This window comes from Tamandua tetradactyla, chromosome 25 (assembly GCF_023851605.1).
Source record: "Tamandua tetradactyla isolate mTamTet1 chromosome 25, mTamTet1.pri, whole genome shotgun sequence".
Taxonomy (NCBI): Eukaryota; Metazoa; Chordata; class Mammalia; order Pilosa; family Myrmecophagidae; genus Tamandua; species Tamandua tetradactyla.
The window spans coordinates 35,195,752-35,263,530 of NC_135351.1; the positions used below are offsets into that span (position 1 = coordinate 35,195,752).

Consider the following 67,779-nt stretch of genomic DNA (forward strand, 5'->3'; position numbering starts at 1 on the left):
AAAGGAGGAACATGTGAGAGAGAGAAGGGATTTGATGGGGGTCGGCTTGCCAGGGCTATAATTTTAAACAGAACACAAATGCCAAGACATTTTTCATCTCTAACTAACTTAGAAAAGTCGTAGAGATTCAGAGGAGAACAGTGCAAATGTACCCTTGAGTCATCTTTGAATCATCTTTGAGGGGTGAAAAGAAATGCAGATGTACCCTTCTTGTGACACGGAAAAGCAGCGTCATTCCAGCACTGTCACAGAGCCTGACAAAGGGACAAAGGAGCTGGGTCACTTTGCTTGAGGGCACTGGGACGCCTGCAATTGCCCTGCACTCCCCAAACTTACAGACGAGGCTCCCCAGCTGCTACTCCCCTCCTAGAGAGCTGGAAATAAAATGCATTTTAGAAGCATGAAGGGTCTGATAATGGCCTAGGCCTAATATAGCCTTAACTGATAAGACCAAACTGTCCCAAGAACACTTACAAAATAAGCAGCACTTCTCAGGCTGTCAATTACACGTATTTCTTTTCTCATGTGGTACCCAAGCCATCACCTTCTCCAAAGGGACATTTTCCTCTCGTCTTCCCTTCCATCACCCACTCACAACGTATAGTGCCTCGGTGCCTTTCTCTCAGCCCATGCTTTCTACTTTCAAATATTATGGCCAAATTAGCAAGCAAATTGCAAACAATTTGATTCTTATAACTGGTGGGTGCATTAATAGTCACTATCATGAATGAAGATACAGTTTCCCAGGTAACAAACAGCTTTTTGGGATTGATGCTGTGATCCAAAGAAAGGAGTATAATGGCGAGAATTCCAGGCACCTTTAAAGTGGGAAAGAGGAATGCCTGAGGGCAGGTGGGGATCTGCACTTGGCTTCAAATAGAGGAGATGCATGCACTTGCCCAACAGAGGGGGGCCAGGGGGCCTGAGTCCTCGTGCCAAGACAGACACCCCCTCTTCAGCCCCCTGGATTCCTGCTCAAGCCTCCTAATATGTCTCTCTGTTTTCATTCGTGGCCCCTGTTATGGCTTGAATTGTGTCCCTGCAAAAGATATGTGGAAGTTCTGACCTTGAGGACCTCAGAATGTGATCTTAAGTGAAAATAGGTCATTTCAGATGGAACTCAAGTTAAAATAAATGAAATAGGAAGGACCCTAAATCAAATATGACTGGTGTCCTTATCAGAAGATGACATTTGGACACAGACAGACAGGAGGCAGAATGCCCTAAGATGGCCAGGGCAGAAAACACCATGGATTGCCAGCAACCAGGAGCCAGGAGAGGCATGGGGCACTGCGAATTGAATTATGTCCCCAGAAAGGTGTTGTTCTAGTTTGCTAGCTGCTGGAACGCAATATACCAGAAATGGAATGGCTTTTAAAAGGGGAATTTAATGAGTTGCTAGTTTACAGTTCTAAGGCCGAGAAAACGTCCCAATTAAAACAAGTCTATAGAAATGTCCAATCAAAGGCATCCATGGAAAGATACCTTGGTTCAAGAAGGCTGATGAAGTTCAGGGTCTCTCTCTCAAGTGAGATGGCACATGGCAAACACAGTCAGGGCTTCTCTCTTGGCTGGAAGGGTACATGGTGAATACAGTGTCATCTGCTAGCTTTCTCTCCTGGCTTCCTATTTCATGAAGCTCCCCAGGAGGCATTTTCCTTCTTCATCTCCAAAAGTCGCTGGCTGGTGGACTCTCTGCTTCGTGGTGCTGCAGCATTCTCTGCTCTCTCTGAATCTCTGAATCTCCAAAATGTTTCCTCTTTCACAGGACTCCAATAAACCAACCAAGACCCACTCAAATGGGTGGAGACATGTCATCCCCTAATCCAGTTAAACAACCATTCTTGACTAAATCACATCAACCAGGGAGATGATCTCATTACAGTTTCAAATATACAGCATTGAATAGGGATTATTCTACCTTTAAGAAATGGGATTTATATCAAAACATGGCTTTTCTTAGGGGGCATACTTCCTTTCAAACCAGCACAGGTGTGCTCAAGGCCTCGCCCTGGTCCTGTGGGCATGAGCCCATTTATAAGTAGGACCTATGGAGATGTTGCTATTAAGTGAAGGGTGTGGACTCATGTGAATAGATCTTCGAAGATTTAGATAAGGACAAATTGAATCAGGGCAGGCCTTAATCCATGTGGTGGGGTCTTTATAAACAATTGGATGCAAAAGAAGCCAGAAGCCAGCAGAAAGTCAGAGGAACAGACGCAAAGAGAGAGGACCTTCGTGTGACGGAAGATAGCCAGAATACCATGGGCTTTGGGAGAAGCCACCCCTGCCAATACCTTCAGGCTGGGCTTAGAGTCTCCAAAAGCAGGAGTTTCAGGCTGGGCTTGGAGTCTCCAAAAGCATGAGCCAAGAAACTCCTGTTGTCTAAGCCAACGCATTGGGTGGTATTTGTCCTAGCAGCCCGGCAAGCTAAGACAGACAGCTTTTTCCCTACAGAGAGCAAATGGAGCTTGGCCTAGCTGGCATCCTGATTTTGGACATCTGGTCTCTAGAACTGTGACGGAATAGATTTCTGTTGCCTTATGCCACCACAAGGTGGTATTTTGTTTTGACAGCCCTAGGAAATGGAGACAGCACCTTCCCTTCACTCTTCACAGTCCCCAGTGTGATTGGATCGAACACACACATGCACACCCCACCCAACTTAAAACTCATCATCACATTTCCTATCGCTCTTAGGAAAAAGCTTCATTTTAATCTCAGTCTCAGAGTAGGGATGGGCAGGCTGCAGGCCATGAGCCAAATCAGGCCCACCACCCATTGCTGCCCATGAGCTAAAAATAGATTGTGCATTCTAACTTAAAAGTCTGTAAGTTTGGCATTATAATTTTTAAATGGTTGAAAAAAAATACAAAGAAAAACAATGCTTCTGGGCATGTGAAAAATTACATGAAATTCAAATTACAGTGTTGAGAAATAAAACATACTGGAACAGAGCCATACTCATTTATTAACATATTGTCATTGGCTGCTTCTTGTTAAAGGGCAAAGTTGAATAGTTACCCAGAGATCATGTGGCCCTCCAGGCCTAAACTATTTACTCTCCAACCCTTCACAGAAAGAGTGTGCCCACCCCTAACTTCCAGAGGGTCTAAGTCAATGGGCACATCTTGGATGTTCCCCACCAGGAGGCAAGCTGAGAGCCTTTCAACCCCAGGACCTTTGAACATGCTGCTTTTTCTATCTAGAATGCTCTGGCTCAACTCCTTCCTAGCTGGCTTCTTCCTCTTCACCACACAGCCTAAAACAATGCCATTCCTTCCAAGAAGCCTTCCCTGAGCATGCTCTTCAAAAAATCTCCCAGTCTGTCTGCCATAACCCATTTGAAATTAAATAATTTACCTTCATTTATAGCAAGATGTTTAAGTTTTCACTTTTAAGTGGTTGAAATAATAAAATAATGTGCTGTCCCTAATTTTTAAGCAAAATTAGAGCCATATTTTAGGAATTTGTTGTTTTCCAGGAAAAAAAATAAAGATATGCCTCTATTGAGGTGATTGTGGAAAATATTGAAAACCATAAAGGAAGAAATAAAAAATCACCACCATGATGCCATCACCTGCAAATCATTACCTCTAATATTGGATGTATATCCATCTTTGATTTTCCTTTATAGCTTTATTATTTAATTTAACAATTTAACTAGTATGCAGTTACGTTCGTCTAACTCTAAAGTGTGCGTGTTTGGTGCTATAATATATATGAGAGGAGAGCAATTTACTGATTCACGTTTGAAGATACTGTTTATATTTCTATCATAAGTAGTTTAAGGATCTTTTTCTTTTTGTAAGGATCTTGAATAGACACAGGCATAGTACCTAAATTTGATTCTTTGCTATGAAATGTAAATATTAATGTTCCTACTAGATGCTTAGGGATCCGGAAATAAAGGAAGGAGGAGGAGAGGGAGAGAGGGAGGGAGGAAGATAAAAATGGAAGGAAGAAAAGGAAGAAGGGAGGGAGGAGAAAAGTTGGTTTTTATAAGTTTAGGTGCACCTTTATAGAGAAATGCATATTCACCTCATGCTCTGTGTATTCTCTCTAAAGTTTCATGCTAATTAGCCTTTGAGCAAACATTTTAAAAACAACTGCACCCAACATGCAAGGTGCCCTTCATGACCCCACCTTCTCTTAGCCCTCATTGCTTAGTGTGACCATTGTAAAGCACACCCTCAAACCCTTTCAGATAGCCTTTCTGCTCTAGGAGAGGTCCCATTCCCTCCCCCATGCATCTGGGCAGACCTGGGCCTCCTTCATCCAATAAGCACAGTGAAAGTGAGGCCACGTGATTTCAGAGGCACGGTCAGAGAAGGCCACGAAGCTTTTGCCTGGCTTTCAGGAGGTTCACTCTGGGGGAAGCCAAATACCATGGAAAAGGTTTGCCTGTCCTGAGACCACCATGCCAGGGACTCTGGGCAGTAGCCCCTGCGAGCTCCTGGCCAACAGCCAGCCACAACCACCAGTGGTGGGGGTGCCATCTTGGTTGCCCAGCCCAGCCCAGCCTTCAGACAACTGCCATGACCCAATTGCAAACCGGGGAGAGATCCAGGTGAGAACTGCCCAACTCAGCCCCTCCTTGTTCCACCAAATCGAGAGCAAAATAAAATGGTGCTTTAAGCCTGTAAGCTTTGAGATAATTTTTACATAGACAACCCCAGAAACACCTGGATAATTTCCTTTTATGCTCCAGGTCTCCAATTAGCCATTACTTTTTCTAGGAATCTAGGAAGCTTTCTCTGACATCTTTAATTCCACAGCACCCTGGGCTTATCCCTCTGTACACACTGCAGTGTGACTGTCCCAAATGTGGGATCCATATGTCACCTGCCCCTAAGACCAACTTTTACTTTGGCCATACCCCAGCAATTATTAACATTCACCCCAAAGCATTAACTCAACCTGTTCAGCTCCAAGCCTTAAAGTTGATTGTTGATTTGACTAAAGATTGATAGGGGACATAGAAGGGAAAGTTATAATGCACTCAGGGTAGATAAATGCTCACCACTGGGCATCATTTGTCTAGCATGAAGCCCTCCAGAGATTCTTTACTGCAGAAGTTCAGCTTTTTTATCACCACTAATGCAGCCCAGCAAGAGTTGTGACTTTCTTTTTTTTTTATAGCAAAAAACACCAAACAAATGCAAAATTCTTAACTCTTGATCATTCCGTTCTACATATATAATCAGCAATTCACAGTATCATCACATAGCTGCATATTCATCATCATGATCATTTCTTGGAACATTTGCATCTATTCAGAAAAAGAAATAAAAAGAAAACTGAAAAAAATGCACACATACCATACCCATTACCCCTCCCTTTCATTGATCACTAGCATTTCAAACTAAATTTTTTTTAACATTTGTTTTCCCTATTATTTATTTTTATTCCATATGTTCTACTCATCTGTTGACATGGTAGATAACAGGAGCATCAGACACAAGGTTTTCACAATCCCACAATCACACTGTGAAAGCTATGTCATTAGTTTTTATCTTCAAGAAACATGGCTACCGGAACAGCTCTACATTTTCAGGCAGTTCCCTCCAGCCTCTCCATTACACCTTGACTAACAAGGTGAAATCTATTTAATGAACAAGAATAACCTCCAGGATAACCTCTCGACTCTCTTTGGAATCTCTCAGCCATTGATACTTTATTTTGTCTCATTTCACTCTTCCCCCTTTTGGACAAAAGTTTTTCTCAATCCCTTGATGCTGAGTTCCAACTCATTCTAGGATTTCTGTTCCACGTTGCCAAGAAGGTCCACATCCCTGGGACTCATGTCCCATGTAGACGGGGGAGGGTGGTGAGTTTGCTTGTTGTGTTGGCTGGAGAGAGAGGCCACATGGGAGCAACAAAAGAGGTTCTCTTGGGGGTGACTCTTAGGCCTAATTTTAAGTAGGCTTGATCTATTCTTTGTGGTGTTAAGTTTCATATGAACAAACCCCAGACTGAAGGCTCAGCCTATAGCTTTGGTTGTCCACACTGCTTGTGAGAATATCAAGAATTCAAATTTTCCCCTGTTCTCACCATTCCCTGAAGGGGACTTTGCAAATACTTTTTTATTCACTGTTCAAATCACTCCAGGATTTATTGGGGCATCACTCTGGACAAACCAACAAAATCTCATGTCCTACTCAAGATTCCATGTACTTATGGTGTTCAGTTAAGCTATCTACACAAGTTATATCAGGAAATGCACGAGTTGTGACTTTCCAGAGAGATCCTTGAAAGGTCTTACCACTCCGACTCTTGCTTAATGAGGATCACAGAACCACTAAAAAAAAATGTCCCTCTTCTCCATTTCCCAAAGCAAAACACACAGCCATTGGGGTACACTGAGAATTCAATTTCCTTCCTGGCTAATTTTATTTTAAATTGAGACATAATAACAGTAGTGGGTTATTCCAACATTTATGGCCCATGATTACATAGCCTAGAGAAGGCTGAGTTAAGCCAGAAGGAAGGGTCCAGGCATCTCCAGAGACATCTTGACTCTCAGTTCCAGGTCCTTCTTTCTCCCTTCCACTAGCAGCTCCTAAGAAATATCTGGTCAGGAGCGCCTTGTGGTCTATACTAAAAAGTGTCATTGCTGAGTGACAAGGTCAGAGTGGCGGCATGTCATTTTCTAGCCCCTAGTGTGTGTGAGCCGTGGACCAGCGACAGGGACAGTGGGGGAGAAAGGCTCCCACGGACTCTTCTCTTTCCTGTGCTCCGGGTTTGGGAGCTGTGTGAGGAAGGCCTGTGTGGCCTCTGCACAGTTTTCCTTCATCGCAAGGTCATGGAATGAAAGAATCGTGTGGGCTAGAGGGAGCCAGGCATGACATCTTAATAATCGCAATGTTGTGGCTGCGAGAGAGACAGTGATGGGTTTTATTCCCGGTTGGCACCAGTGAGCTCTCCGGAGCCTTGCTTTCTGTAGGTTCCAAGTCATTAGTCCTCGCAACTGAAAAGACACCAGCCCCTCGCGCTCATCCAACACACATTCTCACACACTTTCGTGTAACTAAGGCTCCCCTCCGGCCGGCGTCCCTGGTAATCAAGCTGGTCCCATGTCTGCTAGCCATTTAGGTAAGGATAGAGTACTTTTAATTTAAATGACTTTTTGCATCATCTTGCTTAGTGGACCAGATTGGACCGTATCAACATTGATTTACTCCACTTTTTATGCCTTCCATTGTGATGACATCAAACCCAGTGAAAGCCTTCAGTCATGCTATGGGGTTTAACTGTGTATCCTCAATACTGTGTCATTTATGGGGTACACCCCTTTCCCCCTTTTTAAGTTAAATACAGCTCATTCTTACTGTGGCTTGTAGCATTCCTCCTCTCCAGCCTTCTGGACTCCTTCCTTTCATCTCTCTTCCCCTTTGCCCCCTCCACCCAATCTTGACAAAGGTATATTTAAAAAAAGAAAGAAAAAAAAGCACAATTAATAGTCAGTTTGGGGTCAATGGTAAAGGGGGTCTACGCTGTGAACAAACATTTTTAATAACAGTTGGCTGTAATCACTCCTTGCTATGTCTGGCACTGAAAATAAGGGAAAAGAAAAGTACTGAATAAAACCTAACTGGTCACCCTTCCTCCTTCCGCCCCTCACCACCCACACTGGGCCAGCTCTCATTAGCTGGATGCTTCCTCCTTAGCTACCCTGACTCCATCCCCTTCTCTCCATGGCCACTGCCTCCCTGTCCTGCAACAGCACCCCTCCGCCTGATCAAGACCCTTTTTGTCTCTTCCGTAAAGACTCGGACCTGTTCTCACAAGGTCCTCGTGCCCCAGCCCTAACCCCCAGCGCTGGCCCCTAGAAGGCTCTCAGTGTCCGCTAATTGCGTGGTTCCTTCAGATGACCCCTTCACGCACTTCCAAGGACAGGGGAGTTGGGGCTGGCGGGCGGCCTACGGAAGAAGGGAAACCACACTTCCCACACACCGTGCTATGATGCCAGAAATCTCCAATGGGACAGACTTAGCTCCTGAGCCAAAGCGTTAGGCTTCCAGGAGGTCAGTGTCAAACACGGTCACCTGAGGTGAGTGGAAGATCAGATCGGCTTATGGCTAACGAGCAACGGCCTGAGGAAAGGGGACACAGCTCAGGCCAGTGTCAGTGGGCGGCCGGGTCGAGGGGAATCCAAAGCATGGACATTCCCCACGGAAGGACTGGCACTCCACAGAATAAAGCGCAGGGCCTCTGGGCTTAGATTCATAGTAAGAAAGGTGCAGCGGCAATCTGTGTTGGGTCAAAAATCGGAGAGGCTGTACTTCCTTTCTGGGGCCACAGGCTTCTAGGCTGTGCTGCCACTTACAGTGGAAATTCTCATTTTACACGTGGATCTAATGAAACTGTGCGTTTGGATTTCCTAGAAGTTTTTGGATTCTGAATACGGACTTGTTCCCCAAAACGTCCACATCACGAATGGGCAGGTGTCCATGCTGCCAGCTCGGAGCTGAGGGGTAGGCGAAGGTTCACCCGCCCTGAGATGCACCAGCCGCTAAATTCACTTTTTAATCAATTGCCTGAGTCAAAATAGGAGGAAATAAGAGCGCAAAAAGAAGGTTAGCTGGGAAGTGCTCTCTCTACATCTCATTTCTCACACCCAAGTGGAATCATCTCAGGCTCTGCCAGATGCCACTGATTATGACAGCTTCCTAGGGGTCCCTGGACTTCCTCCTCTCTTTTTCCCTCCTTCCTACTCTCCAGCACCCTCTTTCTTCTTCCCCTCCCTTACTTTCCTTTCTTCCTTCATCCTATCTTTCCTTTCCATCCACCACCATTCGATGAATATTTATCCAAGGCTTTTAATATTGAGGGTCAGACAATAAAAGAAGAATGAGACAAAGATAATTCTACAAAATACCTGCCACACACACACACACACACACACACACACACACACACACACACACACACCACACACACGCAACCACACCAGGTCTCTTGGGGTGCTCTCTGGGCTGCTCCGGTGGAGGCCAGTGCTGCCCCGGTGGAGGCCAGTGCTGCCCCGGTGGAGGCCAGTGCTGCCCCTTGAGCCGACATTTGGGGCGGCGGCCGAGGTGGGACAGCACGGTGGGTGGAGAGAAGCTGCCCCGGGACTGGCACGTCTGGGTCTCCCCCCACCCCCACCCCCACCCGCTCTGCCTTCCATTTCCCCAATGACCTTGACCTGGGCTGGGGGACCCTCCCCCGGGACAGGAGGGTGGAGCCCGAGTCCTCTGGGCCCCTGCGATGGTGAATCTGAAAGGTCCTCTCCGGCGGGAAGGTCTCCCGGTCAGGAGGCAGGAGCTAGTTCTGCCAAGGTCACAGAAGTTGAAAGCAGAAGAAGAAGAGGGAGAAAAGACCTCAGAACGGGCCCTTTGAAACGCCTGTCTATCAAGGAAAATATAATAAATGTAAGCAATTCCCATTTCCACTAATGTAAAAGACTCAGAGTGCTTTTCTGGGTCAGGCCTTGGCAGGAGCGAGAGGAGGGGGCGCGGGTGGCTGCGGGGCGAGGCCGGACCGAGATTCTGCAGAGACGCAGCGCCCCCTGCTGGGAGGTGCGGGCGCGGCAGGTACCGGCCGGGGACGCCAAGGCACACGAGCTTTTTGTCTAGTGAGCGGCTGTGCATTAGAACTTGGACGAGACCACCAGACTGCACAGACTGCTCCCCAGGTCAATGGTAGCCATGGTTTAGACTTACTTTTGCATCAAACTGTTATCCGTGCTTTGCATCATTCTTTTTATAAATCATTCTCGATGATACGTACTAATAAAAACCACTTAATTAACACCTGTTATTTAGAGTGCATAGCCAGGCTCAAAGGTTTACGGTGCCTTTTAGTTCACACTCCGTTACTCGATCAACACACCCTGTCATTCTACAAGACCTCCAAGTCTCCATCCAGCTCTAGGACTCAGCCACAGGGGGAGAATCAGGTACTTCCAGAGCTCTGTTTAACACAGGGCATGTTATGTACTGAAGGATACAGGAAGAAGTGCAAGACAAGTTCCAGATCCTTCATTGTGAGACTGAGCTACTACAATGTGCAAAGATAAATAACAATTCTTTAAAAGATAAGTGGCAATTATGGAAAGCAAGAAGTCATGCATATTAACAAATAAAATGTGTCCTAATAGGGTATAGACCGCAGCTTCTTTGAGGAAAGAGCTTCAGCTGGGAGGCTGAGAGGGCTTTAGGGAGGAAGGGTTCTTTGAGCTGGGTCTTAGAATATGACTAGGATGTTGAAGCACGCAGGGATGATGGAAAAAATTAGAGCAAGGCAAAAGAAAAAAAAAGGAGGCAGAAAACATGTTGAAGATTTCTGGTGAAGAAAAATGAGATAAAAATGTGCTTAAGAAACACCAGGAAGACCCGTTTAATCTGAGTGGGACTTTTCAAGAGAATGGAGTGAGATAAGGCAGGAAAGGGAAGTCAAGACATGATTAGGTGGTTCCATAATTGCAAGGATAAGGAATTTGAACTTATTCCTGTAAGAAATAGGAAAACATTGAGGACTTCTGGGAAAGGGAATAAAATGATTAGAACTGTGTTTTAAGAAGACTCCCCAGCAGTCACTTACAGGATGAAATGATTCTAAGATATGAACGGATGCCCTCAAAGTGTAAAAGGTTAAAAATGAGGGTCGTTCAAGGTCACAAATGTGTGCATAAGAGTAGAAAAGGGATCTGGCTCTTTGATATGTTTCAGTATCAAATAACATATCACAAATCAAAGTTGTTCTGAATTCTAAACCAAGGAAATGCCAATGAAACAAGCCCAAAAGGAACTACAATAGAGGAAAGAGAAGATTCCTGACCCAAGTCTTTAGGAAGCAGTGACAATGTTAAAGTCTCCAGAGATGTTAAGAAAAATAAGGATAGGGGAAGAATTGGTTAGACATTGTTACGCATTGCAGAGAATGCATAATAATGAATTAATGAAATAATTAAATGATTAATAATCATATGAAATGAATAAAATGATTCATTAATTAGTTGGTATTGTTCTAGAGGTTTCAGCAGGGAGGAAACTTATAAAGCATCTCCATCTCAGGCATTACCCTTTGTGCAACTGCCCTTAAAATAGCCCCCTAGGTGCAGTGGTGGGTCCAGTGGCCTGTGGGCAAATACTCAGAGGCAGGAATCAGATATTATCCCCACCACTTCCCAACACCTGTTCTTTTCCCCAAGACTGTACCCAATTGTCTAGTGTGTCGATGTCTTTCTAAAAAATAGGGAGTATTTGCTCTAGAAATGCCCTAGAAATCAGAGCTTTGTCACAGGACTGTGATATCTCCATGCTTCAGGCTACAGAGCAGGGTGTGCGCTTATGCTTGGGTCTGTGCTGGACTTGTGGCTGGGATTCTTTTGATCAGAAACTCAAGCAAGCCAGACTATTTCAGGGCACCTAATTGTGCTGAACCAAAATGTGGGATATTTTTTATGCAACTCCCTAGAGCATTTTATCCTTGTGACTGTTATTCTCATGTGTCAGCCTGGCTGGGCTATACGACCCAGTTATTTAATCAACTACTAGTCTAGTTGTAGCTGTAAAGTTGTTTCATGGATGTGGTTAACATCTACAGTCAACTGGCTTTAAGTAAAGACTACCCTTGAAAATGTGGGTGGGCCTCATCCAATCAGCCACAGGCTTTAACAGCAAAAAGTGATTTCCCAGAGAAGAAGACATTTGCTTCAAGACAGCTTCTGTCTGAGTTTCCAGCTTCCCAGCTTGCCCTATGAATTGTAGACTCAAGACTCAACTCTTGTCTGAGTTTCCAGCCTGCTCTATAGATTTTACATTCACCAAGCCCCTCAATCACAACTCATTATATATCATCTACTGGTTTTCTTTCTCTGAAGAACCCTGATCAGTACGATATTTTTCACATTTCAGCCCAGACCTAAGCACTGACTCTGGTGTCTAGTAAGTATTTAATAAATACTTGGTGGGTGAATAAATAAAGGAATGCACTTTTAAATTTTAGTTTCCATCAGCAAATATATTTGCCCCATCTCCAACTTTCGAACATCCAAGAATGTGACAAGCGTGCTCTATCAGTTAGGGATGTTTTTGGCAACAAGTAACAGAAAAATCCATGTAAAAAGACTTAAACAAATAGGTTTTCCTTTTCTTGCACAACTAGGAATGAGCAGCTTGGAGCTCATGAAACTGTTCAGAGATACCATGGAGGACCAACTTTCTTTTAATTTTTCAGACCTATCACCCTTACCATGCTTGGCCTCATCCTCGTGCTTTTTGGCTCCTGGTCTCCAGATGCCTATTGTACCCACAGATGCCACATCCACACTCTAAGCAATAGCAAGGAGAAAGGGAGAAGCAACAAATTCTATGAAGCTAGACCTGTCCCCTTGTATATCGGGAAAGCAAGAACTTTCCCAGATGTGTCACCCAGTAGACTCCCTTTTGCATCATCCTTTTGTCTAAAACGGGGTCACACAATCACTCCTAGACCAATTACAGGTCCAGAAGGACCACCGGTTGAGAACAATCACAGTTCATTCCCTGGAGTTAAGATTGGGCCCTAATCCCTGAAATCAAAGGGCTTCTTGCTGCTCCCCAAACAAACCAGGGTTCTGTTAGCAAGGAAAGAAGAATATGGATACTGGGTTAGCAAAGGAAAGCACCTACCCTGCCTGCTTCCATCACATGCACTTGGGTAAGCAAGTGGTTGTATAGACTCTTTCAAAGTCATCAAGGTCATGCTACGAGGATAAAATGTAATAGTAGACTCTTAAAATGAACTGTTTTCCTGTCCAGAGGAGTCATTTTCTATCCACCAGGAACATAGAATAGGTATTAAAAGAAGTCTAAAATTAACAGTATGTTTTAGAAGCCAGAAAAAAAAAAAAAGAAAATTTTTAAAAATAAAGAAGAAGCCTCACATATTCACAAGTGTTCCAATTTAGAATATTAGATCAGGCTGTTTTCATAGATCAACACTCAGCATTTTTTCCTTTCTTTCCTTTACATTCTATGTTTATGGGCAACAGTCGTGTCTTACTCATGTCCATAACCTCAGAACCAAGCACCGTGTTTGGCCGGAGGTGCTAGTTCAATGAATATTCATTTTTAAAATGAAAGTGCAAGTTATTGATGAATTAGACAGGGTATGACAAAATGGGCATTCTCCTTCCATTAGAAAGATCACCTTGGAAATGCATTTTTATGGGGCTATTAAAATTTCAGCAGGTAGGGTTTCTTCCTGTGTATCTCCTTTATTAAAACTATATAAGTAGTGGCACTTAAAAGTCAATAAAAATTTTAAAGAAACAAACTACATGCAGACGTGTATGAACCCCCAAAACATGCTTAAAGAAGCCAAACACAAGAGAATATACATCGCATGAAATAGCCAGAAAAGGCAAAGCTATAAAGACAGAAGGTAGATTAATCGCTGCCAGGGATGGGGGCAATGTAGATTAGCAGGAAATGTACGTAGGGGAATCACACGGGGAGGATGGAAATGTTCTAACACAGATTAGTGGTTGGTTGCATAACTTGACAAATTCACTAAATAATTGCTGAATGATATGCAAAGTATGTCTCAGTAAGGTTATTTTTTTTAAAGTCAGTTTAAGTCCCTGGAAGTTTTTCAGCCTTCTTAAGGAGTGGCACTTGTCTGCACGATAGACCAAGCAGACGTGAGGATCTGTCATGGGCAGGACAGATTTTGAATGCAGAGCACCGGAGCATGCAAGGAGCACATTGCTCCCCAGATGAACCTTTCATGGACCCTCCATTATACCTAGATTGGAAATTCCAGCTTCGGCCACACCAGGCATCGGCATGACCATGAAGACAAGGACACTGCCTCTACCAGACCCACATGAAACGCTCTCTAGGTTGTGCCTCCATCCACCACAGACCTTCCTGTGGGCACATCAGCTGGGTCAGTGTGTCACGTGTGCTAGTGAATGCAGGGGGGCACCAGGGGATGACAGGCACCTGGGTCTGAGTAATTCTGATTAAAGGTAAGTACAACATCTACAGAAACAAAACTAAAGCAAACAGACCTTTTATTCTGTCAAACATGACAACCATTTAGCCTGACTCTTAATTGTTAGTATTTTAAAGCCATTCTCTCTCTCTCTCTGTCACGCCTCTCCCCCAACTTCCCTTGCATTTTGAGTTCCATTAGAAAGTTTCCCTTGGCTATGCTATATATATATATACATATATATATATGCCCTTCCTTATAAGGGAGGTAGAGAACACTTCGGGAAGAAAAAATGGCAGGAAAAACTAAAACGATCATGCCACCAAAAAGTAGATGTATACTGTTTTGTGACTGTCAGCGCTCAACAGAAACAGAACCAACAGGATATAGAAATATGTGTTTTCAATATTGATGTAAGGAATTGTCTCACAAGAGTGTGGGGGTTGGAAATTCCAAAATCCTAGGCCAGGTAGCAGGCTGGAAACCCTGTTAAGAGTTGATACTACTGTCTTGAGTCTGAAGTCTCTAGTGGAGACCAGCAGGCTAGAAACTCAGAGAGGAGCAGAGGGTGTCATACTGAGGAAGAATTTCTTCTTCTTCTGCAAACCTCATGTTCTTTACTCTTAAGATCTTCACTGATTGGATGATGCTCACCCGGGTTATCAAGGGAAATTTCCTTTACTTCAAGTCAACTGATTGTAGATGTCAATCCCATCTACAAAACATCTCTACAAAAATATCTGGGCCAGTGCTTGACCAAACAACTGGATATCAGAGCCCAGCCAAGTAGATGAAGAAAATTAGCCATCACAGTTTTCTTCTTTTTTCATTTTATACCATGAGCATCTTTCCCTGTATTAAAAGTTGTGCTTTGTTTTAGCAAATATCCATATCATTCTGCTGTTCTCACTGAAGAGGGGCTTAAGAACTTGGGCTCCTGCACACTCAGTTTCAACCGTCATCATTGCATGGCACCACAAGTGTCTCTGGGATCTGGGGGGGAAGGCAATGATCTATAGCATCTGTTTTAGTGGCTGCATAGCATTCCACTGATAGATGAACCATAATTTTTCAAATGCATGCCCTTTGTTGGACACATATATAGTATATGTCCAGGTTTTCTTTGTTTTAAATATGACTGAAATAAGCAGTGTGTGGCTAAATCATTGTGCATATTTAGGATATTTCCTGAAATAAACTCCTAAATACAGTATTGCTGGTTCAAATTTATACACATATTATGCAATTTAACAAATCACACACTTGTTCAGATTAATTCCCCTAGTGGCAGCATAGGAGAGTGTTTGATTCCTTAGTAATTGGGTATTGCTTTTTTTTTTCCAGTCCCTATCAGTCAGAGAGGTGGATAATTGTATTCATTGCTTAAATTTGCATTTCTTTGAATATTCATGAGGTTGAATAACTGCAATATGTTTATTAGCCATTTACGTTACTGTGCTATTCTCTCATTAGCTCATGGCTTTTGCATTAGGCTGATGGGAGAATGTACCACAAGCATGAGGCTTAAAACAAAAGAAATTTACTGTCTCCCAAATCCGGAGGCCACAGGTCCAAAATCAAGCTATTGGCATGGCCATGCTCCCTTTGAAGGTGCAAAGGATGAATCCTTCCTTGCTTCTTGAAGATTCTGGTGGCCCCAGGCATTTCTTGGTTTGTGGCATCATAACTCCATTCTCTGTCCTCACTCACATAGCCATTTTCCCTCTGTATCTGCATCTCCATCTCTTTGTCTCTGCTGCTCTTCTTATAAGGGCACTGGCCATATTGGAATAAGGACCACCCTTGTTCACTAAGACCTTGTCTTAACTAGCTCCTTCTGCAATGACCCTATTTCCAAATAAGTTCACATTCTGAGGCCAGGAATGTTAGAACTTGAATATATCTTTTGGGGAGACACAATACAACACACACAGGTTTTTGTTTTACAGTTCAGTAAAATTCTTTGAAAAGAAAGCATTAGCTTACCTTCAGCTTTCCTGGCCTCAGATTCAAAGCAAAGTTTGGAATCTAGGCGGTAGCTAGCAAAAAAAGACTCCAAAGTAGCCTTTCAGGATCCTTGGAGTTCTGGATCTGACAATGATGTGCCATCTGAGTCCCTCCTGATCAGGAAAATCCAAACGTAGATTCAAAAACAGTGCTATTTGACAGGCTGGCAAAAATTTAAGAGACTGATAACAGCTTTTACTGATGCGAGTGGGTTGAAGAGGGCACTATCATACATGATATGTGGAACTACAAATTTAAATACTTGATTTGGAGGTATTTAATATCTATCAAAATTTTAAAGGCATGCCCTTTCACCCAATAATTCCACTTGCAACACTCAATTATGCAAAACTCATGCAGAGGATGCACTGCCCAATTGAGAAAGGCTGAGCAAAACTGATGAGAGGCTTTGAACAATCCAGATAAGGACTTGAACTAAGACAATGGCTGTGAAAATGAAGAAGAATGGAATTTAGAGACAGTGAGCAGGTAGAACTCACAGAACCTGGAGGATACTGCCCCTGGTGGGAGAGGTCGGAAGATACCAGGGATCAAAGACCAGGATGTAGCTGGTGTGGGCCGTGGGGTAGACACTGGTGCCATTAACCAGGAGAGAACATAGAAGGAGGTGTGGGTGGGTGGGGTGGGCCACAGGTCATGAGGCCAGCATCCAGCATGGGCAGCAGCAGCCCCACAGTCTACCCGTCCGGACACGTCCACCAGACGTTTAGAAGGATAAGTTGAGGAAGGAGGTCAAAGTAGCCAGGAGGTCATAGGGGAGTGAGCCAGGGATATAGCAAGTTCAGTATAGAAAATGTTGATACCCAGTTTGGAAAACTTTCACCTCCATTCTTTCTGAGATGGGAGCAATCCTGCTGTCTCCAGAAATAAGCCCAGAATGATCATGGAGGATTCAGGAGGCTAGGTCACGTCCCCCTGAACCAGGCTCTCCACCTGAGCTGACTATCTGGAGAGCTATGGGTCAGCTCTGGCCTTCTGGGCCAGCCACGTGAGCCAGACAGCACTGCCCCACAGAGAAGGGGGAAGCACCGTCGGCAGGGTTGGGAGTTCTGTCCCCACCGTCATGTGCAACAAGTGAGGTGTGAGAACTGAAATCACCTCACAGTCAGTTCAAGAATTTTCTCTTACAGAGGAAGAAAAGCAGACACAGAGAAGTTAAGTGGTTTATCTACGGTCATGAACAAATGGGTTTCAGAGCTGGGAATGGAAGTAATCTTTTCAAAGTGGTGTTTCTAAGGTCTCTTTCAGTCTTTAAATTCTATTATAAAAGCAATCTATAAATAGAATGGGCTGCTAGAAGCTTCTAAATGACACCATACACCAAAAAAAAAAAAAATTCTGTTTAAAGAGAGAACTAATTGGAATTCATCCATCTAACAATTCAGAGGCCCCGCATTAATTTTGTGTGCTGGAGCAAATCTTCTATGACACATCACTTGGATGCAGGAGGACAGCCAGATAGATTGCTTCTTCAGATCTTCAAGAACATTCAAGAACACTGTCAAAATCCTTTAATTATGAATGCTTGCCTGTTGGATTTTCACTAATGTTTCTTGCTGCAAAAACTGGGCAGGTTGAAAACTTTCCGACTCTCCAACATAACTCCCCAGCACAGACACACACAATCACACACGCACACACACACACACCTCAAAAACAGAAAGCAAACCTGGTGGTAACAACATTACCCAAAGTCAATAATGGAGAATTGTGGAAAAAGGGTCTCCCAGGTGATGTGCTTACTGAAGGGAGGCTCCCTCAGGACTAACCAAGGTGGGATCCAGGGTCTGAGCTGGGTACTTAGTGCAGCTGAAAAAGGAAGGGAGAGCCTTCCAGAGGGCTTCCCTGAGGTTGCTTTCACCTTCCAGCTGCCTGCCTGGCAGACCAGGCTTGGTCAGCCTGGAACCCAACAGCCACAGAGCAGGAAGCTCATACCTCACAGGGAATCGGACAGAATGCAGTCTTCTCCCTTCCCCTCACCGTCTTTCCTCTTTTACTCTTTTCTCTCTGTCTTGACCATCCGGTTTTCCCCTGAGCCTCTGTCTTGGTTTTGTAGGGCTGCCATAACAAAGTACAACCAATTGGGGGGGGGGGGGGTGGAGGAGGTGGGGCTTAAAACAGCAGAAGTGTCTTCTCTGACAGTTCTGGAGGCTGGAAGTCTGAAATCAAGGTGGCAGCTGGGCCATGCTCCATCTAAAGCCTGTAAGAGAAGATCCTTCCTTGCCCTTTCCTAGCTTCTGGTGGATTTCTGGCCATCCTCTGGTTTGCAGCTGCACTACTTCAATCTCTGCCTCTGTCATCACATGCCATGGCCATCTTCTCTCTAAGTCTCTTCTCCCTATCCTATAAGGACCCCAGTCACATTGGTTTAAGACCACCCTACTCCAGTAGGACCTCATCTTAACTAGTTCCATCTGCAACGATCCCGTTTCCAAATAAGGTCACATTGGTAGGTATTATGGGTTAGGACTTCAGCATGTCTGTTTTAGGGAAACACTTTAACCCTTAACAGCCTCCTTTCCTTTTTCTTTGTCTTCATTCTTATTTGTCTCTCTCTGCTCTTCTTTCTCTTTCATATTTTCCTCTTTCTCTTTTACCATGTCTCTTTCCCCTGTTCCTCAACCCCAATCCTGGTCTGCCTCTTATGGATACATGGAATAAAGTCACTTTAAGTCAATATAATAAATAATGTCAATGCCTTTAAAAGGTCAGGCCTAGGATAATGAGCAGGGCCTGTCCTCTCCTTCAGCAATGAGCCCCAAGGCCATGGCTGGACACTATGGAACCAGAAATTACCAACCCATGGTGGACACACCAAGCTCCATGAAGGCAGCACCATTCTTGGATCCCTTATTCTCTGGATGCCTAAGCATGGAATCATCAAAATTTAATAATACAAATTCTTTGGTCCACTCCCAACTGAGTGGTAAATTGAACATGTGTAGAAAGTACTGCTCTACCACAAGCATATAGAATGGGTTGAAATGCTGGATAAAATACATATTTCTTTAAAAGTTATGTAACAGCCAAATTCAAAAGAAAGAAATAGAATCTTGATATAGGTCCTTCAAAAACACAACTGTAGGAAAGTATGGAGGCTGGGGTAACCCTCAGATGTGTTTGTGAGACCTGTGCCTGGGAACTGAAGGTCTAGAGATGAGACCTCAAGCCCCTCCTCAACAGGGAGCTGGAACTGGGCTCTCTGCACAGAGCCAAGAGTGAAATAGCCAAGACATCCCAGAAGATGGCCAGAAAACTCTACCCGGATGTTGTAAAGCCATCCTCATTTCTTCCTGTGCCCTTACAGACTGATCAAACCATTATTCTCACAGTGGACCCTCCTTGAAAGTTTTAATCCAAGCAACGGCAAAACTAGAGGAATCCTGCAATAGAACCTGCTTTTATCCTGTATTTTGCATCTTACGCTCACAAACAAGCAGTCAGCAAAGAAATGAGCCCTTGGTTTCTAAAGCTGAATCTTTCAAATTTCATCTGCAATCAATCATATTTTATTTGCTCAAATCCTCCACCAGTCATAGGCCATATATATCTAACAGGCATCCTTCATTAGTTTTATGGGAGCAGATTAACTGCTCCATTGTTGGCAGGCCATTTAGAGACACCCAGCTATGAATACCTGCTTCACTGGATATGTCTGAGCTGTTCCCCAAGGGTTGTAAAGCCTTAATGAGGTGGCAGCATAATAGGGCGAATCAGGCCCATTAGATATTGTGGCATGTACATGAATATTTCTTCTCCTGCTCTAATGCTTATTCTAATCCTTCCTCTACTGCCTGGGCTAGATACCTCCAGAACTCTCACCTGAGAAGGTGGCAGTCTCTACTTATCATCCAGACCACTAAAATATGGACTCAGAAGGGACTTTTGTGCTCCCACAGATAATAATGCCTTCCATTTGTGTGAACTTAAAAAGTTTACAAAATGCTTTCACAGTATTAACTCAATTCCTATGAGGTAGATAAATAGAGCCTGGATTCCTGTCCTCACATCAGAAAAATGAAGCTTGGGAAGGTTTGGTGACTTGTTCAAAGTTACTCAGAAGAGCCAGGGCTTGACTCCAAGATCCCAGTCCACTGCACCACGTGACTGGATGGCTTTCCTTGCAAGGGCCATGGCCTCTCATTATCTCTGTAGCGACCTCAGTGGACTTTGGCAGCCCCTACACTCCTCCTCCTTCTTAGGACAATAGCACTTAAATTTTCTTTTGAGAAATTCTTGTTCTTTATTCAATAAAGTCTAATGGAAGTATTTATTAAAGTGCTCTGAGCTGGAAGCAACCCAAGCAGCTTCTCTCTCTAGAATTTAAACCTGAAAAGCACGATAAATAGAATAAAGATGGAATGGGCTCAAAGAAACTCAGGTAAACTGAGGCAAGACTGAGTAGCAGTTTTGGTTATATTGAGCTATTCCAGTTCTTGCTCATTCCAAGACTGAGCTTCCCAGTCATCCTTTTGATCATGTGACTTTCACCCCAGCCAAGACTGGATTATTTTGCTGGAAACACCAAAGGACGCTAACATTCATCAATACCACGTGAGTGGCTTCCCACTTCCACAGCTTCCATTCTAGCTATGGGCATGACCTAATTTCCCCTTAAAGAACATGTTAAACATTTATTTTTATGTGATTTAGCAACATAGATTTATGGGGACAGGATGCAAGATATGAGAAATATCTGTTCCTGCCTGTTGTCCCTACAGTACAGCTTGAATTTTCTTTGAAAAAAAAACAGAAAAACCCACTTCATTTTTGCTTGTTTTTATGTGAAATCTGGACCTAATATATCAGGACTTCAATGTCAGTATCTGGAGACTTTGAATCTACAACTGCCTCTAATAGGGTCCCTTTGAATAGTGCTTCCTTGGGGGGTCTTTAAAATGTGCTTATAAAATGATCTATGTCCCTAATCGTTCTGCAATGCCAAAGACTAACAATCATGCCCCTGTTTTCTCTTACAAAAAAATGTCCTTTATCTCTCAAAATATTTATTTGTTCAACAAACAATTATTGAACACCTGAAATATGCCAGGCACTGGACTAGGCTCTATGGGACCAGCAGGGAACAGGGCTGACACACCATCTGTCTGCAGGAGGCTTACCTGCCCGTGGGAGAGGCCACAATGAGAAAGGAATCTGACAGCATAAGCAAAACACTAGATGAGCTAAGCTGCCAATGGCACCTGGTCTGGGAAAACAGAAAAGGCTTCGCTGGGAAAGGACTGTTGAAGTAAATCTAAAAGGGATGTTGAATAAATGGGAGCTATCTACATGGAACATTGGGGCAGGCTGGGGGGTACAGAAGAATAGACAGTACAAGCAACCCCCCTGGGGCTGAAAAGGGCCTGACGCCTCCATCTTATGAAATTTCAGTACCTCCAATCTCATTTGACTCAATATTTTTCCCACAGATTTTATTTTTAAAGTGCTTTAATATACCATATCTAGTGTGTGCCTTACCACGGCCCTATAGATGAAAAATTCTCAGCCTTTGACTAGGTTCCAGCTACTGTGGCCCATTTCTTTCCCTCAGATCCCGCCCCCCCCACCTCCCCCAAAGCCCACCTGACCTTCACGTACAGGTTTGGCTCAGCAGAGCTTCCCCAAGTCCGAGGCAGAGAAAGGAGGGACAAAAGGAGGGTCAGCTCAAGTGGACACGGTCATGTTTCAACCCTGACCTAATGCCTCAGTTCCCCTGATAAGGTCGCCCACTTGCTCTTAAAATAAACACTAAATTCTCCCGCAGGCCTGGGGACACATCTGGCTCAGGGTACCTCTCCTGGGTCTATGTAACCATCAGCTAGAGTTGCCTGGGTCTATGTAACCATCAGCATGAGTAATTGTAATGGTTACTTTAGCTTTACCTTTACATAAGACCATAGTTGCTTATCCTTATTATTATACTAGCTTTTTTAGCTTAGCTACTTGTCAGTGTAATGGTAACAACCCCCCTCCCTTTGTGTGAATCCATAAAAAGCATAAACTCTTTAGACTCCAGGAGGTAGAGGTGAGATTTTTCAGATTTCTCTCTCCTTTCTTGGTGACCATAAGAGACAGCCCTTTCTCTTTCTGAAGAACCTGTGCTTTTCAGCAGACTCCCATTGCTGTCTAGCACCAGGCCTGGCCTTGCTTTTCTCTGTCTCCCTGCTGGGAACCCGAGTCTCACCCTTAAATTCCAGCAGAATGCTGCTGTCTACACAATACGTCCTGAAGCCACTGGCTGCTTGCCAGCTTTGGAATCTCTGCTGCTCTGTATTCTTGATGTAGTGCTTGCCCTCAGTGGGACAGGAGGGTCTCTGCTGCTAGCAGCTGCATGCAGAGGCTGCCACCTGGTGGTCACTGCCACGGACATTGTGTTCCGAATTTATCCCAGCTCTGGGGGATGCCTGGCTCGTCAGCACCTGCCCCCTTTCTTTGGGAACATCCAGGACAAGGTCCTGCCTCTTTCTAGGCTTCCATCTCCTTCTGCATTCAACCAAGCCCTACCCCAGTCCCAGCAGCCCCTGGTCTGGACTGTAACAGACACCCCTCTCCTGAAGCCTGGGTCTGGGAAGAGGTATGATGACTGTGAGCTGTGAGCTCAGGTTCAGATGTGAAAGAAGGCTGACAATTAGAAACAGTTTTATTTTCATCACCCAAGGAACACTGTCAACCTCAGTATGAGATTTCTTTGGATGGTCAAAAAGCACTCCGTAATGAAGCCATCTTTGGCCCAGTAGAGCTCACACTGTCTACAGAATTGACAAGTACCATGAACAATTCGTGGACCTTGTGGCCGGGATCCACAAGGATGAGAGCCAGGTGTACAAATAGATCTGCCGATATCTCATCCCTTCCCCTCCTGGATTTCTACCCAGGGGCTATAGACCCTGCAGAGATCCTCTACCAAGCCCTGTTCTGCCACTCAGAGGCTCCAGGAAGCAGGGAAGTGAGAAGCATCCATTTGTCCTCCAGTATGGAGCAGCCCAGGGCAGGGAACCACCAGGTTGAAAGGTAGCCCATATTCCCCCAGCCACTTAGCAATCATAGCACCAAGGAGAACATTTTGGGTTCATTAGCTTGTGTGCCAGATCAATGCACAGCAAGACCACCTGGGCTGGGCTGTTCTTTTTCTCTCTTCCTGCTCTTTAGCCCCATTTGAATTGAAGATAAGATGGGTGTCACCTAACATGTCCCCATTCCCTGCCACCCAAGCAGAACCAGACGGCTCAGCCATTTCCTTGAAAAGCACAAGGTTGCAGAAAGGCAAATCTAGGAAATGTGCCAGGGGACACTTGTTGCCATGCCAGCTCACATGATGGCTCCGACTCAGTAACTTAGTACAAACCCTATAATCTTAACACTTCATCTTATTTAGCAATACTGACCCACACAAATGTGATCCTAGAATCTCAGCTCTAGGTACAGGCTGTTCTGACAGTATCTAAGAAATACCTAAGGGTGGAGAGCTGCAAGGAGGTGGAGAATGTTTGATGAGGCAGATATTTTAAAAAAAAAAAAAAGTTGAACTCTGCACACTAATAAAATTAGTATGTAAAGCACACTAAATATCATATTGATGTAGAGTAGAAAAAGAGGTGGAGAGACAGGAGTGCAAAAGGGAGAAAGCAAGGAGGCTTCTCCCATCTCCAAGCCCAGATTAGGTGTGCAGGAAAGCAGGCTGCCCACCAGGGCAGGCAGTTATGGCCTCCCACCCCATCCCACCTCCTCATCTTGGGCAAAGAGACCTCACCAAGCTGGGAGCACAATGAACATTGGAATGCAAACACTGGAATGCGAGCGCTGTGGACCCAGTGTCACCCCATGGCCGCAGGCAGTTCATTCCTCTCATTCACTCCCACCAGCCAAGATTAGGTGCTGTGGATAACTGGTTCAACTCATACTTCTATTTTCCTATTAGCCCATGCCCTCAGTCCTCCACATGGCTCCCCATGAGAAGGTCAAGGACACAACCAGGCAGCCTCATAGTAGTAGCGTTTCTATCCATGGAAAAAGCAGAGCACTCAGTGCTATGCAGGCCTGCATTGACCAAATAAAATCAAAGAGGATTTAGCCCCTCAGTCTAGCCAGTTCAGACCTGTACACTGTTTCCTAGCTGAAAAATGTACAGAAGTTGTGACTCTATTTGCATTTTGAAATGCCTTGCTGGCATTTTTAAGTAGACACTACTATAGAAATTTAACAATTTGCCAACATAGGCTTTAAAGGACTGGAGAAGAAATTAGAAGACAAGAGGTTATTCTTACAAAATATAGGCTTTCAGAGATGTGATTCTTCAGTCCAGAAAAGCTATGTTCAGTTAACTAAATATCCAGAGATGGAAACTCCAAGCTATAAAATAAATACCTAATATACCTAGCAAAGGTTCGGGGAGATCAGAATTTTCTGGTGGGAAGGAAATGAGGCTGTTAAATTTACTATTAGCAAAACAGTTCCACAGAAGACAAAAATTATCCCCAAATTAAACAGACTCACTGGGCCAGAATGCATTGCTTCAGCAATCCTACCTCAGAGGACCTGGTATCTTTAAGAAAACAACTCTACACAAGTAATTCAGTCATAGATACTGCGAACTGGACAGAGCAACCAAAGGTTCGTTTGAAGCAATCTTCTCTCAAAAGGGCCAGTAAATCCCACAATTCCTGGAGAATTGGATTCCAGGGTAATCATCTCCCAGAACAGGGTAAAATAATCACAATAAAGTTTCTTTAAAATAGTCTCTATACTCATGAATGCATTCCCTTCTCTAGAACTCCAGTCTGCCCCTTTTCTACCAGTCAACTAAATCCTGCACTTTTTCAGAACTTCTTGACATTTTCCCATCATTCACCATAAGATACCTTACCGTAATGATACCTGTTCATGCTAATTCCTTCCTGGCTTTAGATTCTATTTATTTATATGAGTTTGTATTATTTAATTTTAATCTCACTTCTATTGTTGAGCCATTTTTTCTCCATTCTCCCTCACTTTGTTAAAAGTTCCTTCAAACAAGGGACTTAGAATCCACCTTCCTTCTGTGCCCTCTTGTACCATCCTGCAAATGCAACAGGCCCTCGAAATATTCCCACTGAATAAATAGCTATAATACATGAAAAACAAAACCTTCGATGAAGTCTCTCTTCTAAGCTACTATTGAGAAGATTCCATTCAGAATGCAAACTATTGAAAAAACTACGAAAATGCCCCCTTCCATTCCACACGCATAGCCTGGATTTGTTTTCCCCTTTCTCACAAAAGATGAATGAGTTAGGTTGGCAAAGTGATTGTGGGACAGTGAGTTCAACTCCTTTTTCACAGACCTTCTTCAAACAGATGACTCTGCCCTGTGGAAATCACCCGCATCCTTTAAGTTCTAGTGTAAGCCTGGAATCCAGAGGGGCAGAATTTGCACTCGAGCATGCATCTTATCCGAGGATAGACACCAACTGCTCTCTGGTTATTTAAGGGCCCTCTGGGGATTAGAAACCCCACTTAGTGAAAGTATCCATACCACCTGCCTCCAACTGGGCATGTGCTTCTCCCAGAATGCACCCAGCCAAGCATAACACTCCAAATAAGTCTTCACCTCAACAAACTCCACTGTAGGTTTTAGTTTTTCTTTAGGAGGTAAAAGATATATGAAATAAGATGAGATACATGCTCATTTAACTTGTGTTTCTCAGACATAGGTAGAATTAAAAACTTTTGCTATGATATGCTATGATTTCAGAACTAACATATGAATAAAGAAAGAGAGGAAAAAGAATGACTTCAGGGTTTTAGGAACTGAGAGCAGACAGACATTGCACATGCATGCTCAGGCACTGGACCCAGGGACATTTCTGGCCTATGATGTCACCAAGTTCAATGGCCAGGCCACCCCACTAGAAGGTTTCATTGGGTAAGACGTAAATCCATGGCTTTTGTGAGTTTTTTTGGCAAAATAACCTGAAACTCAAGTCAAATAATTCCTAATTTAAAATTTCTCCAAAAATGTCCAAACCTATTTCTTCCTAATAGATTGATTTATTGGTCCCTACTTCTCTTCTAAGCTTTCATTGATGGTATTTCTTTTTTCCTTAAAGGCCAGGCACACAGTCTGGGGGCTGTTCCAGAAAAACTATGAGGCCTTCTAGGAGTGCTGTGATGGCAGTGACTCAATAGCTGCCCTGGGAAGTGGGGCTCAAGGACCATTTGAACTACCACTGTAAATGCAACACACCTTCTGTGGGACTGGGCCAGGCCACGTTGTCCGTGGCTGGTCTGAGCCCTGGCCCCAGTCACCACCAGTGGTCCCCCACTTTCAGCCAAGCACCAGTGCCATCACCACATTCTGCTTGTCAGATTGGCCAGGACAAGCTGCTCTGCACTATCGATTGTAGGGTGAATAGGACTCTCTTAGAAATCAGCAAAGTGCAACAAACAACCATTATAACTAGGAATTGGCCTCACCATGGACAAGTGTTTTATTTCTCCAGGACACAAGACAGTTATATAGTCATTTAGTGATTTTTGGTATGTATTAAGTTCAGTAAAGTAAATTTTTATTTCATCTCTATTCTATCCAAGGCACTGATCCAGGATCTGTAGGGACAAAGAAATCCTGACTTGCATCTCAAATGAAAAGCAATCCCTGCCTTCCAGGGGCTTGTTCTTTAGGGAGACTGAGATGGAGCCCCAAGGAAGAGCATTTTAATTCATGTTCAGAGAACTGCAAGTGAAGTATTGAAATGACGCTGATAAATGTTTTAAAATACATGTCATAAAATAAACAGGAGTGGGGCACCTTAAGATCCGTTGGCACTTTGAAATTAAATGCTATTTTCTCTACAGCTGACTTGGAAGCAATCCAAATAGGATATAAGAAGCCATCTATTGTGGCCAAGATGGAAAATATTTTTCTAAAATGGGCTTGCCAGGACAAACAGAGGTGTTTTCTGCAGCAAAGGTGAGCAAACGAGAGCAGGTATACAGTGAACTGTCCAGCTAGTCACTTCTGCACCCTCGGGCCCTTTGCTTATGATAGCAATTTATAAACAGCGACAAGGCAAAAATAGCAGCATTTGCCTTATCATGCCATGGGAATGTTATATTCTTTCTATAAACAATTCAGTGCAAAGTTCACAGAGCGCAAGGAGAGTCTGATCTGAAGCAATTTTTCCACTACTCATCATTTTCAACAGTTACAAGAAATCAGGAGAAGAGATTCTCTCATCTAATTGTTTCTAACCTTAAAGTTGGAGGGAGTTGGTCTTCCCAAGATTAGGATGCACTCCATACATCCTGAGGAAGGGGTGCAGTATGTTATCTGCGAACGCTGTCCCAGAGATGTGAACTCTCTCCTTTAGTTAGGATAACAGCGGAAGGGGGAGGAGAGGAGAGGTCAGCTCCATCACCCCAGCTGGGTTTCAGCACTTGGGTAAATGCTTCCGCAGGAATGGAGCTGTGTGTACACCCCACTAGATGGAACTCAGCCTGAATGCACACCACTAACTCAGCCCCCAGCTGCGGGGTTCCAGAGAGTTATAAATACCCCTTCCAAACTGCTCTCTGCTGATTTACTAAGTGGGAGGGTGCATTCCCCCAGAGAGATCTAAAACGAATGAAACAAGCACATCGAAAGTCTATATTTTGCTGAACTTGAAACATCAGAGAAAGAGTTGAAAAATCCCCCTGAACAGATAAATATGCTCATGTTACAAGTTTTTACCTATCTTGATGAATGTCCTAAGCTTTGATTTCTCAAGGATGTTGCACAAAAATCAGCTTTCTCCTCTTTAGAAATTTGTGAGTTCTTGCTGTTGATTTCCCCGTGGCCGTCCTTTGATGGCATTGTGGGACGCTGTAAAGGAACCCTGCAGACAGCATTTTCTGCCCCACGCAGGAATCTGCTCTCATCCAGGCAACTGTGCACCTGCAGCAGAGTTTTGCAGCTCAGCCACCGCAGAAATTACCCACGGGAGAGACTGCTCCCCCAGGGGCAGTCCAGGCTCCCCCAACAGGTGCCCCACCCTGCCTTAGAGTCCCTAGGGAAGGGGTTTCCACCCTCTTCATTGACTGTTGCTGAGCTTGAAGCATTAAAATAAAGTACTTCCAGTTTTACACAGAAACTCAACTCCAACATCTGTAATTAAAACCTGCCCCACCCCCATATCTGGTCCTCAGTGGAGAGAGAGGCCAGCTGCCCACTGTCCATGGGAAGGAATGCCAAAGGACTTCTCAGCATTGACAGTTATTTGTCACTGCCCCCAGTACACCCCTACCCCGCTGACGCTCAGATATTCCTGTACTTCCAGTTCCCCCTGCTGGGACTGTTTGCTGTTGGGTCTTTGGCAAGTCACTGGGGGTGGGACAGGAGGTACGCAGCGTGAGCTCACAACTCGGCCTGGTTCTGATTCAGTGGCTCTGCCAATTCTAAATATTCCAGGGAGCGTTTTTCACAACTTCGTCAGAAATCATTGCGTCACACTGGAATTGCATTCGAGAGGCGACTGGAGTGTAAGGACGTTTCCGAGGGTGAGACTGGACAGAGGAATGTGGGTGATGAAGGCGCTGAGGCGTGGGCCTGGAAAGCACAGCCAGGTGCGTGGGGCTGCCAGACCCTTAGGCCAGCAGGCCGGACGAGGCGAATTCCCAATGCCTGATGAGAGGCCAGCTGTAATCAGAAATGTGCCTCTTCCCAGAACGGCTGCCTGTCATTGATTCGGAAGGTTTACACAGACTCCCGGTGAGTCAGCACTGGCCGGGCAGTGACGAGCTTGGCAGCAGGGGCTGGCGAGGTGAATTTGCGGACTCTTGGGCAGATAATACTGGGATGCATCCCGGAGGCTCTTTCCAGATACACAGGAACAAAATGTCCCCTGAAAACTACACCCCTGAAACCCTAGAACATCTCAAGACCTGAGCCACCACCCATCATTAATAGGGACATAGTCAGCTGCAGGTTCCCTCCTCCAGCAAAGGACACCCCAAATTCCCAGAAGACAAGCAGATCCAAAACAAAGAAAGACCAAGGGCTTTGGAGTTTTGAAAGTGTGGGCTCAGACTTAGGGCTGTGTCCAGTATGAATGGCCTAAGGGCTGGTGGGTCTTCCCAGAACAGCCTCTCCTTCCTGTCTGAAGGAATGGGCACAGAGGGAGATCCTCATAAGACCTGTTTCTAAGGTCCTCCGCTGAGCTGAGTGGTTTCCTTGGGGCGCTAGACTCATCTTTCTGCTTTAACCCCATCTAAAGCAGGCATCCCAGGTCAGCTCTGGCAGAAGACACGCTCCCTGGGTTCCCCAGATACAAGGCGTTTTAGTTTGTAAGCTCCCAGAAGGCAATATGCAAGAAACATAATGGTTTTTTTAAAAAGGAATTTATTAAGTTGCAGGTTTACATTTCCAAGGCCATGAAAATGTTCAAATTAAGTTAAGGCTATAAAAATATCCAAACTAAGGCATCCAGGTAAAGATAACTTGGCTCATGAAGGCCGATGATGTTTGGGGTTTGTCTCTCAGCTAGAAAGGCACATGGTGACATATACTAGCTTTTTCTCCAGGTTTCTTCAAGGGCTTCCCAGGGGCATTTTCTTTATGCATCTCAAAAGGTCTCAGGCTGTGTGGGCTCTGTCAGCACTGAAACGGTTCCCAAAATGATTCCCTCTTAAAAGGTTCCAGTAATTTACCCCACCTTGAATGGGTGGAGACACATCTACATGGAAACCATCTAATCAAAGATTGCCATTCCCAATTGGGTGGGTCACATCTCCATGGAAACAATAAAAAAGATGCCATGAAGCAATATTGAAAGAGAATTAAAAGACATGAGTTTTCTGGGGTACATAATAGCTTCAAACTGGCACACCGGGTGACTCAGATCTTTGAAAGCAACCACAGGTCAGAGGCCTAGAGGTCGAGAATGCCCTTGGAAAATATGGAGCACCACCAATTCCTACTCCAGTGGAAAAGTACACCAGAAGAGTTTTAAAAAATATATATCATTATTTATAAAAAGATTGCACAAATAACTCAGCAAGTACCTCCCAATATAAGTGAAAGTAAATCTACTCCTACCACATCATTGGATCTACTCCCCAGAAGTAACTATTTTTAAATAGCTCTGTGCTTAGGTCTTCTATACCTTGGAACTAACACATATGAATGCCTGTATTTCTGGACTTATAAACTTCACATAATGTGTATTGGTTTTCCACAATGAAAACAGGTTAAGGAATTCAGTACACTTGTCCTACCTCTTTGTGTGTGCATTTTATTTTCTAATTTTTGTTAGTTATATAATGTCTCAAGATCTTTAGTGGTTAATAATGATTAAATGCACAACTTTAAATAATATGTGGAAATCCTTATTTCTTCATTATATTAGGGTTCTCCAGAGAAAAAGAAACAACAGAACATATATATACATATGTAAAAATAGCAAGAAATTTCTTGTAGGGATTGGCTCAGGAGGCACCTTTGGGAATTGGCAAGTTCAAATTCCACAGGGTAGGCCACAAGTTGGAAACACTGATGGTGATTGTGATGGTTAGGCTCATGTGTCAACCCGGCCAGATAATGGTGCCCAGTTGTCTGGTCGAGCAAGCACTGGTCTAACTGTTATTGTGAGGACATTTTGTGGACATAAATCATCAGTAAGTTAATGCATTTATGGCTGCTTACATCTACAATCAACTAAGTAGAGTGCCTTCAGCAAGGAGAGACATTTACTACAATCAGTTGAAGGCTTTAAAAGGAGAAGTGATGATTTCAGCAGTCAGAAGAGAAAATTTTCTTCTCTACTTCAGCCAGTCAGCTTCTTCTGGAGAACTCATTGAAAAACTTCATTGGAATTGCCAGCTCCCAGCCTGCCCTATGAAATTTGGACTCATGCATTGAGAGACCTTTTTTATAAAACTCATACTTTCAGATATCTTCTATTGGTTCTTTTTCCCTAGAGAATCTTGACTGATACAGTGATGATGAATTCCTCAGGAAAAGTTGGCTGTCTGGAGTAGAGATAGAATTTTTCTTTCTGACAGCTGAACTCATCAGTCTTTCCTTTAAGGCCTTCAAGTGATTAGATGAGGAGACTTCTCTCATTGCTGAATGCAATCTCCTGTTAATCATTGGTGTAGTCAGCCATAGACGCAATCAACTGATTAATGATTTAAATCCACAAAATACCCTCATAGTAACAATCAGGCCAGTGTAACTCTACCAAACAAGTGGACTTCATAACATAGCCAAGTTGATGTGTAATTAGCCATCACACCCCACCCCTTGTTAAATTGGCACCCATTCACATTTCCTTAAACCATTCTTAATGTCTGAATAGAGCAATAACATAGTCATGCTTTCACCTAACACAACCCAACTGTCCTGAAACACATTAACAGTTTCCCCAGAAAAACATGAGAGTCCTAGGGTAATATTCATTTGATAACCAATAACTTAAATACAATGACATAAAATTAATTCAGTTTGTGTTATATGATAAGGAGTTAAGATAGGGAAGAAAATTTACTTTATATATATGTACAACCACATTCATAACAAAACAAGGAAGAAACACTTGTTCTATCAATCCTGCTGCTTCAGTATGAGGGGGAACATGGTAGGACCAGTGAATTCCATGAGCATATGCCCATTCCTGCACTTAAGATCTTTAGTGGTTACTAATGATTAAATCAATATTTCTTGATTGTATTACTCAGGGTGGTGTCTCCTTGGTCATAAGCAATGCTGCATGGAATACCATGACAGGGGATAAGGCATTCTCTAGGTAGTAGTTCTGTTTGCTCGTTTTTGTTTTAATTGGAAAATCACTTTTTATTGAGACCCTACCAGTTGCACAATCTGTTCCTAACATTGAGCTCCTTCTTCCTTTGCAATTCAGTCTTTCTTAAATGGTCACATGAATGCCTTCTTCTCCATGGTCTGGAAGCGTCCATGGCCAAACTTGGAGGTGGTGTTGATGAACTTGAGGTCAATCTTCTACAGGGACCAGTATTTGGTCTGGACCAGCAAGGAATTGTAGAGAGTGAGCACTCACTTCTTGGTCCCCACCACATAGCCTTTTGGTATGACAAAGTCATTGGTCACCTCACTGTAATTGACAAAGCCACCTAGAGGGTTGATGCCCTTGTCAGACAGTTCATAATCAGTGAAAGCATTGTTTTTTATCTGTTTGTTGTCCTTGATAAGGTAGCCCAGGCCAATCTTGCAGATCTTCTAGTTGATCTCGGTGTGGTGGTGGTAGCCTTTCTGTCCAGCCTGAGCCACAGAAAAGGCCATACAGGCAGGATGCCACACCCCAATACAGGTGACCATGCACAGTCCTTGGTGGGTCTTACAAGGTAGTTTCTTGAAGTGCTCCTGGCTGGCTATACCTTCGTAGCACCTGCCCTTGGTCACTCCAATGATGTTGATTAACTCATCTTGCCTGAACACTTGGCTCACAGGCACCTGCTGCTCCAACTTCTCATGGGCCCAGTTCAGTTTCGCAGACACGGTGCCTCTGTTCACCTGGATCTCCATCAGGTGGGCCTTCTGGCGCAGAGGAAGCAGGCACATCTGGGTGTGCGTGATGACATGGATGACATGGAATTACTTCTTCATGCTGCTGAAGTCCTTCTCCAGTTGCTTCTTGCCATTGTCATCCTGCCATTTCTTAAAGTACTTGGTGAAGGCCTTTTTAGATGTATGCCAGTTCTTGCAGAAGTACCTTTTGCACTCATCACTGATATGCTCAGTAAAGATGGTCTTTTGAAGGTGTGGAGGCCACAAGGGGTTTCCAGATAGCCCACAATGCCTATGTCTAACATGGGTGGTGTCTCCATATGGTCACTGCCTCCACCACTTCCTTCTTGTTTACCTTGGATCCTGGCCTATCCACTTCCTGCCTGATATGGGTCATGCCAGCCTTGCAGCCCAGGAAAATGGTGAGGTGGACAGGTTTGGGAGACTTATCCTTGGGGAGGCTCTTGACCATTCCATGGTGACAGCTGCTGTGTTTCCAAGGCAAGAAGCCCAGGGACCCATGCCTGGGAGCAGAGAAGTTCTTGTGGGACATCACATTACCGAGTGTAGCTGGTAAAGCCATGGGTAGCAGTTTCAACAGAAGCATGATGTACATGGAAGACAAATCCATATGCAGAGTACATGTCAATACCAGTAAGGACAAAATTCTGCCCTTTCCATGATGAAAGTAGTCCAATGTGAGAAATCTGCCACCAAGTAGAAGGCTGATCACCTCAGGGAATGTGCCCTACACTGAGTGTTGGTCTATGGTGCTGGAAGACTGGCACTCAGCAGTGGCTGTAGCTAACTTGAACTTGGTGAGTGGAATTCCATGCTGCCGAGCCCACATATAACGTCCATCCCTTCTACCCCTGCCCACATTGTTCATGAGCCAATTGGACAATAACAAGGGTGATGGGGAAGAGCGTAATTGGTATCCATAATACTGGTAATACACCCAAATGAGGAATATGTTTCCTCCAGAATCCCAAGAGGCTACATAGGTGTTGTTCATCTTTTTTAGTTGTAGGAAAGGTCAGATGCAACAGTTTATCCTTCACCTTTGAAGTAATATTTTGACATGGCCCACAATACTAGTGGCCTAAAGATTTCACTGAGGTGGAAGGCCCCCGAATTTTTGTTGGACTTATCTCCTATTCCTAGGCACACAATTAAGTCCTGACCTAGTTGCTATTTCTTGTTCACTATGTTCAATCATCATAATGTCATCAAATTTTTGGCAGTATAGCAAGGTCCTTCTCCAAGGGGACCCCACTTTCCTTCATTCGAGGGGTGCTGGGTCTGCAAACTGCCCAAGGTCTGAGAATTGATTAAGGGGCTGTGACTCTGTTTTCATGATTCAAGTTAGACCTTTGTTCACTTGACATAGAACTCTTCTGCTTATACAGATCAAGTCAGAATTTATTAGACTGCCCATCTATTTCACTTCTAGGTACCCCATAATCAACTAGCCAATGCCATAGGTCTCTGTGGTTCAGACATTTTGATTACTGCTTTGAGTCTGCAGTTCATTTTGGTAGTCACACGCACACTGTGTTTGGTGATTAAATGCTACCATTTGTTTCCTACCAACCTGGGATCTGATCATCCACATTGTATCTAAGGATCCAAGTTCAGGGGCAGCAGTCCCCATGGTAATATCTGACCTACAGAGAAGAGCAACCACAAAGCTCTTCAGGGATGAAGGAGCTGCTCTCACATATTTATTCATCACAGTACTGGTTAACAATGTGTCCTCTGGACATTTCTGGAATGGGTTAGCAGGTTTCACATGATAAATCCACTCTAGAACTCCAATCTCTCTAAGCCTTTGGCTCCCTTCATCTATTTTATCCTGGAGCACTTCTGGTATTTTGATTTCAGACTACCTTCGGGTCCAGGCTTCAGTCAACTGTTACAGCCCTTTCTAACCCCTCAAACTATACCACTGAATCTGAAATCTTTGCACAGTGGGCCCATATCAATAACTACAGCCTGATCCAACTTTACGCTCCTTCCATCATGTATTAGTTTCTTAAATTCTGCCAGAATGTGATATACCAGAAATGGAATGGCTTTTGTACAGGGGAACTTAATAAGTTACAAGTTTACAGTTCAAAGCCTATAAAAATGTGCAAACTAATGCATCCAGGGAAAGATACCTTAATTCAAGAAAGGCCAATGGGTCAGAAGCAACTTTTGATTAATTTACTGGAATCCTTTAAAAGAGGAAATATTTTAGAGAGTCAGAAATGTGGCTGGCATCTGCTGGTCCCTTGCTCCTGGGCTCCATTGCTTTCACCCTGTGTTCCTGTGGGGGTTTCTTGTTTCTCCAAGGCTGGCCTTCATCTCCTGGCTTCCCTTGGCTCTCTCCAGGTTCTGGCTTGCTTAATATCTCATGGTGACATCTGCTGGGCTCCAAACATCTCCAAATATTCATGTCTCTGTTCTCTAAGTGTTGGTATCTCTGTCAGCTCTGCTCTAAGATTTCTGTCAGCTCTGTATTTCTGAGCCTCTCCAAATTGTTTCCTTTTTTAAAGGATTCCAGTAAACTAATCAAGACCTACCTGGAATGGGTGGAATCACATCTCCATCTAATCAAAGGTCACACCCAAAATTGAGCATGTCACATCTCTGTGGAGATGTTCTAGTCAAAATTGTCAACCTACAGTATGAATTAGGATTAAAAGAAACAGTTGCCTCTACAAGCTTGGGGCAGGATTAAAACATGGCTTTTCTGGGGTACGTGATACTTTCAAACCAGAAGATACCATTATCCCACACCCTTAATACTTATTTTCACACATAGCTCCCTGACTTCTATCTGCATAAGTTGAAAAAGCATGCAGTTCTTTTGGAGTGTAACACACTTCCTCCTGGGTCACACATTCAGGGCTGTTGGGATTTCAGTCTATAGTCTAGTTATAGGTCTGAAAGAAAGGAAGTATAGTGAGAGTGGGTCATGAGAGGAATTAACTGCAAGTCAACTACCTCAGGGCATTCCATTACAGTTCCATCTGGTAAAACAGGATTAAACTCTTCAGTTGGAGGTGTAGGTCTGATTCGTCAGAGGAGGTGGTTGCAAATTTATCAAGCACAGCAGGGTTAATATCTGCAGAGAAAGTCAGGGTAGCTGTTTCCTCGGGGCAGACTGGAGGTGGGGTGTCTGATTCCTCAGGGCAGACCATTACAGGTTTATCTAGCAAAGAAGACTCAGCATAATCTAGGGTTTCAATGCCCCTACTGTCATCATTATCAGCCCATATATCCTCCCCATTCCAGTTCTCAGAATCTTATTCTTTCTCCATCAATGCCCTCACTTTGACAACAGAATTTTCCTTTGATGAATAAATATTTTCGTGACATTGAGCATGATCCTTAACACCTGACAACCACAATTTTCTCTGATCATTTGAGGCATCCAGGAAAAAAGCAATAGAAACACCTTTATGATTTAATATAAAGTCCAAGCAGAAGACACACACCATACTGGTTACTAGAATTTTTTGACATTTATTTCTTTTTTTAGGATTAGTACACTACAGCCTCAACAGGTACGTACACTAAGAATTGGAATTAGTTATACATGACTCTAGACATGGATCAAACTTTACCCTCTTCTTGTTCCAAGTTTCCTCCAAAAGTATTTCAGTTACCACAACTGAACGATCAGGCATCCACCAAACAGCTTTGCCATTGGCAAAGATTAGTGTTTAATGGTGATAGTTTTGATTTCTGTAAAGAAGTCATAGGAATCCTTGGCTCCTTCTCTGCCTATCCCAGAGCTCTTCATCCCTCCAAAAGGAAGGTTCAGCTCTCTGATGAGCCAGCAGTTGGTCCACACCAATCCTGCTTGCAACTTCTTAGCCACCCGGTGGACGCGTCCCACGTTGCTGGACCACACTGTAGCTGCCAGACCGTATTTGGTGTTGTTGGCTCTTTTGATCACTTCCTCTTCGCTATCAAAGGGGACGACACATGTCACTGGCCCAAATATCTCTTCCTTCATGCAGGAGGATTCATCCTTAATGTCTGTAATCACTGTGGGAAGCATAAAGTAGCCTGCCTGATTTTGCAGGGGAAGGCTCAAGTCATCCACTCCCTCACCGCACAGAATCCGGGCCCCTTCAGCACGAGCTTTCTTCACATAACCTCTGACCTGGGTGGGTGAGAATCATAATTAGCAACATCTGATCATCTGTGCTTCTCACAATTCAACAGAAGATTCCATATTTTCTAATCATCTGGCAGAAATGTATAAGGTCAAGCTGGAGTTGATCATCTCACTGAGCTACCAGCCCGAGGGCCAAGGCCCTCTGTCCATCACTGTGACCCTTGTCCTCAGACATACCAGCAAGGGAGTGCTTTGGTTTGTGTCTAAGTCCAGGCACTCTGATAAGTGCTTCCAAACATTACCTTACTTAATTCTCTCAACACCCTAGGAGGAGTGTATTAGTATCTCTTACTTTCTGATTATATAAATCAGCTCCCATGAGTTAGCTAGAAGTTATATTCAGGTATATTCAATAGCTAAATTGTCAAAAGGATACCTTCTCACTTTTTGGGGGGTGGGGATGGGAAGTCTATTGCTGAAAGTGGGAATGGATGATGTACAAGATTTAGTTAAAGGCCAGATTGCCTTTCAATGGCTAAGTTTCCAGAAAAAAAACAATTTTCAATTTCTAGTGTGATTACTGATTATACCCTGAAAATATAGATAGGTAATATAGTATATCTAACTATAATGGGAAATAAATCATGTAATAAGTTAATCCAATGACTGGAGACAAAGACTAAGTTTCACTAATAATGGTCTACAAATGACTGATCCCAATGATGATATATTTTATACATGTAAACATGTATATTTTATACATGGAAATTATTCTACCCCCAAGGGATATTATCAGCATAGGAAAAATTAGTCTTGAAAATGAAAAGTAGAGAACAACAGTTAAGTAGTAAACAGTCAAGCAGAGTAAATTTTGAAATAATGTTTTGGATCCCAAATCATTACTTATCTCTCTGAGTATTTGTCCCAGAATTTATTAGTAAATACTTCATTGTAAAACAATATTCATTTGCCATGTCAAAAAGAGTAATGTTATTCTATTCTGTTATTAATCTTCCTTCAGTTTATAGAACACTCAATAAGTTAGGGAGTCAAAGGCTTTTAAAAAATAGAACATTGTGCAGATTTATATCTCCTTCCACTACACCTCCTTCTCCAACATCCATAATGATCTTAAAGCTTTCCAGGAATTTTCCTTATTCTAGTTTGTGGGAAGAAACTAAAATAGGTTTCTACTTCTCTTTCTCTTCTGCTCTTGCTCTCTTTGAAACACCTCCTACCCACATGTTAATTCTAAGAAGTCAGAGCAGGCATCCAATGTGAACCAATCAATGGAAGGTCTCCAAAGGCCTTATGGGATATAGTAGCCAGGACTTTTGTCAATGACACAAAACACTTCAGGAAGAGCCTTGGCTTTGGATGGCCATGTTCTCTGAAGAGAAATAGCCTGATCATACCTTGGACACTCTTGGGATAATAAGTACGAAAGGAAGTGTGCTGGTTTTTATCTGTGGTGGACCCCAGAAAAAGCCATGTCCTTTAATCCTCATTCAGTATTGCTAGGTGGGAGCATTTTGATTGTTCCCCTGGAGATGTGACCTGCCCAACTGTGGGTGGTAAATTTTGATCAGAGAGCTTCCATGAAGTTGCGACTCCACCCATTAATCCTTTAAAAGAGGAAACATTTTGGAGAGAGCCCCTTTTTGTAGAGCCACAAGAAAGTCACCAAATGCCGCCATGTTCGCCATGTCTGCCATGTTTACCACATGCCCTTCCAGCTGAGAGAGAAACGTTGAAATCATCGGCCTTCTTGAACCAACGTATCTTTTCCTGGATACCTTAAATTGGACATTTCTATAGATTTGTTTTAATTGGGACATTTTCTCAGCCTTAGAACTATAAACTAGCATCTCATTAAATTCCCCTTTTTAAAAGCCATTTCATTTCTGATATACTGCATTCTAGCAGCTAGCAAACTAGAACAGGAAGTGTCTTTTTTCAAATTGTGACCCTATTAAATATTTAATATAAAAAGCGACCCATGCTAAATTGAACTCATTTACTACAGACAGCTTCACTGAATGAGTAGACTATCTACACTGACAGCAAAGGAACTGGGATTTTCAATCTCCAGTAAAATCTGAAAAAAAATGTGACTGCTAATGTGCCATACAATGATAAAATGTAAAGAATTATTATCATAAAACTTTTTTTTGGAAGGGAGAGAGCAGCAAGTAGTTAGAACTTAGGAGCTTTGAACATAAAGACAGAACACAGAGGTTAGAAGAAGGGCTGGGAAACTAGACTGTATTCAAATCTCATTTCTTCTATTTACTCATAGGGCTCTTGAGAGGATTAAATAAAAATAATAGAAGTAAAACATTTACAATGATGCTTAAGTCTCTTTTGAATGCCATTATTAGTGAGTATGAGGGTGGTAGTGGTGGTGGTGGTCGTGTGATGGTGCTAGTAGTGGTGAAGGTGGTGATGATGGTGATGGTGGTGGTGGTGGAGGTGATGGTGGTGGTGGTCGTGGTGGTGTGATGGTGGTGGTGATGGTGGTGGTGGTCGTGGTGGTGTGATGGTGGTGGTGATGGTGGTGATGATGGTGATGGTGGTGGTGGTAGCGGTGGTGGTGGTGATGGTGATGGGATGGTAGTGGTGATGGTGGTGGTGGTGGTGGGTTGGTGGTGAAGGTGGTGATGATGGTGATGGTGATGGTGGTGGCGGTGGTGGTCGTGGTGGTGTGATGGTGGTGGTGATGGTGGCGGTGGTGGTCATGGTGGTGTGATGGTGGTGGTGGTGGTGGGTTGGTGGTGAAGGTGGTAATGATGGTGATGGGATGGTGGTGGTGGTGGGATGGTGATGAAGGTTATGATGGTATTTGGTGGAGGTCATGGTGGTGTGATGGTGGTGGTGATGGTGGTAGTGGTGGTGATGGTGGTGGGATGGTGGTGAAGGTGGAGATGATGGTGGTGATGGTGTTAGTGGTAGTGATGGTGTGGTGGTAGTGATGGCAGTGGCGGTGGTTAATAATAGTGATGGTGATGATGATGATGATAATGATGATAAAATGTGTGACCTGACACTTAGTAGCTCAGAGACTATGCTGGTTAATTTTCTGTGTCAATTTGACTAGGCTATGGTGTCTGTTGCTTGGTCAAGCACTGGCCTACATGTCCTTATGATGTATTTTGTAGATATATCAGTTGAGTTTAAGTAAAAGAGATCACTCTCAATGATGCAGGTGAGCCTCGTCCAATCAGTTGGAGGCCTTTAGCGCTAAGAACTGAGGTTTCCAAAAGAAGAAGAAATATGCCTCATAACTGCAACGTCAACTCCTCTCTGTGTTTCCAGCCTGCTGGTTTCTCCTACGGACTTAAGCCTTAATATGTAAACATCACTCTTAACAGAATTTCCCGCCTGCGAGGCTGCCCTACAGATTTCAGACTTGTCAGCCTCACAATCACATGAGTCATTTTCTTAAAATAAATCTCTTAGGTACGTAGGTAGATTCGATTATATCAGGTTAGAGTAAATGGATTAGATTAGATGGATCCTGATGGTTCTCTTTCTCTGGAGACCCTTGACTGATGCAGAGCTCTTAGAGACTCTCCTCTATCTGCATCTCAGTTTGTTTTCCTGACCAGTGGGGACAGTGGGTCTGCAAGAGTGGACTTTGGCTAGGCCTGAGTCTGGCCCTAATGGAGGCTGCACATGTGAGCTTTCTCTATGTTTCCTGCAGCCTTGTCATAAACACTTGAGAATCCTGTTTCTCCTGTGACTTGAATCTTGGGGCAGACCCATAGCCAAATTCTCGAGGCAGGCAAGTGGGGGACTGTTCTAGTTTGCTAGTTGCCAGAATGCAATATACCAGAAACAGAATGGCTTTTAAAAAGGGGAATTTAATAAGTTGCTAGTTTACAGTTCTAAGGCTGAGAAAATGTCCCAATTACAACAAGTCTATAGAAATGTCCAATCAAAGGCATGCTGTAAAAGATACCTTGGTTCAACAAGGCCAATGAAGTTCAAGGTTTCTCTCTCAAGTGGAAGGGCTCATGGTGAACACAGTCACAGTTTCTCTCTCATTTGTAAAGGCACATGGTGAACACGGTCAGGGTTCCTCTCTCATCTGGAAGGGCACATGGCGAACATGGCATCATCTGCTAGCTTCTTCTCCTGGCTTCCTGTTTCATGAAGCTCCCCAGGAGACATTTTCCTTCCTTATCTCTAAAGGTCGCTGGCTGGTGGACTCTGCTTCTCGTGGCTACGTCGTTCTGCTCTGTTCTCTCTGAATCTTCTTTTCTCCAAAATGTTTCCTCTTTTATAGGACTCCAGAAACTTATCAAGACCCACCCAAATGGGTGGAAACATGTTGTCACCTAATCCAGTTTAACAACCACTCATGATTGGGTTACATCTCCAGGGAGACGATCTGATTACAGTTTCAAACATACAGTACTGAATAGGGAATATTCTGCCTTTATGAAATGGGATTTAGATTAAAACATGGCTTTTCTAGGGGACATACATCCTTTCAAACCAGCACAGGGAGAATCCAGGAGGATTAAAAAAAAAAAGCAAGACAAGCCGTGAAAAAGGCAAAGGGGACCCTTCCTTCATTCCCTGCAATTCATTGTGCATCCCGGTGGGCTAACTGGGAGCCTGGGAAGCTGGACCTCCTTTGAGACATTGCCATGGTAAAACAACACTTAGAGCACCATTGAGTGTCACAGTCACTCAGGAGTTGAATGGACACAAAGCCCCAGACTCCACACGGCTAATTTGGAGAAGACATAGTCATGCTGCAGGGAAAAGAGTAATGGCAGGGCAAGGACACCAGTCAGACTGTCCTGGTACACAGCCCTCATGCTTGGTGGGGTGCGGGTGAAAGGAGTCATAACCTGAAATCCCCTTGGTGTGTTCACTGACTCCTTGACCCCAAGGGATTTAACACACTGATAGGAAAAGGGTCACAATCCAAGAAGGTCACACTGCATCCTCCTTGGCTGTCTCTATTAGCCCCAAAATGGCAGAGACCCCCAAGCTCTGAACCGCCAGACCCCCTAGAGTCCCCTGGTGGGATACCCCGAGTCTGGGCATGCACATCTCTGTGGAATAGGCACGCAGATACCCAGGACCCTTGAAGCTGCAGTGGCTGCTGCCAGCAGCTTCCAAGCAGACATTGGGTGGCTTCCAAGGTTTCAATGTGGGAGGAAAGGTGAGCAGAGCTGAGAGGAGCATCACTCCAGGTAGGTGGGTCAGACATGCAGGACCCCAGTGCAGAGGCCAGCGGTTTCAGGTGGGGGAGGAGTGGCTGTGGGAGCACCATCTCCATGGCCCCTGCCGAAGGAGAAGTGACCAGGGATGAGGACCATCAATAAAGGTTTACACTGTGTGTACAAAATCTCTCCCCTTAGAAGCAGCTTTCTGAGATGAGGGCAAGCTCATCAGCTCTCTTTTAAGAATGTTCCAAGGAAAGTGGCTGAAGAATGATTTTCTATAATTATCAAGCAAAAATCAAAAGCAGTCATTGCTTAAGTCAAGAGTTTAGTTAATAGGAAGGTAGCCACGTTGGCCTCTTCATTTGGACGAACGTACCGTATTTATGTCAGATGCCAACAGTGGGGATAGCTGGGCAAGAGGAAACAGGAATGCTCTGCATTCTCATTGAAATTTTTATGTTAATCTTAAATTATTCCAAAATAGAAAAGTTTTTTTTTTAAGTAGTTGATTGAAATAGAAGATACCCAAAAATATACAAGGGTGTATAAAAATTTCCGTTTGAAAGACAAATACATGTCCACACCTGGCCAGATAGCATTAAATGTTTGAATGTGATCAGGAAAAAAAATTGGTAACTGTTTCATCATTTCCACAGTGCCCCACGATAACGAGGTATGCTAAATTGAAATGATATTCAGTCAATATCACCAGCATGTTAAACAGAAGCCTCTTGTTTTCAGGCATAATGTGGATTCTTAGAAGTGGGTGTTTCGGGCTGAGACATGTTGGGGAGAGGAAGGCTGGCACCAGGTCTAGGCACCGTCTGTGTTGTAAGTCTGTAAAAATATCAAATATTATATGTGGTTTAGATCTATTAGAGATTGTGGCTTTGGATGAAGGAGAATTGGATAAACTCCCCCATTTTCCCTCCCTTTAGGAAAAGATGGGGAAGTACAAACGTGGCATATAAGATGTCCAATTTGGGAGGTAAAAACTAAATTAGTCAAATCATTACATTGGGGAGGTTCAGGGATGAAAATTGGTGGGCAAGATATCAGGAGCTCCAGCACAGCAAAGCATCCCACGTCCCCTGCCCCTCTCCCCACCCCCACCCCCACTGGGGGCATAGCCTGGACCTGACCAAGGTGGGGGAAAGTGAACCTGCAGGTGGGGGTTCCTCTTTCCTCTGCACAGGTGCCCCTGGGCAGGCACGTGCTAGATGAGCCCTCCCCAGTACCACCTGCTCCCACTGGAGGCCGAGCCTGCAGCCGTCAAATTCCCAGAAATCACCCGATGCAAGCTCCTGTAGGCAGGAATGAACTGCAGCCCCTGGCCCCACTCAGACCCACCTGGGAGTGCTAGGCCTGCCTGGGACTCAAAGGACTCTAACCACCAACATACTGAAAAGAAGGGAACTTGGTTCTCATTCTGGGGTCATTCAAAGAACACAAAGTTCTGGGCACCTGTTTCACTCCGTACAAAAATGTGCATATTCCACACTGAAATGTTTTGACACCTAAACGTGTAAATTCTCTGTGTTTGTGGTAGGAATAATGAAAACTACTGGGAGACAGCAAAATAAAACAGACAAAAAGTGTGAGCATTTGGGACACATCCAAATGCAATGTGAATATGGTATTTTCAACTAAATGTGTTATCACAATATTTTGGTATCTTCTTCGTAAACTGATACTTGTGAAACCCAAGCACATTGAAAAATAGGAACCTGTGGAAACTGATCCACTTGATCATTTGTAGTAATGTGCCCAAATCTCAAATGAGTTCTGATAAATAATTGGTTTTGTATTTTCTGAGATTCTTAATTGGTATTGAAACAATTGGATTTGTATAATCTTGAGGTGAAACACCCAGATCTAACCAAAGGCTTTAAGAAGCTGGATGCAATGTTACAACTGCCTGTGACAGAGGGGGGGATATTGACACTAACACCAATGAAAGGGTGAAGGGTTAAAAGAGGGCTACAGGGCATGGGGGTGTTAAGCAAAACCTCAACAACTTCTGTTTGTCTGCATCCCTTTCCTATTGCAGATTTAATGCCCAGTGATATTAGATGCTTCATGCCTGTGTATTCTTGTTTTCCTTGAGGGAGGCTGGGTTTTTGGGTTTTGTGCACTGATTGGTTTAATTGATACATCTTCCCTCATTGGGTAAGCTATTACGGCAGTGCTTAAAGCGAAGACATGGTTTATCTGCTGAGTTGATACAGAGAACTTTGAATGGCAGGTGAGTGGGTGAATTGCAAAGGCAACCCCAGGCAACCTCCTATTGGGAGATGCTTCTGGAAGTTAACATTTGCTTTCCCACTTCTCCCAGAAAGCGCCTGGAATTATACCAATGTTGTTTTCTCCATTTATTTGCATGTGGAGACAGCCCTGGGTGTCCTGCCCAGAACTGCCAGACAAGAGTGCAGATCAGGAGTTTCTCACACCTGGTGGGATTCTCCCTCTAAGGGGGGTGAGGGTGGGAGCATCCGCAACTGTGGGTCCCCATGGGCACCAAAGAAGCATGGTCTAGGTCCCGGTAATCCTGCAGGAAAGCCCACAGCCGTGCCGGCTGACCTCACCTTGAATGAGGGACCCCAAGCCTCAAGTGAGCCCTTCCAGCTGCCACAACACGGTCACTGCCAAGTTCATCCTATTTCCCCACCTTCCTGCTCCTACTGGACTCTGTCCCCCACCTCCTCAAATCTCCAGCATCTCCTCCCTCCTCCTTTTTAGCTGGCGACCCTGCTTCCCATTTCACTGAGAAAATAAAAGACATAAAATGAAACCGTTTAACTACGACACCTTCCCACCCACAAGCACCTGTACTTAGCAGTGGTGTGAAGGTCAAGGTTAAAATGCTGTAAATTTCCCAAAGCCCAGGGCAGGATCAAACACTTCCACAGACTTAGGTAAAGGCTCTCGCCCTCACTGGCTAACTGATGGGGCCGGCTTCCCTCGGTGGGAGAAACAAGCTCTTGTGTCTCTCCTATAAATCACTCAGAGACCATCAACAGCTTCTCCCCACTGGACTGCTGGCCAGAGGACCACACCATTGGGATGTTTCCTACTGACGTTTCCAGAAGTCCATCTGCTACAGGCCGGAGGCAGGACCTTCTCAGAGGGAATGTAGGTCTGCGGGGTTGCCTGCTATCTGGGCCCACACTGGCCTTAAGAGCTGACCTTCATCTTCTGAAAGTTGCCTTCCTCTCTTGCCCTGTTGTCATCTCCTCGCTGGCTCCTCAACTACGTTCATTTCATGAGGATCCTGCTGTAACCTAGACTACATGTGGGTATTCATGTCCAACATTTTTAAACTCTGTGCCAAGAGATGATTTCACTCAGATCATACATTTTCGTAAACAAGGCAACCACTGACAATATTTCAAAGCATGGTGTGGGTTAAGCCTTGCGCTAAGTCTCTCTCCAAATAAGAACTATTCCATCACCAAGACCCACTTACCTTCTCCAGATGGGCTTTACTTATCAGAGCTCCCATGCTGGCTGACGGATCCGCGGGAATGCCGACTCTCCACTTTCTGGTAGCTTCTACAAACCTCTTTAAGAATTCACCATAGATGTTTCTCTGGACAAAGATCCTGCTGGTGCAGAGGCAGATCTCCCCCTGCCAAGAGGGACCACAGTGACAAGGCTGAAGGATGGCTGCGGGGCAGTCACCTGTACTTTGCACCTCTGCCACATACTGGGCACTGTTCTGGGTGAGAGGACATAGCGGCAAAGGTCACCACATGGGAAGCACCTGGTCTTGTGGGCAAGACAAGAACTCAAGTGAACAGGTTCAGCAAATCATGTTGCTCCAGGTAGTAGACAAAGCAACAAAGGACAGGCAAGGAAAGAAGGAGAATAGAAACTGTTGGGGGGATACCTTACTACAGGGGGTCACAGAGGCACTTGTGATGAGGGCACATTTGAATTGACATGCAACTGATGCGAAGGAGCTGGACATGCAAAGACTGAAGGAAAAGAAGTCTCAGTAGCAAGCTGCAGAAAGGAAACAGGCATGGGCCAGGCAGATTGGGACAGGGTAAGCCAAGGGGTGCAGAGGAGGCAAGGTCTAAGGGTAAGGTCAGAGGTGAGGTTAGGGGGCAATCCAGGTGATCTGCCAGAAAGCCTCAGAGGCTCAGAATGGAGCTTGCATTCTCCTTTCAGCATCCGAAGGTTTTAAGCAGCAGAGTCTGATCTCATTTGCATTTTGAAATGAACTTTCTGGTGTGGTGTGGAGAACAGAATGGAAGGGAGCAAGAGCAAGGACAGAGTGGAGAGAGTATCAGAGGAGTCCCAAAACGTGGAGGTAGCTTCGAACAGGGCAGTTCCAATGGAAACGGAGAGACATGATGGAAGCCACCAGGTCCAACAGATTCTTGAACCCCCACAGCGTATGAAAACTGGGATAAATATAAGGGAGAAGCAAGAGAATATATTGTAAAGGTGGAGCCACTAGGACTTGTGGATGGACTGGATCTGGGGCATGGGGAGAAGGGAGAGAAGGAACAAGGATGGGTCCCAGGTTTGCAGCTGAGCCACAGAGAAGATGGTTGTGAACTTCCCTGCAGAGGCCAGCACAGACCTCCCTCTCACAAAGAGGGAAGCAATTTTGCAGGTCAGGGCAAGGGAGGTCACCCAAGGGCTCCATTGGGGGCATCCAAACAGAGGTCCTAAGTGTTCAGGGGAGAGGTCTTTACAGGATTCTGAGGGGAAATTAATCCTAACCATCATTTGAAAGTAGCATGTAATAGTTTGTAAACCACACTGCAGACATTTCAAAGCATGCTGCTTGTATTACTAACATACATACAAAGACATATAACTATTCTCATTTATTGCATTTATGTTTAATCTTCACCACACTCCTAAGAAATAGGATACTTCTAATTATCTTGGTATTTGTGCAAGGGGCATTGTAGAAATTCAGCAATTAATGTTTTGAAACATTACATTCTTTCTGTCACCTATATCACTGGTAAATGATTGATCTATTTGACTTGGAAACCATTGGGCCAAGACAGTTTCATTTGCATGAGTGCTCTGTGCTGTGTGGGGAGGGTGGGAGGCTCTTCCCAAGTTTCCTGGTTACCCAGTACCCTGTCAGCACAGGTAAAAACATTATCCCCAGGAGGATGACTGCAGAGGAAATGAGCTGGGCACAGTGCAGGAAGCTTTCCCCTAATAATGTTGTGGCAGGTCGAGCTTCCCAGTACACAGATAGGAAACAGAACTTTGGAACAATCACAAGCTCAAGGCCACACAACAGAGGTAGTGACCACCTCTGCTCTGGGTGACATGGAGTGCACATTCCTTAAGCATTGGACTAGTCTTAGGCATTGGACACATTCCTTAGGCATTGGACAAGCCAAAAGAAACCAGTGCATCTTGGAGGCACTTCAAATACACCTCTAATATTTAATAATGGAAGAAATGTGTACTCCATGAAACGTGTCACTCAAGTAAGTAAAACAAATTCAACTGCTTTACTTATTTTGCCTAAATATTTGCTGCCTTGGATTGGCCAATCAGGTTCATGTCTCCTTTCCCACTGACATTTTTAAACACTCCCAAGAGGAAGCCTCTCTGGGCAAAACTCTAATGCTAGCACAATTCTAGGATCCATGGAGCTCAGGATGGCTCGTTTTAGTACAAAATGTTCACCTGCTCTCCTCTCATCTCAATTTCTCAGTCCACCAAGTTTGTCCCTCTACATGGTGTCTCTAAAACATCTAAACACTTGGTTTAATTGCTCACTTTGTTTTTTTTTGCTTTTCTGGAATGATTAAATTAGTTCCATCATAAAATTGCATCAAATCTAGTGATGCAGAAGACCTATCTATTCCTAGTCAGTTCTCAGGGAATCACAGCGAGAGAAATAATTACAATTTAAATTACCACGAAAATATTAATCACAAGGGATATTTTTCATGCTAATTGCACAAAAACCCAGTTGGTTTGTTCCCATAATTTCACTGATGAAGAAATGAAGTTTCAAAAGGGTTATGCAATTTTCCACTGTTACCTAAGTCAAGCAAATCAAGATATCTCACCTTCCAATTCTCTATCCTTCTAGGGAAGAACTAACACTTTGAACAAACCAAGCCTTTGTTCTCTGCTAAAATATAACTAACTGCCCTTTACAGAAGTCATTCAGCACATGTACACACCTGCTTTATCCTAGCCACTATTCTAGACCACTGAGGATGAAAATGCTCAGTGAAAACAGGTGTGCCCCCCATGAGTCTAGGGATTTGAGCTAGTTTCTTACCCATGAGGATCCCATGGTCTTGAAGAATCTGATGAAAATTATGTACCCCAGAAAACATCTGTTAGACAATATCAGGAGATGGAAAGATACCTTGAAGCTCAAGCATGGCTCCAAGCTGAGAAATATACTCTAGGCTGTTTCTAGTGGTTTTACTTCAGTGTGCATATGCATTTGTGAGGGGGCAAATAAAGTTTACGGGGCATAGGACTTTGGGACAGCAAGAGTGGACTGAGCCCTGGGTGGAAAATGGGCACTGATGGAGAAGCTGGATCAGCAAGGATCCATCATTTTGCCCACGCCTGATAACTGAAGGTTACAGCTGAGCAGGAGCTGTCACTCTATGAGGCCAGCAGTTGACATTGAGATTGGGCAAAAAACACTCCAATAACACAAACAATGTAATGATTCTCCTCTTACCAAAATGGCACTGGGTCAACCTCGCCTCCCCCAGGGTCTGGGCTGTGATGAACAAACCCCAGAGGACATACCTGGTTGGTGAAGCTGGACCTGACAGTTGCTGGAATGCAGTCCTCCAGGTTGGCATCCTCAAAGACAATGGCAGGGTTCTTGCCCCCCAGCTCCAGGGAGAGCTTCTTGCAGTGGGGAGCACTCAGCTGTGTGATGCGCTCAGCTGTGGGCTGGCTTCCGGTGAAGGAGATCAGGAGCACCTCAGGGTGAGACACCAGGGCCTCACCCACCTTAGGCCCCGTCCCAAAGACAACATTTACCACACCTGGTGGAACACCTGGATGGGAGACATGATCAGTTATATGAATTCTCTGCACCTGGTAAGGACTTCCAGCTCCATGGAGAGTCTCCCTGAAAGTCAAGTAGCTGGATGGGGGAGCATGGAAGGGTGGGGTGGACAATTGGTGTATTGTGCAACACCCAGAACTTTCATAGCTGCCTCTGGTTTAATAGCATAGCAAAGACTGCAGAGGCGCCTCTGACAATAGTACCCACGTGGTGAGGTTTGAGATGCAGATAGAACATTCTAGGCAATTCATTCTGTAATATTTACTCTGCCTGGGTTGCTAGGGATACAGTGATATCTACAAGTAGTTCAAGTCCATTGGTTGAGGGAGTGCCCTCCTCCAAGTTGGCTTCCAGGTGTCACAATTCAATTCATCCAGGTGTCGCAATTCAATGTGAAAATAGTACAGTAGAGAGACATGAAAATGCCACAGAGGTGCAGGGAAGAGAAGAATGATGGAGGCAGTGGAGGGTCTGAGTTGGCATCCCTGTGCCCATGGCGATGGGAAGCACCACTTAGACTTATAAATGCTAAGATCTCCCAAAACTAGGGGCTCCAGCTTCTTCTATCACAAGACCCTATGGCGCTAGATGTGCATGTATTGACTGGTGTGTTTGCTCCCAGTTGTATCGCCAAGCCATTGCACTGTCTGGCAAATAAAGCCAAACTCTGGGTGTTCCCTGGGCCAGTCTTGGCTGAGGGTGATTTCCATCCTTTAGACCTCTTGCTAACCCTCTGCAGTGGGTATCATTATCACCTCACTTCACCCATGAGAAAACAGAGGCAGTGAGGTCACAGGACAACCAGCAAGCCGCAAAACTGGTGGGAGCCAGTTAATAAATAGATAATACATTTTTTAGATGAGTGGATGGATGAGTAGCATATATTATACAGCTTAGAAATGGCTCTTGAGTTTAGGAAGCTTTCCATGTCCAGATAGAAAATCCTATGGGCCATTGTGTCATATCCTGGAGGCTCTTAGGGTTTGCTGGGGAGCAGTTGCATTCCATCTCCACTGCATTCCAGGCGTGAACTGCAGAGAGGAGGTGCAGAAATCTTGCTGCAAGGTTCTGAGCTGCTTCCCTGCTTCAAGTACTTTTCCCTTGCTCCAGGTAAGGCATTCTCCCCAGAAACATATTCCCTCGGATTATAACTTCGCTTCAAGAATTCACTTCTAAAGTCTTAATAATAATTTCACAGGATGGTCCATTAGCAAGGAGAACACCTTCCCACAGTGCCATGTCCTTGGCAGGACCTCCTTGAGGGTATAAACGAGGCCCCAACTAGGTAAGCCCCCAAGGAGATACGTAGGGGGAGACGGCACGGCCTACCGGGCAAAATGACCCAGTAACTCATGAAGGTGTCTGGGGAGCCTCTACTCAAATGGCCCCGACTCTCCTCCCCCACTGCGCACATCTGTTGTGATCCAGCTCAGAGGTCACCCCAGTGGAGGGCAGGCCACCAGGCCCTGGGGTGGACAGAGAGGCAGCAAGGGAGGCCTTCCTGGTATCCAGGAAGGAAAGCAATGACAAGTGTCCCAACGCCTCCTGCATTGGGCCGGGCAACCCCATCCAACATGGAGCATAGAGGGGGCAGGTGGGGGGAAGCGGGTGACAGAAGGTTAGGCCTTTATCAATTGCGAAGGGGAAAAGTGGATGAAATCACTTTTAGTGTTTATAGTAGCATTTTATCAAGGGAAAGGGGTGAGAGAAAACAGAAATACCCCAAGGAGCACGGCCTTGTTCCCAGCAGGCTGGTTGTCTCCTCCTGTTCTCATGCTGTTAGAACCTTTCCTTGGGCTTCTACATAATGTGTGGAGAGCTGTCTGCTGGCTGGTATTTCTGGGTACCATCTCATCATTTGGAGCAGACATTTATGTAATATTTTTAGAAATATCTGCCCTCTGCCCTTGGTATATCCTGGTTATAAGAGAAGAAATGCACTTTAATTGGCAAATAAATCTGCAAAAGTCTGGGTAGGTGGCCAAGAGATGATACAGGAGACATGGTCCCGCAAATGCTAGGGCTGGCAGCTTAAATAGGGCAGCACACAGCCAGATTTGGGGGGGGGCGGGCAGAAACACTGGCACGGGCTGCGCCAAGACTGACTGGCAGCAAACATTTTGTGCCCACCGAGAGGATTGCTGGGATATTCTAGGCATCCCAAAGTGGTATTCACTGTGGAACTTTTCAAATATTTTATTCCAAAGGAAGTTCATCAATCAAGTCTGTTTGAACATCCGGGACTAGAAGAGCTTGTTCCTTAAATATCCAGAATGCATTAGCCAGTTATCACAGCTTTCTTCTCTTTACAACAATAAGTTTATCTTAAATTGCTCTAAAGCAGGATTATGTACTTCTGGTTCTCACCTACTCTCAACCCCATGGAGAAACAGAGAAGTGCAGTGTGAACGCTGCATGCTCAGCTATCCTCAGGAGGAAAGTCTGGCAAAGCCAGGCAAGGGAGGGAGAGAGGGGCTGCCACTGGTTAGGTAGGAGAAGTTCATCAGCTCACGAAAAATGAGATCAAGTCTGTGCAAACAGATGGGAACACAAAGTCTCCTGCAGACGGGGTTCTGGGGCGTGTGAAAGTGGAGGGAGGTTAGGAAAGATGCATCATCGCAGATGGAGACTTGTTTGGTTTTAGAGAAAGTGGCCAAGGAGGCCCCACCTCCACGAGCCCCTCCCCACCTCAGGATTGCAGCAGACCATAAGCCCCTTCCTCCACCCCATCCCCTCTGCAGAACCTGCAGCCACCAGGCAGAGAAGAAGCACCTCTGACTTTTTGTAGACATGAGAGACTCCATTTTGCAAAGAATGGAATTAGAATTTGGTCCCTTTTTGTCAGGGAGGAGTAGCACGTTCTGGGACACAGCAGTCACAGATGCTTTCACGTCCTGTGCAGAGGCCTGGGGACACCCATGGAGGCCACCCCAAACACCAGGCTGGCGTGACGCAGGGCAATCAGCAGCTCAACTAGGGACCTGAGGCCCACACCCCTCCCCAGACAGCAGGGTTTGCACCTGTCCTTTAAACAGTAAGGAACTGGCTGGACTTGCTTGGAGGCCCGTGTGCATGATCTGCTTCAGGGAGAGAAATGGGGTTTTAACCCCCCACCCTATCTAAGGACATGAGAGGCCCAGAGGAACTTTGCTATGGGTGCCCTCTCCCCAGCACCCACCCCATCATCCCCTGCCTGGGTGCTCAGAGACACCAGCTGAGGGCCCTCACAGGTGGCAGTGGGTGCAGGGCAGTGTCAGGCTGGGCCTGGGCCAAGCTGCACCCCAGCTCTGAATCAAGATCGCACCCCGAACCTGCTCATGGAACTATTAGCAAAGCGAAGACAAGAAGCCAAAGTGGCACCCTTGATTGGCTGGTGAGCAGCCAAATCTGCCAGTTTCTGAATCGTGGTTCCCAGTGCAAGGACAGCTGAGCAACTGTCCTCGCTCTGGAAAAGGCGCTGTTCCCCGGAAGTATTAGAAATACACGGGGCCACAGTCCTGCGCTTCCTTTCATCGGGATTAACGGGGCGGCTCGGGCACGAGATCTACGTGGCCTCTCCCCCCACACTGCAGAGCCTTGCCCCACCCGGCTCTTGAAGCCCGTCACTGGACTATTCGGGTGACCTCCCAGTCCTGCCAGGGACACCCCTGCGGGTGAAATAGAGGGAGCGGGGGGGGGGGGGGGGCTGCGAACGAAGCAGGAGTCTCAGGCAATGACTGGGGAGAAGAAAGCCGGAGCCCGAAACGCCTGCAGTGTCGCTGCCGGGCACACCTTACTCTGCTCCGACTTCCCAAACGTCAAGGACCCAAAGGAGGCTGAAAGCTACAAAACTCACCGCCCGCCAATCCCGCGCCCCCCTTACCCCCCAGCCCCAGATGACCTGCTTCCTCCAGGAGCTTGCACAGCATCCACGCCGTCACCGAGGCCAGCTCGCTGGGCTTGGCTATCACGGTATTCCCCGCGGCGACTGCCGGCGCCAGCTTCCAGGTGAGCAAGTACAGCGGCAGGTTCCAGGGGCTGATCAGGCCAGCTGGGAAGGAGACAGGGGCTCAGCTGGAAGCCCCAGGCTCCCTACGCGGCCTGGCCAAGGGGACTGGTCAGGCAGAGCTGCCGCCTGCTGAAGGCAACTCAAGCTTACACCTGTAAGACCCAAACTTTGCTCATTTGTGGCCAACTTCAGTGCGATAACTCTAAATGATTCTACAACGTATGGCAGGCAGCGGCACCTTTGGAAACAGAGGAGAGTCAGCACAGCTTACCCTTTTCTTGGTGGTTTCTGATCGTGATTGGGGAACAAGAACACAAGTTCCCTCCTTAGTCGCTAACCGGTTCTGGAATGTGAAGCTTTCTGAGATTTACACACTGGTCTGGATAGCTTTGGAAGGTTTTGTTTGTCTGTTTTTACTCCTCCCTCCTCATTCTCAAACTCTCCAGCTGCTATTTCTTCTAGCAAGTTTCTCCATCTCTGTTTCTAATCTATTGTGGATTAAGACATAAAAATCTGAAGCTTTTAAAAATTATTTGCAAACTAAGAGCAAATAGGCTCTGAATATTCCTTCTTTAAGGCCTTCCTCGCCAATAAAGCCAATGCACTTAAAGGTGCAGACTGTGAAATCCAGTTTTGCTGTTTGGAGGGCTTCTATAAAAAAAGTGTTCTCTTGGTTCTCACCTGTACCTGACCAGTAGATATGCTGAATACCGGAATGTGGCAATGTTCAGAAACTGTCCAGGCTTCCCACCATAAGACAAGCAAAAAATAAAACTCTACCTTATGAATAAGGAAATGGATTCAACTTATTTAGTACTCTTCCCTCGAGCTGTGCTATGAAAGTAAACGTATATTTTATGTTATTAAATTTCTCATCTTAAAAAATCTGTTCTTTTGTGGATAACAGAATAGTTTTGCGGCATATAAGCAAATTTCATAGAAGATTTGAGCTTTCCATCATGGCTTACAAAGATGATTTCCAATGGGTTCAAAGAATCAAAGGAGTCAAATGTCCCAATTTTCTTCCCTTTTAACCTAATTCATTTATTCTCATAAAACGTAACTAGTAAATCATGGATGGCCAGTGGAATTTTTTTTCCAGAAGATACAGTGACATCTCGTGTTCATTTTGAGTCACTGCAGACATTTCTATGTCCCCCAAAGGGCAAGAGTCAAAGAAATGAATGAGGGAGGTAGGTAAGCCACTGTCAAAGTTCATGTGCCTGCACCTGGCACTTTGCTAGCCTACAGTTATTTTTTTACTTAACTCACATAAAAATATATAACTATACAATTAAACTATCATCCTGGTTTTCCAGATAAGAATACAGAACCCACAGAGGAAAGTAACTTGTCCCAAATACGTGCAAACTCTTTGCTCTTAATCACCGCCCTCTCTGGAAATCGATTTTTTTAATATTTCAGGGAATAAAAAAGCCCAGTACACGAAGTTACTCTCCGTATCATTCTTTCCCCTGTGATTTTCGAAGAACAAAGTTACAGGAGTAAATAGGGAATTTGATAAAAAGAAAATCTACTAGAACTGGATTTTGGAGGCCAATTAATTTTCAGTGAAAGTGGGGAAGGAATCTGCTTTTTCCTTTTCCTTCGTCTGTTCCACTAGGTCAGTTCAAGTAGAATGTAATAAGCGTGTCTGTGCGGTGTTGCCAGACTGGCCTGCACTGCCCCGCACCTTGGAGGGTTAACGTGTGTCCCCAGAAACGATGTGATCAGCACTAACCCCCAGGGGGACCTCAGAAGTTATTTGGAAATGGACTCCTGCAGATGGAATTAGTAACTATGAGGTCCCACTGGAGTAGGGCAGCCCCGAGTCCGATATGCCGGGTGTCCTTGGACAAAGAGGACAGACACACAGAGAGAAGACAGCCATGTGAGGACGGAGACAGAGCCAGCTGGGATGCTGGGAAGGGGGAGGAACGCCTGAGGCCAGCCGAAGTCAGGAGAGAGGAGGAGAAGGCTCTTTCCCAGAGCCCAGGGGGAGCTTGGCCCCAGCCACTCCTTTACCTGGGACTTGTGGCCACCAGAACTGTGAGAGAAGGAATCCCCACCTCAGGAAGGCCCCCGGCTTGTGGCACTCTGTCACCCACCGATTCCCACCGGGGTCCGCACGGTGTAGTGCAGGCAGCTGGCTTGCTCCATCTGGGTGCACTCTGACGTATGGTGGAGGATGGAGGAAGCAAAGAACCGCAAGTTCTGAACAGCCCGGGGAATGTCCATGGTTCTGGCCAGTGTGATGGTTTTCCCTGTAAGAAGTCAACATGATAACGCCATGCAGGGTGTTTTAACAGAGTTAGCGGGACGCTCTGCCAGACAGTCTTCACCACCCACAGATCCCGTGGTGTGTGACGCAGGCTGGGTCCTCCGGCATGTGGAAGGCAACTGTGGCAAGATTTGACCATGGCTTGGGAAAACTAGGAAATGATTAGGCATGATGATATACAAGTGGGTATGGAGTTAAAAGCTGAGTCAAATGATCATGGGGTTTATGGCTAGTGTCACGAATTTGCCAGATGCTGCCACCTCACTCTCACAAGTTCTTTCAATTCAAGATCACCAGGCTTTGTATACACCACAAAGGGAGTGAAACAATGGACGTTAAGGCAGCTATATGTATATTCCACAAACCCACTTTTATAAACATGTGATGCTTATTAAGTTTCCTCCCCACAGCTTTGTGGGGTCATTAGGACGGGCACACGGCAGGACCAGTGTGGAATCCTGGTACAAGGTCCTTTGCCTCATTTGTTTGTCCCCTACATGCCCCATGCATGTCCTAGTGCCTGGATGGAACAGAGAGAGAGACACAGCGTCCCTGGGCTGTCACCGAGTTAGCCTCAGGCATGCAGGGGACACTGCAGGACCACACGCTCAGCAGAGGAGACATGCTCTGTAAAGAGCTTGCAGTCGGATGGCTTCTGAACTTCAGGCTGGTTTACAGGAATGTGTATATTTTTAAAAGATCTTGGCTTTTCCTAACTAGCAGATAGTATTGTAAAGATTTGCAGATATTTACTCTGTTACTCTGACCTCTGGGGAGGAGTTTTTAAAAGTGGAAAGCAGATTGAGTGCAGACCAGCAAGGACCTGGGAAGTCTCCCTAAATAACTGGCTACATAACTGCTTTTCCAGTGATATTTGCCTTGCCAGTCTTGGCCCTGGGCTCCTCCTCTCCCCTTGCCACTGCCCTTCCCCATGTATCTCTGCAGACCCTCTCACCACAGGGGACAGAGTTCATCTCCCTGTGCTGGGACTTTGTGACTTGCTATGGCCCGAGAATGAGGTAGAAGTATGCCTGCTCCAAGCCCAGCCTTCAGAGTTCTGGGAGCTTCCTGCTTGCCACCCCAACCACTGCCAAGGAAATAAGTCCAGGCCAGCCCAAAGGTCCCAGGAAGGACCAAACTCCCACCCAATAGGGTCAAGAGGTGAGAGAACATCTGATAAACCAGCTGGGCCGAACGCCCTCATCACCCATGCCTAAGGGACTTGTGCTTCTCATAAAGCACCTAGGAAGAAACACCTTTGCTCAGGTGAGAGCTCGCCTGGAAGATGGAAAGCCCTAGCTCTCACCTTGGTCTTTGGACTCCGCCTGGGCAAATTCCTCCAGGGCCTGCTCCAGCAAATCTGCCAGCCGGTTCAGGACCTGGGCTCGCTCCTGGGGGCTCTTGGACGACCAGCCAGGGAAGGCTTCTCGGGCCGCTTCTACTGCAGCTTCGATCTTGGAGGAGAACAAGAAAATGTGGATGAGTCCGAAGACCCATTCAATATGGCTAAGAGGCAGGGGGTCATCTGATCGACTAACCGGCCAATGCCGTCTGTGCAGATTTGAAAGTATCATGTACCCCGGAAAAGCCATGTTTAAATCCTGATCCAATCTTGTAGGGCCAGACCTATTGTTTAAGGTGGGAAACATTGACTGGATTGTTTCCATGGAGATGTGACACACCCAGCTGTGGGTGCAGCCTTCTGATTAGATGGAGTTGTGATTCCACCCATTCCAGGTGGGTCTTGATAAGTTTACCGGAGTCCTTCAAAAAAGGGAAACATTTTGTAGGAAGTTCAGATGCTTGGAGACCAGTTGCTAGAGAGCCAACCTGAGACCCATACTGGAAATGCTGAAAGAAAGTGCTCCCAGGGAAGCTGTTTGAAATCAGAAGCCAAAGGACCAGCAGATGCCAGCCATGTGCCTTCCCAGCTGACAGAGGTGTTCTGGACCCATTGGCCTTTCTTGAGTCACAGTATCTTTACCTGGATGCCTTAGGTTTGGACATTTTTATGGCCCTAGAACTGTAAACTTGTAACTTAAATTCCCTCTTTAAAAGCCGTTCTATTTCTGGTATATTGCATTCTGGCAGCTTTAGAAAACCAAAACACCTTCCCAGGGCTGCTCCTGAGGAGTGAGTGGCTGCAGGATCCACAGGCCCACATATGCCTAACTTTTTCTGCCTAATTTCAAATAGGACTGAGTTCCCCACTAAGCAAACAACACAGGTGTTTATAGGGCTGGCTAAGCAGGGGCACCACAAAATTCAAAGAAAATGTCCCACTGCCACCAGTGATCCCCAAACAGCGTGCAGTACATTGGGAAGAAGCTAATCTCATTTTAACACATGTTCCTCTTCAATCATTAAAAAAATATCATCTTACTTTGATATTTTTTATATTCTTACCTCTCCAGAATGCATGGAGAGGAAACTTAATCAAGATGTATAGAATCTCAAAAATTCTCCATCCAGATCTGATATATCAAATGAAGCCTAAAATTTTACAGGAAATTGCATCCTCAGATGTCGTGTCCACTTGGAATGATTCCTTTTATTATTCCATTTATGGACCAGTGTTGATCTACAAGGGAATATACTAAATACGTTACATAAACTAGTTCACTTAACCTCTTTTAAAATGCTGCAGTATAAGTATTGCTATGCCCATTTTACAGATGAGGAAACCGAGGCACAGAAAGCTCAAACAAACTGCTCGAGGCCACACAGCTCACTAGAGATGGAACTGAGATCTGAACTCAGATCTTGGTGACTTCCCAGACCCCAGGCTGCCTGCTATGGTGGTGTCATGGCCCCTGGCCTCTACCCAGTGTCAGAGGTTCTGGTTGGAGAGGAGGGTGCTGTGGGTGGGCAAGGAGACCAGAGACCTGGTATTGCAGTCAAATGCAAAAGAAGATGTCATATGAGAAGGTGTGGGCAGGGCCAACTAGTGCCAAAATGCTTTGCAAGCAGAATGACTTTTGAGGAGTTCTCCTACCTTCCTCCTCTTAGGTTCAGGCTAAGCAATGGCTTTTCTAGATTTGGCAAATCTTCCAGCTGTGCCTCACCCTCACCTCTGCCCAATCCAGGCTCAGGATCCTCCTTCCCAGGCTTCAGGAAGCTTCAACCGACTGGTTTTCTTGGATCCCATGATCTGGCAGCAATTCAACCTCTCCTACTGAGACTAGCCCTCTGACTCCAAACCTGATTTATACCACTCCTCTGTTTTTCTCGTGCAGATGTGTCACCTTCAGAGTTGACATTAGGTATAAAATGATTCTCATTGGAATGAGGTATTTCTGTAAAGGCAGTGGCTTCACATCAAAATCTGCATCTAACATGGACCTGCAGACAGGATGAGGGAAGAGAAGCTGCAGCCCAGGCAGGCTGCTCCCCACTGGCAGGGGCAGGGGACTCCACAGCCGTCACCATAAAGATCTGCCATATCCGTTCTGCAGACTGCTCAAGTCCGCTCATTTGTTCTAAGTTGTCTCATGGCATGTCTTAGCACCTGTGTAATGCACAATGGGTATGAATCGACTACATGCTGCATGTAATAGCAGTTAACGCTCATTCTTAAAAGGTGTTTCATGTGCCAGGCACCAAGAGCTTCCCACACAGGAATCTGCTTCACCCTCCCCACACCACCAGGAAGAACAGATAAGGGTACTGAGGCACAGTGAGATTCTGCTCCAAACCAAAGCCACGCCTACCACACGGTGGAGCAGGTTTATGAGGCCAGAGGGGCTGACTGCTGATGACTGAGAAGCTGTCATACAAATGCTATGACAGTGTGTGCTTGTGTGTGTGTATTCGCGCGCATGTGTATGCATGAGCATGTGGTCGTGTGTGTGTGTCACCACTGATCTGAGCATCAGAGCTGATTGTAAATGATGATTGCTGTCCATTCCAAATGCACAGGCTGCCCCGACTCACCACCTGGGAGGATCCAGGTAAATAAAACACTGAGCAGGAAGCAAAGCCCATCACCCACGCTGAACCCAAAGGGAGCCACCAGTGGCAGCACTGGCAGCATATCTTGCGAGAGACTTCTTGGGAAATCATTTGGATGGTGGCCATATTTTTCAAGCCAGAAAATAAGGGGTGGGGGGACTTATGGGGATGAGATAGAAATATATGCAAGCTGGATTTCTGAGAAATCCAAAATATCTATTACTCTACCAGCAAGTGTGTCTGCTCCTTGTTCTCTCTTCTGTGAAGGCAGGAGCCAGGAGATGCAGGTGAGTTTGCATCTGAACTTGGCTGATCTGTTGTTTTTAACTACTCTTTGGAAAACACCCGGAGAAAGGAGCATTGGAAAACATGAGGCTGGGTTTCTCACATCTATCTCAGGTCATTTGAAGCAAAACCAACTTTCTGGTTACCATTTAACCAATGCGTTACAGTTTACCCAAGGACGATATTTACACAAATTAGTCCATAAGTCTAAAGGTTTTGTTTTTTTTTTAACTCAAGACAGATTTAAAATATTACAAAAAATAGAGAAATGCTGGTTTAGTTCTTTTTAAACATTTGCATAGAATATATTTATATATGAAGGCCACAATTATATTTTAAATAATCTGTTTCTTTGTGCCTTAAAAAGAATAAAGTATAATCCATAGGGTGTTAAATGACTATGCACTCACGGGCCACCTTTATCACACCAGATATGTTGTTTATATTCTCAGTGCAGTAACTGATGAGTAACAAAAAGTCTCAATCTCAAATAGTTTATAAAATTCCCCCAAACAAATTAACTCTGAATTATTGAAAAAGAAAAAAAAAAAAAAAAGGTCTGCCACATAGCACTTTGAATGAGAAAGAGGATGCTGTTAAATCCAACTCCAAACATATATGGGAATTTATTTAAGTTTGAGTTTCATCTTTTAATGATAAATTTATATTTATTGGGTATTTCAAAGACATAAGGAATTATTCAAAGCTCCATCTAGAATAAATCCTTGCTTTTGTTTTTTGTTTTGTTAGTGAAGTAACACATTTTTTAGAAACTCATGAATATAGCAGTAAATTTAGACAGTCCTTGATAGAGAAAATGGAGCATTTAATAATACTGATAAGTCTCACTTTTTTGACTGGACATCAATTACGGGATGTGTACATATTCAAGAAAAAAAACTGGACACTCGTCCCTGTGTTCGGTTGGTTGATAACTTATTTGCTCCTGAATATAGTAATCTGAGATGTGTTCCATAAATCACGTATGTCCTGTAACATAATAAACCTTCCTAGCACTGGAATTTTCCATCTGCTAGCATTTAGCAACTTGTCACCTTTCCCTCTTTTAGGAAATGGAACCAACTATAACTCACCAACACATTAAATCAACCCCAATCCTCTCCAAGAGCATCTACTCACCTCTTCTTCTCCACTATCAGGCACTCTGCAGTGAACTTCCCCTGTAGATGGGTCATGAGAATCTATGTATGAGTGACAAGGTAGAAACTTCCCACCTATGAAGTTTTCCAGCATCAAAACTGCCTTTTTTCCAGCCATCGTTCAGAGAATTCTGCTTTCTGCCTTTGCAGTTGTTCAGCCCCTGCTTCTGAGGGAGTGTCCTCCCCCTCTCCTCTTCAGTGCAAAGGAGGAGGTGACTGACCATCAGAGAGAATTAAAGGCTCCAAACTCTGAATGCAGGAAGCTCTCAAATATTACACTGATGTCCAGTACCTCATGAGAAATGGCTAGAAATGTGTCCAGCTCACATCATCTTGTGTGTTTATAGCCCTTTTAAATTGTCAGAAGGCATCTGTGGGTATCATTTCACTGAATTGACACTGTAAATTGTTCTCTGCTCAAGCACTTATTAAATGACAGGTCCCAAAACAAGTCGCTCACATGAAATTACTCATTTATTCCACACAACCCTAAATGAAGTAGATGCTTTTTCCCATCTTTTATAGAAGAAACTGAGCATCCAGGAGGTAAAGCAACTTGTCCAAGGTCACGGTGTCATGAGAGAAGATGCCTGCCCCTTGGTCTACCAGGCACAGCTTTTCCCTCCGTGCATCCCTGGCCACTCACCCAGGAGAGGTGAGAGAAGACAGACACCCTCTTTCCATTGCTCAGCTCTGGTTTTCACTGCTTCAGCTGCCTTCCTTCTGCAGAACTGTCTTTCCAGCATGTTCCATGGAGATGAAGACATAAGCCAAAATCATGTGTGTCATATACAACAAATGGCATTCACAGCCATGATATACACAAGAATTTCTACAAATTGGAAGGAGAATGAACAAGCCATTAAATAATGAACAAGGGATGTACAAAAGTGAGTGGTAGAAATGGGAATACCTTTGGTCGATAGATTAAAGGATGCTCAGACTCGTTGATAATCAATAATAAGAATTTCAAACAGGTAACCTGTTTCTTTAAACATTTTTTATTGTGTAACATAACATATATACAAAAAAGCAATACATTTCAAAGTACCTTTTTACAAGTAGTTTTAGAAACAAATTTCAAAGTCTGGTATGGGTTACAGTTACACCACTTGAGAAATTTCCTTTTAGTTGCTGTAAGGCACAGAAGACTAAAAAAAAATATCAATATCCTGATTCAGTAGTCATACTCATTTGTTAAATCCTACTTTTTCTTTTTCAATTCCTCCTTCTTAGTTGATCCTTCTCCCAATCTTTAGGAATATTTGGTTACTGACAATTCTGACCTCTTCATGGTGAAAAGGGGTATCGTCATTATGGGGTAGGGGGATGCAACTAGTTGATGCTTTTGGAAAGACTGGTAACTCTGGGTTTCAGGGCTTATCTGACCTAGAAACCATCTGGAGGTTTTAGGTTTCTGAAAAATAATCTTAGTGAGTGAGACTTTTATAGAATCTCAGATAGAGCCCTGGGTATTCTTTAGGGTTTATAGGAATACTTTTGGTTGGGGCTTGGCATACCATGGCAATTAGCAATATCTAGCTGAAGCTCTCATAAGAGTAGCTTCCAGAACAGCCTCTTGACTCTTTATGAACTCTCTTAGCCACTGATGCCTTATTTTGCTACATTTCCTTTCCCCCTTTTGGTCAGGTAGACATTGTTGATCCTGTGGTGCCAGGGCCAAGTCATCCCTGGGAGTCATGTCCCATGTTGCCAGGGAAACTTACACTCCTGGAAGTCATGTCCCACGTTGAGGGGAGGGTAATGATTTCACTTGCAGAGTTGGGCTTAGAGAGAGAGAGAGAGAGGCCACATCTGAGCAACAGAAGAGGTTCTCTGGAAGTAACTCAGACATAGTTATAAGTAGGCTTAGCTTCTCTGTTACAGATATAAATTTCATAAGAGCAAGCTTCAAGACCAAGGGCTTGGCCTATTAACTCTGGGCCCCTAACGCTTGAGAGAGTATTAAGGTTTCCCAGGTGGGAAAGTTTAATAGTACCATATTTTTTCTCCAGTCCCTTAAAGAACTTGGCTGATACTTTTTAATTACTTGCCTTACATACTCTGGAATGTATCTGGGTATTAGATATGGAATTGCAAGACCTCGTTCCAAATTCTAGGCTCCCTGTGTTTAAGTTGTTTAAGTTAACTGGCCAAACGTGTTAAGTTACATTGTGTTCTACAGAGAATTTAGGTTTGGACAAAATAAATCTCTCTTCCTTTTGTCTCATACAGTAAGTGAAGTTCTAAAACATAGACAATAACATCCTTTACCCTGTATTCTGATTTACCTTAGTCCTGACTCAGTCGACTTCATTCTTACCTCTAATTGAAGGCTGATCTCTTTTTTGGCTTCTTTAACAGCTGCTGTATGTAGGAATGCTGACTTTGAGAGCTGTAGAACTCGAGCTCCAGTCTTAGATGTCACACATGTACCCAAAGTTCCAGGAAAATACCAGATTACACACACTGAACACAGATCTCAGAATTTAGAAATAACACTTAAAGCTCAGGAATAAATATGACCATTATAAGAGTTTACAATCTTATAAGTCCCAATTTTCATTTAAGTGTTTTCTAAAAGAGATCATACAATATTTATCCTTTTCTTTCTGACTTGTTTTGCTCAATATAATGCCCTCAAGATTCATTCACATCGTTGCATGTCTCACGACTTCGCTCCTTTCTGTAGCTGCACAATATTCCATCATATGTACGTACCACAGTTCGCCCTTCTGCTTCTCCGTCAATGTATCTTTCGCCCACCTCCACCCATTGGGTTTCATGAATAATGTCATTATATCAGTGTGCAAATGGTCATTCGAGTCCCTGCTTTCAGTGCTTCCGAGTATATTTCCAGTAACAGGATTGCCTGATCTCTGGTGATCTCCTGTGTATCCACTGCATTCTCCTCCAGAGGGGCTGCCCTGTCCTGCTGCCCGACCAACACGGAGTATATGTACTCTCTCTCCCTGTTTTCTCTAGCACTTGAATCTTTCTGTTTTTATTTAATTTGAATATGCACGTTTTGTTCAGATCTGTTCAAATAGCATATTTTCTGCCCCAAAATAAACAATGTCTCACAATATCCTTCCTTAGTTGGACAATGATCTTCACCCTCAATTTTAGGTAATTTTCATTGCTCCAAAGAGTAAAATAACAGACAGATATACCCACACTAAAGAAAAAAGCCAAAACTCCCCTTAACTCTTGTACCCCTCCCCAATTATTTACCCCTAGTTACATCATTTTCCCCATATTGCCTTCTATTATTTACTCTTTGTACAAGTATCATGCTTTTGAAATAGTTTACACAAAAACTTATTTCTATTTGTAGTGCTAATAGAAAAGGAACATGGCTCTAAACAATTCTTTTCAATTATCTTCACTTTCAATATGGCACTATTACCTTTAAACCCACTCATGAACTACCATCACCTCTATCCATTCCCATACTTCCAAGTTCAGTTTCGTTAACTAGTTTGTACATATGAGGTAACTGCTCCTCCTTCTCTAGCTACTACGTATCTCTAGGTCCCCTATATTCTACATTTTAAGGCTCTGAGTTTATATTTTTGAGGGGGCTTGTATTAGTGAAATCGCACAGTATCTGTCCTTTTGTGTCAGGCTTATTTCACTCAGCATTATATTGAGTTTCATCCATATTGTTATATGCTTCACGATCCTATTTCTTTTTACTGCTGAATATGTATATATATACACCACATTTTGTTTATCCATTTGTCTGTTGATGGACGCTTGGATTGTCTCTATCTTTTTGCAATTGTGCTATGAACACTGGTGTGCTAATGTCTGTTCATGACACTGCGTTCAGCTCCTCTGAAACTCGATATTTAGTTTTCAGGGCAACCTCCAAACTGTCTTCCACAGTAGCTATACCATTAAACATTCCAACCAGCAGTGCATAAGTGCTCCAATTTCTTCATGTCCTCTTCAAAATTTGTAGTTTCCTGTTGGTTTAATGGCAGCCATTCTTGTAGGTGTGAGATGGTATCTCATTGTGGTTTTGATTTCCAGTTCCCTTATGGCTAATGAAAATAAATATTTCTTCATGTGCTTTTAGCCATTTGTATTTCCTTTGAAAAAAATGTCTATTCTTATCTTTTGCCCATTTTATAATTAGGTTGTTTGTTCTTTTTTTCGTTGAGTTACATGATTTCTTTATATATACTAGATATCAAACTTTTATCAGTTATATGGTTTCCAAATATTTTCTTCCATTGAGTTGGCTGCTTCTTCACCTTTCTGATAATGTTTTTGAGGCACAGAAGCATTTGATCTTAAGGAGCTCCTATTTATCTATTTTTTTCTTTCATTGTTTGTGCTTTGGGTGTAAGGTCTAAGAAGCTACCTCCTATTACTAGGTCTTGAAGATGTTTCCCTACATATGCTTCTAGTAGTTTTATGATGCTGTCTCTTATATTTAGGTCTTTGATCCCCTTTGAGTTAATCTTTGTATAGAGTGTGAGGAAGGGGTCCTCTTTCATTCCTTTGGTTGTGATATCCAGTTCCCCCAGCCCCATTTATTGAAAAGGTTATTCTGTCCCAGTTCAGTGGATTTGGGAACCTTGTCGAACAGCAATTGACCATAGATCTGGGGTCTCTTTCTGAACTCTCAATTCTATTCCATTCATTAATATGTCTATCTTTGTGTCAATACCATTTCTGTACCTACTTCAGCCAGCCAGCTTCTGCTGGGGAATTAATAATCACCTTCACTGAATTTATTTTTATGTATTTATTTTTTTTGCCTGGACAGGCACCGGGAATCGAATCTGGCTCTCTAGCATGGCAGGTGAGAACTCTGCCTGCTTAGCCACCATGGGTTGTCCCTTCATTGAGCTTAAACTTGCTGCTTGCACCATGGAATTTGGACTAGCTAATCCCCATGGTCACATGAGCCAATCCCCATAGTAAATATCTTAACATTTACACATAAATGTATGTATATGTGTGTGTGTGTGAGGGTGTGTATAACTCCTGTCATCTTGGATTCTCTGGAGAACTCTAATACACCTGTCTAAAGGAAAGCTGTATGGAAAAAAAGTCAAACTAAAAAACAAATGTTTCCATAAAATACATAATTCAAAAAGTGTGAGAAAAGTACTGGAAGTATATACTGGTGGTGAGCAAGTCTGCAGTTCATTGCTTTAGACCCTTCTGGCATCTATCAGGATTGTTTTCATTTATTGGCTGCAGGTACACACAGAGAGGGTGAGTTTAGCAGGAGTCTTGAAAGCTGGGGGGCTTTGTCCTTGCATTCTGGGATCGACCCAAGCCAGGTGGCATCACGGGGTCTTTTGTATCTGACATGTGCACATACAAATGGTTGTCCAGATGTCCTTCGGCGAGTACAGGGTGGGCACTCACCCCTTTCACCATGCAGAGTCTTATTCTCAGACTCCTGCTGGGGCTGGCTCAGACCCACAGCTCCGGATGCTGTGTCTCCGTCCAGGTCGTAATGCAGACACCATTCTCCTTAAGCTCAACCACTGCCCTCCACAGGGTTCTGTGGCATGTCCCACTTACAGGCTCACTTGGTAAGGGTCTTTGGGATATGGGGAGACTGGGTTGTGAATTCTTCCCTGGCCTGGACCCCTATCTGCTGGGTCTGCCTCGTGCCCATGTGCCAGTCTATGTTTCTCTGCTTAGGTTTCCATGCTGCTGAGCCAGCTCACTGCTTCTGGCCCTAGTTCCCTGCTGTTGCATTGAAGTCTGAAGGTCCACTGGCATCAGCTGCTTAACCTTCAGTGTTCTAGAAAAGTACTTACTCAGAGACAGCTCAGTGATTCATTTCAGGACAACCTTCAGTGCTAAAAGCACAATCATCTTCAAACCTTGGACTGAGGAAGGTAAACCCCAAGACTCTGATGGACCTGCCCCTGAGGATGAAGCTGGTGGGCTAGGTGGTCTGAATCTCCCCTGCCTACCATGGTTTCCCCATCGCTCCTCACTTTGCACATGCCCTGCCCTTCCCCACTGCAGCCCCACACTCTGTACCCTGCCCCCAGCCCTTCCTTTCTTTTCTTCAGTCATCTCCGACTCTGCTCCCTCAGAGTACAGTGACCCTTTATTGGCAAATCCAGTGGGGACTTTCTAGTTCTTTCCTCTCCTCTCTTCACCTGAGCATTTGGCATTGTTGACCACCTGGCTTTGACAATCTGCAACAAAGGCTATTGAAATATTTCTTCCTTTTGATTTTGTTAGCCTTCTGTTCTGGCTCCTCTCCCACCACCAATGCTACACATTGGGTTTTCCTGAGATTGGTCAACAGTGCTCTTCTCTTCTTGTATCGTCTCTTGGGGTGGGTGGACAGAAATGGAGAGGGTGGTGATAGGAACTAACCACATTTGAGGTTAGACTGGAGTTGGACATCCATCCTGGCTGTCAGTCACTGCCTGGGGACACAGAAGAAGCTGCAGTTCACACATTCAGGCTCCACTGGTTTTAAGCCATAGCCTTGGATTAGAAATGTTAAAAGGGGGTGGGAGGGGGGGATATTTGACCTAGAATTTAAGAAAAAAACATATTTTAAGCTTTCTCTCTCATAGCTTCCTTTATGACAAATTGGGACAATAACTACCTGTGGTGCCACGGGCAGAACCAGATACAGGGTCCCTCCAGACCGAGCACTCGAGCAGCTTTGGTTAGGTAGGTCTTCGGTTCCAGCTCATCCAGGGGATCCGAAGCCCACCCACCTCACACACACCCCCTTGCCCTCAGGAACTCTCTTTCGGCTCTGCTTTCTTTCCCTCAGGGTCTTTCTGCTCACCGTTCTTCTCTCTTTAGTATTATGGTGGCTGAGTCTCTGCCAGCTTGGCTCAGCTTTGAGGTCCAGTTTTTGGTCAAACATGGGCCTATAGTAGATGTGTAGATGTAGATGAAGGTATTTGTATCTGGGTTTAGCACCTATAGTCAGTTTACTTTAAGAAAAGGAGATTCCCCCGCACTAACGTAGGTGGGCCTTGGCCAATCCCACTTGAGGACTTAAGAGCAAAGAACTGAGGTTTCCAGAAGAAATTCTGCCTGAAGATTGCCACGCCGGCTCCCCTCTGGGGCTCCAGTCTGCTGGCTTTCCCTTTGGGGTTTGGACTCAAGACTGCACCATTGCTCATGGGAACAGGCGGCCCACCCGTGGGTCTTGGACTTGCCAGCCCCAGGGTCACATGAACCAGTTCCTAGAAATGAGGAAATCTGTTCAGAAGGCACGCGCACATGCGCGCACGTGCACACACACACACACACAGATACACACACAAACTCCTGCTCATC

General features: G+C 44.6%; 1 protein-coding gene and 1 pseudogene across 1 annotated transcript; both read right to left on the bottom strand.

Annotated features, from left to right (window-relative positions):
• Positions 1 to 31,834: 31,834 nt before the first annotated feature.
• LOC143668987 (large ribosomal subunit protein uL3 pseudogene) lies at positions 31,835 to 33,044 on the bottom strand (annotated as a pseudogene).
• A 2,941-nt stretch (positions 33,045 to 35,985) lies between these two features.
• On the bottom strand, positions 35,986 to 60,689 carry ALDH8A1 (aldehyde dehydrogenase 8 family member A1). Its single transcript, XM_077144065.1, has 7 exons — positions 60,467 to 60,689; positions 56,397 to 56,544; positions 54,918 to 55,073; positions 52,702 to 52,851; positions 48,554 to 48,810; positions 45,255 to 45,416; positions 35,986 to 36,650 (listed from the first exon to the last, which is right to left on the bottom strand). Exons 1-7 carry the CDS (start codon positions 60,602 to 60,604, stop codon positions 36,198 to 36,200), a joined length of 1,464 nt encoding a protein of 487 aa, XP_077000180.1. The 5' UTR covers positions 60,605 to 60,689; the 3' UTR covers positions 35,986 to 36,197.
• Between the last annotated feature and the right edge of the window lie 7,090 nt (positions 60,690 to 67,779).

Bases quoted from the DNA above. Each gene is read 5' to 3' on its own strand.
- ALDH8A1 (XM_077144065.1), bottom strand. From the start codon at position 60,604: ATGGCTGGAAAAAAGGCAGTTTTGATGCTGGAAAACTTCATAGGTGGG. The intron at 55,074-56,396 runs GTGAGAGCTAGG...GACTTCTTACAG, and splicing joins GGCGGAGTCCAAAGACCAAG to GGAAAACCATCACACTGGCC. The intron at 52,852-54,917 runs GTGGGTGACAGA...TCTCCTTCCCAG, and splicing joins GCGGACCCCGGTGGGAATCG to CTGGCCTGATCAGCCCCTGG.